We start from the raw sequence: 72,089 nt of genomic DNA, 5'->3' as shown, positions 1-72,089 counted from the left end.
TGACTGCCTCCCACCATGGTCTGTTACCCAGAATCCCTTGCAAACGTAAAAAATTAAAAAAAAAAACACATTTTCCCCACATTTCTGTGATGGAAAGTTCTGGAATCTGCGTGGATCCACAAATTTCCACCCACCCCGCGTTCCCCAAAGTCCTACGAGAAAAATGGTACCTCACTTGTGCGGGTCAGCCTAGTGCCCGCGACAGGAAACGGCGCAAAACGCAAAGTGGTTTTGGAGTGAAAAATGACCCTTTTTTTGGCAAAGTGACTAGCTGTAGATTTTGTACCCTAGCCCTGCCGGCACCTAGGGAAACCTACCAAACCTATACATTTCTGAAAACTAGACACCCGGCGGTTTCCAGGGAGGTATGGCTTGCGTGGATCCCCCAACGTTTCCTTACCCAGAATCCCCTGCAAACCTCAATTTTTGCTCAAAAAATCACTTTTTTCACACATTTTGGGGTGGGAAAGTAGTGGCATCACCGGGCTCACACAAATTTACCACCACCCAGCGTTCCCCCAGGTCTCCCGGTAAAAATGGTGCCTCACTTGTGTGGGAGGCCCAAGTACCCGCGGCAGGCAAGGGCCCCAAACGTAGTGAGGCGACCTCAAGATGGCCTATCGCCAAACCACCTGGTTTTGCAAGGGGGGTCACTTTGGTTTTTGGCCCGGTGCGCGGCGGCCATCTAGGGAAACCTACCAAACCCAGGCATTTTTGAAAACTAGACACCCGGCGGCTTCCAGGGAGGTATGGCTTGCGTGGATCCCCCAACGTTTCCTTACCCAGAATCCCCTGCAAACCTCAATTTTTGCTCAAAAAATCACTTTTTTCACACATTTTGGGGTGGGAAAGTAGTGGCATCACCGGGCTCACACAAATTTACCACCACCCAGCGTTCCCCCAGGTCTCCCGGTAAAAATGGTGCCTCACTTGTGTGGGAGGCCCAAGTACCCGCGGCAGGCAAGGGCCCCAAAGGTAGTGAGGCCACCTCAAGATGGCCTATCGCCAAACCACCTGGTTTTGCAAGGGGGGTCACTTTGGTTTTTGGCCCGGTGCGCGGCGGCCATCTAGGGAAACCTACCAAACCCAGGCATTTTTGAAAACTAGACACCCGGCGGCTTCCAGGGAGGTATGGCTTGCGTGGATCCCCCAACGTTTCCTTACCCAGAATCCCCTGCAAACCTCAATTTTTGCTCAAAAAATCACTTTTTTCACACATTTTGGGGTGGGAAAGTAGTGGCATCACCGGGCTCACACAAATTTACCACCACCCAGCGTTCCCCCAGGTCTCCCGGTAAAAATGGTGCCTCACTTGTGTGGGAGGCCCAAGTACCCGCGGCAGGCAAGGGCCCCAAACGTAGTGAGGCGACCTCAAGATGGCCTATCGCCAAACCACCTGGTTTTGCAAGGGGGGTCACTTTGGTTTTTGGCCCGGTGCGTGGCGGCCATCTAGGGAAACCTACCAAACCCAGGCATTTTTGAAAACTAGACACCCGGCGGCTTCCAGGGAGGTATGGCTTGCGTGGATCCCCCAACGTTTCCTTACCCAGAATCCCCTGCAAACCTCAATTTTTGCTCAAAAAATCACTTTTTTCACACATTTTGGGGTGGGAAAGTAGTGGCATCACCGGGCTCACACAAATTTACCACCACCCAGCGTTCCCCCAGGTCTCCCGGTAAAAATGGTGCCTCACTTGTGTGGGAGGCCCAAGTACCCGCGGCAGGCAAGGGCCCCAAACGTAGTGAGGCCACCTCAAGATGGCCTATCGCCAAACCACCTGGTTTTGCAAGGGGGGTCACTTTGGTTTTTGGCCCGGTGCGCGGCGGCCATCTAGGGAAACCTACCAAACCCAGGCATTTTTGAAAACTAGACACCCGGCGGCTTCCAGGGAGGTATGGCTTGCGTGGATCCCCCAACGTTTCCTTACCCAGAATCCCCTGCAAACCTCAATTTTTGCTCAAAAAATCACTTTTTTCACACATTTTGGGGTGGGAAAGTAGTGGCATCACCGGGCTCACACAAATTTACCACCACCCAGCGTTCCCCCAGGTCTCCCGGTAAAAATGGTGCCTCACTTGTGTGGGAGGCCCAAGTACCCGCGGCAGGCAAGGGCCCCAAACGTAGTGAGGCCACCTCAAGATGGCCTATCGCCAAACCACCTGGTTTTGCAAGGGGGGTCACTTTGGTTTTTGGCCCGGTGCGCGGCGGCCATCTAGGGAAACCTACCAAACCCAGGCATTTTTGAAAACTAGACACCCGGCGGCTTCCAGGGAGGTATGGCTTGCGTGGATCCCCCAACGTTTCCTTACCCAGAATCCCCTGCAAACCTCAATTTTTGCTCAAAAAATCACTTTTTTCACACATTTTGGGGTGGGAAAGTAGTGGCATCACCGGGCTCACACAAATTTACCACCACCCAGCGTTCCCCCAGGTCTCCCGGTAAAAATGGTGCCTCACTTGTGTGGGAGGCCCAAGTACCCGCGGCAGGCCAGGACAACAAACGTAGTGAGGCGACCTTTGGGATAGGCAATGTTGATGTTGCCTCACTACGTTTGGGGCCCTTGCCTGCCGCGGGTACTTGGGCCTCCCACACAAGTGAGGCACCATTTTTACCGGGAGACCTGGGGGAACGCTGGGTGGTGGTAAATTTGTGTGAGCCCGGTGATGCCACTACTTTCCCATCCCAAAATGTGTGAAAAAAGTGATTTTTTGAGCAAAAATTGAGGTTTGCAGGGGATTCTGGGTAAGGAAACGTTGGGGGATCCACGCAAGCCATACCTCCCTGGAAGCCGCCGGGTGTCTAGTTTTCAAAAATGCCTGGGTTTGGTAGGTTTCCCTAGATGGCCGCCGCGCACCGGGCCAAAAACCAAAGTGACCCCCCTTGCAAAACCAGGTGGTTTGGCGATAGGCCATCTTGAGGTGGCCTCACTACCTTTGGGGCCCTTGCCTGCCGCGGGTACTTGGGCCTCCCACACAAGTGAGGCACCATTTTTACTGGGAGACCTGGGGGAACGCTGGGTGGTGGTAAATTTGTGTGAGCCCGGTGATGCCACTACTTTCCCACCCCAAAATGTGTGAAAAAAGTGATTTTTTGAGCAAAAATTGAGGTTTGCAGGGGATTCTGGGTAAGGAAACGTTGGGGGATCCACGCAAGCCATACCTCCCTGGAAGCCGCCGGGTGTCTAGTTTTCAAAAATGCCTGGGTTTGGTAGGTTTCCCTAGATGGCCGCCGCGCACCGGGCCAAAAACCACAGTGACCCCCCTTGCAAAACCAGGTGGTTTGGCGATAGGCCATCTTGAGGTCGCCTCACTACGTTTGGGGCCCTTGCCTGCCGCGGGTACTTGGGCCTCCCACACAAGTGAGGCACCATTTTTACCGGGAGACCTGGGGGAACGCTGGGTGGTGGTAAATTTGTGTGAGCCCGGTGATGCCACTACTTTCCCACCCCAAAATGTGTGAAAAAAGTGATTTTTTGAGCAAAAATTGAGGTTTGCAGGGGATTCTGGGTAAGGAAACGTTGGGGGATCCACGCAAGCCATACCTCCCTGGAAGCCGCCGGGTGTCTAGTTTTCAAAAATGCCTGGGTTTGGTAGGTTTCCCTAGATGGCCGCCGCGCACCGGGCCAAAAACCAAAGTGACCCCCCTTGCAAAACCAGGTGGTTTGGCGATAGGCCATCTTGAGGTGGCCTCACTACGTTTGGGGCCCTTGCCTGCCGCGGGTACTTGGGCCTCCCACACAAGTGAGGCACCATTTTTACCGGGAGACCTGGGGGAACGCTGGGTGGTGGTAAATTTGTGTGAGCCCGGTGATGCCACTACTTTCCCACCCCAAAATGTGTGAAAAAAGTGATTTTTTGAGCAAAAATTGAGGTTTGCAGGGGATTCTGGGTAAGGAAACGTTGGGGGATCCACGCAAGCCATACCTCCCTGGAAGCCGCCGGGTGTCTAGTTTTCAAAAATGCCTGGGTTTGGTAGGTTTCCCTAGATGGCCGCCGCGCACCGGGCCAAAAACCAAAGTGACCCCCCTTGCAAAACCAGGTGGTTTGGCGATAGGCCATCTTGAGGTCGCCTCACTACGTTTGGGGCCCTTGCCTGCCGCGGGTACTTGGGCCTCCCACACAAGTGAGGCACCATTTTTACCGGGAGACCTGGGGGAACGCTGGGTGGTGGTAAATTTGTGTGAGCCCGGTGATGCCACTACTTTCCCACCCCAAAATGTGTGAAAAAAGTGATTTTTTGAGCAAAAATTGAGGTTTGCAGGGGATTCTGGGTAAGGAAACGTTGGGGGATCCACGCAAGCCATACCTCCCTGGAAGCCGCCGGGTGTCTAGTTTTCAAAAATGCCTGGGTTTGGTAGGTTTCCCTAGATGGCCGCCGCGCACCGGGCCAAAAACCAAAGTGACCCCCCTTGCAAAACCAGGTGGTTTGGCGATAGGCCATCTTGAGGTGGCCTCACTACCTTTGGGGCCCTTGCCTGCCGCGGGTACTTGGGCCTCCCACACAAGTGAGGCACCATTTTTACCGGGAGACCTGGGGGAACGCTGGGTGGTGGTAAATTTGTGTGAGCCCGGTGATGCCACTACTTTCCCACCCCAAAATGTGTGAAAAAAGTGATTTTTTGGGCAAAAATTGAGGTTTGCAGGGGATTCTGGGTAAGGAAACGTTGGGGGATCCACGCAAGCCATACCTCCCTGGAAGCCGCCGGGTGTCTAGTTTTCAAAAATGCCTGGGTTTGGTAGGTTTCCCTAGATGGCCGCCGAGCCCTGGGCAAAAAACAAAAGTAACCCCCCTTGCATAACCAGATTACCTATTGTTACTACAGCGTGAGAATTTAGGAATAATACTGCAAAGAAAATGTGGCAGACAATTTGAGGTTTACAGGACAATGGGGATAAAAAATATTTTTCAAATCACTAGAGAGACATCACCATGAACTCCCAAAGGTTTTCGACAATATCTACAGTTGGTGGGTTATTCTTACATGGAAAGTGTACCTTGGCAGAGAAACAAAAAAAAAAGATTCCTGCACAACCATCTATTCCTCAAACACACACACATACTGGTTGGATTTGGCACGAGGGCAAGTCATGGTTCAGTGTATTAAATTTTATTAACAAGAGATTTCACAAATATGAAATGCACTGTCAATAATTAAATTCACAAAAAACCAAACCAATGACTTGCAGCTCGTGAGCTGTAAAGCCACGTCAAGGCACCAACCGCTTTACAGGCCATTCACACACCTTTCATACGTGATACAAACAAGACCATTCGCACCACCAGGTACAAAAGCAACACAGTACAAAAATCACCAAAAAGGGACAAGGTACACCCTGCTTCAAAAAAACAAATATTACTGCACAGTCATCTAACCCGCAAGCACACGCACATACTGGTTGGATTTGGCACGAGGGTGAGTGATGGTTCAGTAGATAAAATTGTATTACCAAGTGATTTCACAAAAAATGAAATGCACTGGTAATAATTGAAAGGGCAAGAAACTGAACCATTGACTCACAGCTCGTGAGCTGTAAAGCCACGACAAGGCACCAACCTCTTTACAGGCCATTCATACACCTTTCATACGTGTGAGACATACAAAACCATTCACACCGCCAGCCGCGGGCCCATCACATAACAAAACTCACACCGGCACACAGCGCCATTCAAGGGCCCATCACTTTCACACGCCCACAATCCAGACACAGCAACTACACAGGCAGAAGGATTGCGTGGAGTGGCACTCAGCTAGCAGTGTGTGTAGTGACCAGCAGAAAGTCACTACTCACACACAGCCAGCCAAGCACCGGTCGACACACACCGCTAGCCAAACGCCAGTCCACGCACACCGCTAGCCAAGCGCCAGTCCAGGCACACCACCATCCAATCGCCAGTCCAGGCACACCGGCAGCCAATCGCCAATCCACCTACACCGCCAGCCAAGCTCCAGTCCACGGACACCACCAGACAAGCACCATTCCACACACACCGCCAGCCAAGCTCCAGTCCACACACACCACCAGACAAGCTCCAGTCCACGGACACCACCAGCCAAGCTCCAGTCCACGGACACCACCAGCCAAACACCAGTCCGCACACACCACCAGTCCACACACACTGCCAGCCAAGAACCAGTCCACGCACAGCGCCAGCCAAGCACCATTCCACGCACACCACCAGCCAAGCACCATTCCACGCACACCGCCAGCCAAGCACCATTCCACGCACACCACCAGCCACGCACACCACCAGCCACGCACCAGTCCACGCACACCGCCAGTCCATGCACACCGCCAGTCCACGCACACCGTCAGCCAAGCACCATTCCACGCACACCACCAACCAAGTGCCAGTCCACACACACCAACAGCCAAGCGCAAGCCTACACACACCGCCATCACATTTTGGATTTTTTTAGAAAAAAATAAAAACACAAACAAATTGCAAATAGATAAAAATCTTCTAACAGAAAATCAGCAACTAAATACATTGCACTAACACCAACATTGAAACAGAATCAAATTATCCAAAGAATACAGACCAGCCAGTTCACTTTACCACTCAAGAATCCTCCCAAACATTTTTTCGCGTGTGGTACGCTCTAAAACAAGCAGAGAGACACAGTGCAGGATGAGAGGGACAATCGGGGCAGTACATACGACACTCCTTCCGCGTACCTCTTCGCCAACAGACTCTACATCTCCTACTGGGAAAATCTTTTGCGGGTGTGGGAGGAATGTGATCTGGAAAGTGGCGTTCCTTCAATCTAGCAACATCCTCCACCAGTCCAACTCTAGGAACACTTGCCTGTTCCACTACAACAAGGCTGCCTATTACAGACTCCTGAAACTTAACAAAAGTCATCGTTGACTCAGGGCAAGAATCCTGGAACACAACAAAAGCATTAAACATTGCCAAGTGGAAAAGATGGATAGCCAACTTCTTGTACCAAATGTAAGCCTTACGAAGAGCAGTGTAAGGTTCCAACCTCTGATCTACTCTGTCAACACCACCCATGTACCTATTATAGTCTAAAACACATACAGGTTTGCGCGCTTCAGCGACCTGACCCCAAACAGTCACAGGTGCAGTGCTTTCATCATGGATGGAAGTCAGCATGTAGACATCTCTCCTGTCTGTAAACTTCACAGCAAGAAGCTCCTGGCAACGCAACGCACTGCACTGTCCCCGCACAAGCTTTTGACAAACAAGTTCTTTCGGAAAACCTTTACGGTTACAGCGGACTGTGCCACAAGCAAAAGTGTCCACTTTGGCCAATTCCCTGAACAACCGTACACCAGTGTAGAAGTTATCTACATATAAATGGTGGCCTTTGTTAAAAAATCCTCTTCCAAGTTCCCAAACAATTTTCTCAGTCACTCCAAAAGTGGACGGACAACCAGGGAGGTTAAACCTAGATTCCTTACCGGTGTACACCCTGAAATTAGAGACATATCCAGTCCTACTGTCACACAGCATATACAGCTTTATTCCATAGCGTGCCCTCTTACTAGGAATGTATTGCCTAAAAACCAAGCGGCCCTTGAACAACACCAAAGACTCATCCACTGCAATTTCTCTACCAGGGGCATAAATCTCAGAAAATCGATCAACAAAGTGATCAAGGACAGGCCTAATCTTAAAAAGACGGTCACAATCAGGGTGATCTCGTGGCAACGCTAAACCATTATCTACAAAGTGCATCATCCGAAGCAGAAGCAAATACCTGTCACGACTCATGACTGCCGGAAAAATAGACGTTGCCATCAAGGGACTGCTAGACCAATATGAAGCCAATGATGGCTTCCTTAGCAAGCCCATCAAAAAAGTTAAACCCAAGAACTTCTTCATCTCTTCAACATTTGTGGGAGTCCACCGGGTAGCTCTAGAGTGTGGCTTAAGACTGGCACTGTTGTCCCTCAAAAACTGTTCGGCATACAAATTAGTCTGCTCAACAATCTCTGCCAAAAACACATCGTCCATAAACAACTGAAAAAAATTTACAGGCAAAAAGTTCTCGGTATTCACTCTAGACCCTGGAACACCAGTAAACTCAGGAAATTCCGGCTGCACCATGCCAGGGGCCACCCAGAGGTCATCACTTTCAACGGGAAGACTTGCAGCCCCAGCCTGCAGCCCAGATGTCTCTTGCCGCACTACACCAACGGAAAGGCTTGCAGCCCCAGCCTGCAGCCCAGATGCCTCTTGCCGCACTACACCAACGGGAAGCCTTGCAGTCCCAGCCTGCAGCCCAGATGTCTCTTGCCGCACTACACCAACGGGAAGCCTTGCAGGCGCAGGCTGCAGCCCAGATGCCTCTTGCCGCACTATCGGCACATCAGTCTCCTCCTCTAACACAGGCACTTCATCCGCGCTAAGAGTATCTTCATCATCCGATGACCCCATACGGAGAGAAAACTCACTGCCAGAATCGTCCCCTGCCCCCTCTCCCTCAGAAGCAGAGTCAGTCTCTGACCCAATATCAGAGGAAGACTCAAACAGCAAACCAACAACCTGCTGAGCAGTCATCCTGCGGCTAGCCATTATACCTACTAAGATGGAAGACTGCACAAACAAGTCAACAACAACCAACAATGTGCAAACCAAGTAAGTAAAGAAATGTGTACCTTATATCAATAAGATCAATGTACTCAAAAACTATACAATCCAAAATCAAAAGAGACAGCTACACTCACCAGAAACAAACTCTGCAGTGACACAGCAAAGACCAACGATATCAAACTAGAAAGAAGAAAAAAAAACAAATTACTCACAAGACAACAAAATACACATCATGCACCAATGCAAAAAGTTTTTGAAACTCAAAAACCAAACATACTGCTATTATTACACCATTTGCAAAAAAAAACAGGCAGAGAAATCAAACACATTTGCATTGTACAAAAAAACAGTCTCTTACCAAACTACACAAACAGCAAAACCACCAGAACCAAAATGTCACCGTGAACAGAAGAAAAGCCTTCACCTAGAACAAAAAAGTAAACAAAAAAAACATTACAATTGGAAATCACAAAACATATAACAATAAACATTATAACATGCCATGTCACTACCCAAATGGTCAATCGGTTTGTGTGCCAGGTCAGGCAGAAAACAGCAGGAAAAAAAAGGCTATTCAGTCCCGGGGCAGGTGACCCAAATACATATAACAAATTGCACCCTGGAAGCGAGGGGTCACTTCTATTTCTAATTGAACTAATTCCCTGGTGTCTAGTGGGCTTTTCTGCCTCCAATGGGAGCAGAAACGGCAAAAAAATAAAACCGATCTGCCCACAGAGGGGGCAGAAAAGTCTTCAAAACATTTAGGGGCCCAAGGAAGCGACCCTTGCCCAAGGGGTCGCTTCCTACAATAATATTTATATCCCTGGTGTCTAGTGGGCTTTTCTGCCCCCCCCCAAAGAGCAGAAACGGACAGAAAGACGACCAATCTGCCCCCAGGGGGGGGCAGAAAAGTATTCTAAAAAATTAGGCCGCAAAGGAAGCGACCCTTGCCCAAGGGGTCGCTTCCTACATAAAGAAAAAGACATCCCTGGTGTCTAGTGGGCTTTTCTGCCCCCCCTGGGGGCAGAAACGGGCAGAAAGACGACCGATCTGCCCCCAGGGGGGGCAGAAAAGTCTCCTAATCACTTTACCACCCTAGGAAGCGACCCTTGCCCAAGGGGTCGCTTCCTACATAACGAAATAGACATCCCTGGTGTCTAGTGGGCTTTTCTGCCCCCCCTAGGGGGAGAAACGGGCAGAAAGAAGACCGATCTGCCCCCAGGGGGGGCAGAAAAGTCTTCAAATTATTTGGCCCCCAAAGGAAGCGACCCTTGCCTAAGGGGTCGCTTCCTACATAGCATAACCAATATCCCTGGTGTCTAGTGGGCTTTTCTGCCCCCCCCGGGGGCAGAAACGCGCAGAAAGCGGACCGATCTGCCCCCAGGGGGGGCAGAAAAGACTTCAACAAAATTTGCCCCCAAGGAAGCGACCCTTGCCCAAGGGGTCGCTTCCTACATAGTAGGAACAGCATCCCTGGTGACTAGTGGGCTTTTCTGCCCCCCCCGGGGGCAGAAACGCGCAGAAAGCGGGCCGATCTGCCCCCAGGGGGGGCAGAAAAGACTTTGCAAAATTTTCGTCCCCAAGGAAGCGACCCTTGCCTAAGGGGTCGCTTCCCAAACTCCAAATACAAAATCCCTGGTGTCTAGTGGGGCATCCCTACTCCACGATCGCGACGCTGTGCGCGATCGTGGAGCAGGAATGCCCTGTATTGAGAGATCGGGGGAGAGGAAATACTCTTTCCTCTCCCCCGATGCCTCAATACTAGAGATTTCACCGCCGCGGCCCCCACCAGACGCCAAACACCTACCTCTGCTCCCCTCGGACGCGCTGGAAGAAATGGATTCCAGCGCGTCCAACGCTTCCTGATGACGCCGGCGCGCGCTGTGCGCGCTGACGTCATCAGAAAGCGTGGGGGAGCTCGGGGGGGGTCGGGGGTGGCAGCGGAAGCTCTTCCGCTGCCACCCCCGTAAAGGGGGCCAAGATCGAGGGACAAGGGGGGGAGCGCCAGCGCTTCCCCCGGGGGCTGTCCTCATGACGGAACGGTTCCGTCATGAGCACAGCCCAACCGATGCTCATGACGGAACCGTTCCGTCATGAGCATCGAAGGGGTTAAAGAGTCAATCCCCTACAAAAAGATTTCAAAAAACTGTTTGGAGTTTATAGAGGTGTTTTAAAGTGCTAAAAATTAATATCAAAATAATCACAATTATATTTATTGTGATTAGAAATCATAATAATGATTTGTGAAGAAGATTTTTCAAAATTACGGGTAAGCTTAATCACCCTAATTATGTTAAGTCAATTTGGACACAGGAGTTGCAAGATTCATTAACCCATTGTGAAATATATTCCCAGTTTGCAAGAACCATATAGATTTTTGGAGGGACATATACCCGTGAACCCTAAATTCTACATCTGAATCAACAGTTATGTTTCTTCTTATTATTATTGCGTAAATAAGAATTAGGAGCCAGGGAGTCAGAAAATAACCAAAATCTCAATGACTAGATGTATGAATCACATAGTAAGTAGGTGTCAAATAGGCACAACCTGGTATTGAGAGATTATATAATCAATGACTGCTATGAGAAAAGGAAAGGAAAAATCAACATGTAGTGTACGGGGATCCAATTGCACTGTCAGTAATCTTACTCCAATCTGTATAAAATTGATAGAGTATGTAAACATTCCGACAGTATTATAAATAGCCTTTAAAAAGATCTATATATAAAAATACATTCTTAAAATTTGAACAAAATGCAAAAATGTATTAAAAGACTTTTTTCAAAAAATTCAATAAAATGCAATCTAAAAGAGATTCAACTCCCACAGTAACATGTAAAATTATTTTCCTTTAAAAATAGAGTAAGATGGCATCAAATAAACATCAACAAGCATGGCCTCATAAGAAATTGTATAATTCTTCCCCATTGTTTAGACCATTCGGTGTGCGAGTGTTCAGTTCAAGTATGAATTTAGACTCTAATTGTCTAAGAGCTTTCTCCCAGTTACCCCCCCTTCTCATGGGTGGAACAGCAGAGATAACAAAATTCTTGAGGTCCTCCAATTTATTCATGTGCACTGCCTTAAAATGTCTGGCCACAGGATATGTCATGTCAGAATTGACTATCGCTCTAAGGTGTTGTAAGATGCGTACATGCACCTGGAGCTTAGTGCTCCCTATGTATTTCAGATTGCAGGTGCAGCTTAATACATAGACTGCAAATTATATCTGGCCTTGATTTGGTTATTGTCAGCACCAAATATAGTAGTGTATTGGGAGGTGTTGATTCCGAACCTGCAGGCCCTGCATGTACTGCATTTCACAAACCCATTTTGTGGTTTAAGCCACATGGTACTGGTTTTGCTAGTTGGAGCTGTCAACTCTGGACTCGATTTGACTAAGGCATCATGCATAGATTTGCATTTTCTGAATGTCAGGGTTGGAGGATCAGGAAATAACTGACTGAGTATCATGTCAGTTTGTATTATGGGCCAGTGCTTATTAATGATATATATTATCTACGCGCGGTCGTCAGTAGATAGTTATAGTTAGGACCTATTTTCCATAGGGAATCCGCAACACTCTATTGGGAATATCATTGGCGCCCAATGACGAATCTTCGCGAAATTCTCCAAACTTTTGGCCAGCTCTACTCCGCTCCTATCCTGAAAGTTTTGCGGTGATCCGTGAAGTGGGGGGTGAGAAAAAGGGGGGTCCCAAAACACGTTTTCCCCATGCAATTTCCCATAGGATCTGTTGTCGCAGCTACAGCCCGAACTGCTGAATGGAATGACACCAAATTTGGCAAAGAGGTAGCCCTCAGTTCGGACTCGTGCCTTTTGCATATATGGTGTGAATCTGTTCAATAGTTCCTGAGAAAATTAGGGTAAAAAAGTTAGTAATATCTATGGCTGCGGAGGATCCGCGGACCGCACCCGCACCATAAGCGCACCCTCCCCGAACCGAGCGCGCACCCTCCCGATCGCGCGCTGAATGCTAATTGGCTGTCGAGCGTCTCTCTACATTCGAAACCAGGAACTGTTGGCGGCCATTTTCTGCCTCGGTAGAAGCGAGGCTGAAGATGGAATAAGTGTGTAAAAGATATAAAGGGGGAAGAGTGGAAATACTCTGACCCTCTAGATCTGCTTAGGGGGTCCCAGAAGGACTCCCTGTGGCCCCCCTTTTAAAAAAAAAAAAACGGCGAAATGTGCGCACGGTGCGCGCATCCTATCGCGTTGGATGCACGGATTCTCTCGCGGTGGGTGTGCGGATCCACGGCAACGTTTTTTGAAAAACGACAAGAAATCATTGGTTGTATAACAACTTTCTACACTGAAAGGTAGGGTGTATATTTTTGTTTTTTATAGGTATTATTGTTATTGGTTAACAAAAACAGATTGTAAGGAACATTATATGTGATAAGCTGAGATGTTGAAAAGTCAAGCACACTTCCTGCCTTGTGTTGGAACATTGTGTGCTGAACTTGTGACCTGTGAGCTCAGTGCAGTGTTCCATGAGCTGTTTCTATGGTAACAGGCAGAAGGCAGATTGGGGGAAGGGTTGAAATGTATTTCAGTTGGAAAGGGTTGAAATGTTTAACCAATAGAAATGTGTGTTTGCTTTTGAGTTTATGTGCGAAGGATTGTGATTTGATGTTTACATGTATATGTGTGGAAAATGAAAGGGAAACTTTTTCATTCTTTGCTTTTGCTGAGAGGTGCACAGTGCAGAGATTCTGTAAAAGAAAATATGGTGAGTGACTGATATACTTCTGAATCTACAAAACAACATGAAAGATGAGTTATTTAATTGTGAGGGGATGTATGTAGACTATTTTGATTTTAATCAGACAAATGTATTTTTCCTGCTAAAGTGTAGGGAGTACTTTTTTTTCTCTACAATCTTATTGACAGTGTGTGTGCATGTGGAAACCATTTTGTGATAAGGATTTGTTTTTTTCATGTGTTTGTAGACGGATAACTATGCAGTTTTTATATTTTGGTAGAATTAGAAACCAGTCATTGTTTATGAATTTGTGAAATGAGTTATGTTTCTGCAGTAAAATGTAGTACTCCTTGTAGATGAAGAAATGTGTTTTGGTATAGTGCAAGGGATAGTGGTGCTTGTCTAGAATTACACTGTGAGTGTGTGTGCATTTGGGAACCACTGTGAGAGAAGGATTGGGTAACATCATGTATTTTCTGACAGAGAGCTCTTTTAAAACCGGTCATGTTGTCAAGTTTTAGTTGCATTAGAAGCCAGTCTTTGCTTATGTGTTGATTAAATGAGTCAGGCATTGACACTAAAGTGCAGTCGTGAAATATGTAGATTGTGTGCAGTTCCATTATCACTTCCAGTGTAGTGAATGAGTTTTGGTAAACTCCTAGGGATAGTGGTGCTTGTCTAGAATCACACTGTGAGTCTGTGTGCATTTGGGAACCACTGTGAGAGAAGTGTTTGGTAACATCGTGTATTTGCTGAGAGAAAATTGTTTTGAAACCTGTCATGTTGTCAAGTTTTAGTACCATTAGAATCCAGTCTTTGCTTATGCGTTGATTAAATGAGTGAGGCTTTGACACAAAAGTGCAGTCCTGAAATATGTAGATTGTATGCAATTTCCTTACCTCTTCCACAGTAGTGAAGGATTTTTGGTAAACTCATAGGTATAGTGGTTGTTGTCTAGAATCACACTGTGAGTGTATGTGCATTTGGGAACCACTGTGAGAGAAGGATTGGGTAACATCGTGTATTTTCTGACAGAGAGCTCTTTTAAAACCGGTCATGTTGTCAAGTTTTAGTAGCATTAGAAGCCAATCTTTGCTTATGTGTTGATTAAATGAGTCAGGCATTGACACTAAAGTGCAGTCGTGAAATATGTAGATTGTGTGCAGTTCCCTTATCACTTCCAGTGTAGTCAATGAGTTTTGGTAAACTCCTAGGGATAGTGGTGCTTGTCTAGAATCACACTGTGAGTCTGTGTGCATTTGGGAACCACTGTGAGAGAAGTGTTTGGTAACATCGTGTATTTGCTGAGAGAAAACTGTTTTGAAACCTGTCATGTTGTCAAGCTTTAGTACCATTAGAATCCAGTGTTTGCTTATGTGTTGATTAAATTAGTCAGGCGTTGACATTAAAGTGCAGTCGTGAAATATGTAGATTGTGTGCAGTTCCCTTACCTCTTCCACTGTAGTGAATGAGTTTTGGTAAACTCCTAGGGATAGAGGTGCTTGTTTAGAATCACACTGTGAGTCTTTGTGCATTTGGGAACCACTGTGAAAGAAGCGTTTGGTAACATCGTGTATTTGCTGACAGAAAACTGTTTTAAAACTTGTCATGTTGTCAAGTTTTAGTAGCATTAGAATCCAGTCTTTGCTTATGCGTTGATTAAATGAGTCATGCTTTGACACTGATGTGGTGTACTTAAATATGTAGATTGTGTGCAGTACCATTAACTCTTCCAGAGTAGTGAATGAGTTTTGGTAAACTCATAGGGATAGTGGTGCTTGTCTAGAATCACACTGTGAGTTAGTGTGTATTTGGGATCAGTGTGAGAGAATCATTTGGTAACATCATGTATTTGTTGACAGATAACTGTTTTAAAATCTGTCATGTTGTGAAGTTTTAGTAGCATTAGAATCCAGTCTTTGCTTATATGTTGATTAAATGAGTCATGCCTTGACACTGATGTGCTGTACTTAAATATGTAGATTGTGTGCAGTCCCCTTACCCCTTCCACAGTAGTGAATGAGTTTTGGTAAAGTCCTAGGATAGTGTTGATTGTCTAAAATCACACTGTGAGTCTGTGTGCATTTGGGTAAGGATTGTGAGAGAAGCATTTGGTAACATCGTGTATTTACTGACAGATAACTGTTTTAAAACCTGTCATGTTGTCAAGTTTTAGTAGCATTAGAAGCCAGTCTTTGCTTATGCGTTGATTAAATTAGTCAGGCATTGACATTAAAGTGTAGTTGTGAAATATGTAGATTGTATGCAGTTCCTTTACCACTTCCACTGTAGTGAATGAGTTTTGGTAAACTCCTAGGGATAGTGTTGTTTGTTTAGAATCACACTGTGAGTCTGTGTGCATTTGGGAACCACTGTGAGAGAAGTGTTTGGTAACATCGTGTATTTGCTGACAGATAAGTGTTGTAAAACATGTTATGTTGTCAAGTTTTAGTAGCATTAGAAGACAGTTATGGCTTATGCTTTCATTATATGAGTCAGGCATTGACAGTAAATTGCAGTTGTGAAATATGTAGATTGTGTGCAGTTCCCTTACCACTTGCACTGTAGTGAATGAGTTTTGATAAACTCATAGGGATAGTGGTGCTTGTCTAGAATCACACTGTGAGTTAGTGTGTATGTGGGATCACTGTGAGAGAAGCATTTGGTAACATCATGTATTTGCTGATAGATAACTGTTTTAAAACGTGTCATGTTGTGAAGTTTTAGTAGGATTAGAATCCAGTCTTTGCTTATGCGTTGATTAAATGAGTCATGCTTTGACACGGATGTGGTGTACTTAAATATGTAGATTGTGTGCAGTACCATTAACTCTTCCAGAGTAGTGAATGAGTTTTGGTAAACTCGTAGGATAGTGTTGCTTGTCTAAAATCACACTGTGAGTCTGTGTGCATTTGGGTGAGGATTGTGAGAGAAGCATTTGGTAACATCGTGTATTTGCTGACATATACCTGTTTTAAAACCGGTCATGTTGTGAAGTTTTAGTAGCATTAGAAGCCAGTCTTTGCTTATGCTTTGATTATATGAGTCAGGCTTTGACATAAAAGTGCAGTCCTGAAATATGAAGATTGTGTGCAGTTCGCTTACCACTTCCACTGTAGTGAATGAGTTTTGGTAAACTCCTAGGGATAGTGGTGCTTGTCTAGAATCACACTGTGAGTCTGTGTGCATTTGAGAACCACTGTGAAGAAGCGTTTGGTAACATCGTGTATATGCTGACAGAAAACTGTTTTAAAACCTCTCATGTTGTCAAGTTTTAGTAGCATTAGAAGCTAGTCTTTGCTTATGCATTGATACAATGAGTCAGGGTTTGACACTAAGGTGCAGTACCATGTACTATTCTGTTCACTGTGGCAGAACTGAAAATTTAAAAGTTTTATCTAAGCACTGTCCTAGAAGTAGTCTGATTATTTAGTCAGTTTCTAAGTACCAAATAGACTGCTTCAAATGTCTATGCAGTATGCATGTGGTGTTCTAACATACTATACACTTGTCTTTTACACCTTCAATTCCCTAGTCAGTATCCATACACTTCCAGGAAATATCCTGTCACTTCCTTTGCAGTCCTCTAGAGACCCATTCAACAGCATGTACTAATCCATTCACTGTGCCAAAACCCAAACACTTATAAATTCACCAAGACACTCTCTTTCCAGTACTCTAATGATTCAGTCACTGCCTAAGTATTCATGCACAGAGCCAGGTCTTAGCATATGGACTTCTTCAAACCCCTATCCACTATGCATGCAGTCCTCTAAGCACCTACAGACTTGTCTTTCACACCTTCAATTCCCCAGTCAGTATCCGTTCACTTCCAGCAAACACCCTGTCACTCCATTTGCACTCCTCTATTGACCCATTCAGCATCATGTACTAATCCATTCACTGCGCCAAACCCTAATAAATTCACCCAGGCACTCTCCTTGCAGTACTCTAATCATTCAGTCGGTACCCAAGTACTCATCCAGTGACCCGGGCCTTAGTATATGGACTGCTTCAAACCCTTATCCACTATGCATGCAGTCCTCTAACCACCTACACAATTGTCTTTCTCACCTTCAATTCCCTAGTCAGTATCCATACACTTCCAGGAAATACCCTGTCACTCCCTTTGCAGTCCTCTAGTGACCCATTCAGCACCATGTACTAATCCATTCACTGTGCTAAAACCCAAACACTTATAAATTCAGCAAGATACTATCTTTGCAGTACTCTAATCATTCAGTCAGTGCCTAAGTATTCATACACTGAGCCAGGCCTTAGCACATGGACTGCTTCAAACCCCTATGCACTATGCATGCAGTCAATTTCCTAGTCAGTATCCATACAGTCCAGCACTTGTGACTGCCTTTGCACTCCACTAGTGACTCATTCAGTACCAAGTACTAATCCATTCCATGTGCGAAAATCCTAGCACTTATAAATTCGCCTAGGCACTCTCCTTGCTGTACTCTAATCATTCAGTCAGTACCCAAGTAGTCAGGCAGTTAGCCAGGCCTTAGCACATGGACTGCTTTAATGGCTATGCAGTATTGATGCAGGCCTCTAATCACCTACACAGTTGTCTTTCACACCTTCAATTCTCTAGTTAGTATTCATACTCTTCTAGCAAACACCATGTCACTCACCCAGTGTGTCTCCTTATAGTACTGTAATCATTTAGTCAGTTACCATGTAGTCTTTTAGTGAGGTAGACTTTAGGGCATGAACTGCTTCAAAGTAGTATGCACTATGCATGTAGTGTTTTAACAATCGTCACACTTGTGGTTGAGGGCTATAGTTTCTTAGTCAGTTTTTTTATAAAATGTGTTTGTACAGTAATGGAATAGTATAAATTTGAAAGTTATTAATATACATATATTTGTGATTCATTTTTACAGATACAGAACAGGAGTGTTTCTCATCTGTTTGCACTCTTCTCGTGCAAGATTGTTTGGATGAAGGGTCCTTAGGTGTTTCATCATACTTGCTGTGCCGCACGAGTATTTTTTGTTAGGATCCCCTCGTAACAGAACTCTTTGGCAAATCTTGCGAATGAAGAAGGTGGCATTGGTCTTTGTTTGCCCCTTGGAAAAAATTAACAATGTCTTCACCACTGATGAAAAACTTTGTGGGCGTGGTGCCTTCTGCAAAAAAAATTCCTCAGATTCGGTAAATATTTTAAAGCGGCAACATTTACAGTTTTTGTAAGTTAAACTTATACAATTTTGTTAGCTGTATACATTTGATATATCTGTGATTTGTTTCTTGTGGTATTTTGTTAAGAATACCATGTTGTTTTTTTTTAACAATCTTTTTGATTTTCCAGGTCTGTCGTCGACATCCTTGGTTCCCTCAGGAGTGTTCTGCTTTGTTGTTTTGTATTATTGTTGTTACATTTTGTGTATTAGTTTTTTAATTATATTTATGTTAATAAAAATATAAAGCTTGAAAATAGTTTATCGTTTATATATTTATTATTATAAAAAATAAAGTTTGAAAAAAAAATGTATAATGTTTTTGGTTGTTCTCTTAACTGCTGTGTGACTCTTTCTTGTTCTTATTACTGTTATTTGATGGAGTCCACCATGGTGTTAAATTTTGGGGTACTTATCGCTGGAATACTAGTGATATCTGTAGTTTGCACCAACTTCTGAATAGTGTGTTAGATTTATCTCAACTTTACTTCGGTTAAAGTGCTGATAATGAAATGGAGAGTAGCCGTTCCCGTGCAAAAAGACATGAGGTGCACCTTTGCGATTTTTTCTAAATACTAAAATCCTGTTTTGTATTGCACTGAGGTATTGGCTGCACTTACAGTGTACACACGAAATCTATTAAGAAATCTCATTGTATTTATATTGATTGGGAATAGTGCGTCAGGTGCTGGATCTTGACGAGATACACTGCCCAGTTCGTATATTGTTCTGCATACGAAAAAAATCACATCACAACTTTCACACTAATTGCAATGCGAAACAAATTCCGGCGATAAGACACGTTAGCACCAGGGATTTTACACCTGCTGGTGTTAAGCAGGACAACTACCTGCACCATGAAAGGGAACACAGCCAAGAGCCACACCAGATCACCCACAGGTGCCATAAAGTCAATGAGCATGATACAGGGATACCCATTAGGGCCAGAAGACTCATCTGAACAACTCCAGGACCGCCAATGCCCCCCAAACCCACATCTTAGTAAGTGTGTCCCTGTGGTCATTGTCTTAGCATGATAGGCACGAGCCCTGCAACATCACAGTGTGCTGTCACCTCAGCGTTGGCAGTGAGCCTGGATGTGTAGCTACGTACGCATCCTCCTGCATGCACAACTGGTGTGTGCTGGTCTGGGGTTCACAGGTCAGTGGAGGGGTGTGCCTATCCGGCAAGGGGACCGGGGTGTCACGGACATGTCCGTGTACAGGAAGTGCGGTAAGTGTGTCTCTGTGTTCTGGTGTGGCCTGTTACAAGAGCCGCAGCAGTCGATGTTGTAAAGTGGCATGTACCACCTCCAAACGGCACTGTGATGTTGTTTTTGGAATGTAGCAGGACATGCGCAAATAGGCATTACAATGGCGTGCCGTACGAGTGCACGAGATACAACAGCTCACCGTACAAAAGTGTGGGGGCTCGTGGGAGGGAGGAGCAGCCGTTTGGCAACATAACACACAGTGAACTCGACCATGTGCCACATGCTGGGCATCTCATCCATGATGACCACGGTCGCAGACATCCCACAACACCAACTACTGGCCTTTGTACACATCCTGTATGAATGCAGCGTGGTTTTCACTTCTATGCTCGTTCAGTGGTGTGATGTTGGCGGGTTGTGTGACTTGTGCTCCTTGTTGGTGTGTTTCATTTTGGCCATTGTTTGTCTATACTTGTGCTGTACTTAATTGTGCATGTGTGCCATTCTGCCCATCTCCCCTCATCCCCCCACTCCCTGCTTCTTCCTCTTCCTGGTGCTGTTGTGTCTATAATTTTGTTGCTGCACACATAAATACATGTGAAGAATAAATTAGAATAGTTCCTTGATTCTTTTAGGTTTCACAACTTCTCTATTGGTTGCTTTTAAATTTTCCATATGAACCGTTTTTTTAATATTCAACGACACATAGAAGTCAGAAGTGCAACGTATTCTATCAACACACTTTCTAGAACATTCTACAACACATGCAGGTTAAAAGTTCATCAATTTTTTAAAACTTTATGATATTTTTTTGTAACATTTTCTTGAACATTTAATGACACGTGCAGGTTAAAATTTGACGATTGTTTTAAGTTCGAACAGTGCCTTCTAAATGCAAGTTATATAAATACAATGGTTCTGTCGGGGAAGTTTCAATTGCTTTAGGGTGTTCACAGTATAAATACATTACATGTAACACATATCCATAAGTAAATATAACAAAACACACCCAAGCTGAATTTTTCAATCGGTATTATTTTTAGAAAAAAGGAAATAACAAATAAACAAGGCTACAGTTATACAATTGAGAGATTCGTGAAGAAAGAGTGACATGTAGTGGTAAATACAGACGATACACTGTAGTATGACAGATAGAGAAATCACAAAAAGGTTATTTTGGGAGGATACAAATTTTGATTATGTCCATATGATTGTTCACATATGCTTCATCATCATGTGTAAATTAATTTTTGAACTGAAGCATTGTGTAGACTCATAGTATGCGTCGACGTTTCGACCCTATGTAAAGTGCAATATTTAATACGCATCACGGCGGGTCTTCCTCGGGACAGGGGGGTAGGTGTGTAGCCCTGCGTAGAGGGTCATGAATCACTGTGCGTGCGTTGGGTTTCTTAGTCCAGCAAAAAACGATTTAGACCTCAAAAGATATAAGAATCTTGGAGGTCTGGGAATAACTTCCAAGGGTTAATCTTTATGAGCCAGTCGGGTGATTTACACGATCTGGTGGATGCACGTCTCTCCAGTTCTCAGTCACTGCATCGGACTGAGAACTGGAGAGACGTGCATCCACCAGATTGTGTAAATCACCCGACTGGCTCAACTAGCTGAACTAACTATGACAGGGGAATTTCAATGGTTTTGTACGAGGGAAATGTCCAGCTAACTATAACACCCCTGAAACCTATGGTTTTTTTCAGTGAATAAATATTACCTACTGGCGGTCGCCAGTAGGTAGTTATAGTTAGGACCACGTTTCCATAGGAAATTCGCAACATTCTATTTTGAATAACTTTGGCGCCGGTTGACGAATCCTCGCGAATTTTTCAAAATAGGTGGGGCGCTACGCTCCGCTCCTACCCTGAAAGTCTCGGGGGGATTCATCAAGCGGGGGCTGAGATAAAAGGGGGGTCCCAAAACGCGTTTTTCCCATGCATTTTTCCATAGGACCTTTAGACACAGCTACAGCCCGAACGGCTGAACAGAATTACTTGAAATTTGGCAGAGAGGTAGTCCTCAGGTCAAGGAAGTGCCTTTTGTAGGTTTGGTGTAAATCTGTTCAGTAGATCCTGAGAAAATAGCATTTAAAAGCATATATATATGTGGGCGGAGCCTAACCACACATCTCATCCTGAGATCTGATTGGCTGTCAGCACTTCATCCAAGAAGTGTTGGCAGCCATCTTGGGACCAATATACATGATAGCACCTCATTAAAAAGCATTGCAGTTAATAGAAGGTTTTAAGACTTTAGTTACATTATAAATCATTTGTTGATGGTACCATACTCATTTTAGGAATTGTGGTATGTTCTAAGGTGATTTCACCATGTGAAAAAGCCTTCTGCTGGGATATCATGATTGAGAGAAAAATATTTTCTCATGCTTTTTCCACAGAGGTTTGGAAGGTGATCTATAGGCTAAACTGAGAGCTTATTTTCTGTAAATTCACATTATCTTTCTCAGTCATGTGAGAATGAAGTCTGACATTCTCAGTAAAACATGTACATCCAACAAGGGCAGAGACTGTCAGTTGATTCCTTTGTGTTCTACTGCAGCTTCCCAGAGTGTTCCAAAGAACTACTAGAGCGCTAACAGTCCTACTTATGATAAACGTATGGCACACCTGAAGCCATCTTGCTTGGATTAAAGTGGTAACTCTTAAAACATTTAATTTAAAAATGAACAAAATGAGGGGGTTCATTTTTCAATAAAAAGTATGATTAGTGCTGCAGAAAGAAAAATTAGGGCACATTTTGAGTGACTTCTCAAATCCTCTTCTATTTCATTAAAAAATTCTGACATGCAGACTGAAACATGCACTTTCAATACCAGCAGCAGTTTTCCCTGGTGAGCAGTAGCTTTACTACAGTGATCTAATGAGCAAAAAGAGTGCTAACATTCTGAATTTATGGCAAATGTGTGACACATCTGAATGCCTTCTTGATGGAATCAAAGTAAAAAACTGAAAGTATTTCCTACTGAGGAGACTGCAGTAAATGAGGAAATTAGGAAACTTCATAACAAATAAGTCTCCCAAGATGGCCACCAGAGACAAAAGAGCCCAAATGTAGCCCAAATATCACCCAGATGTAGCCCAAATATAGCCCAATGACAGAATGTCCCAGAATGTTCTTAAAAACAACTAGAGCGCTTACTGTCTTCATTATGACAAAAGTATGGCACACCTGAAGCCATCTTGATTGGAATAAACTGGTAACACTTAAAACATTTAATTTAAAAAGGAACACAATGAGGAGGTTCATTTTGCCATAGAAATTATGATTAATGCTGAAGAAAGAAAATGAGGGCACATTTTGAGTGACTTCTCAAATCCTCTTCTATTTCATTAAAACAATTCTGACATGCAGACTGAAACATGCACTTTTAATACCAGGAGCAGACTTCCATGGTGCAGTAGTTTTACTACAATGATCTAATGAGCAACTAGAGTGCTAACATTCAGAATTTATGGCAAATGTGTGACATATCTGAATACCTTCATGATGGAATCAAAGTAAAAAACTGAAAGCATTTCCTACTGAGGAGACTGCAGTACATGAGGAAATTAGGAAACTTCATAACAAATAAATCTCCCAAGATGGCCACCGGAGACAAAAGAGCCCAAATGTAGCCCAAAATCACCCAGATGTAGCCCAAATATAGCCCAATGACAGAAGTGTGCAAAACACTTATTATTTTGTGTTTTTGCAGTGTTATATAGTGCAGACTTGTCAGGTATTGGAGTGCTTTACATGAGCATTGGTTACATCACACAAGAACACATTCATTTTGGTTGTAGACATGGGGAGACTAAGTGATTTGACCAGAATCACAGAATGTCGAGCTGAAGCAGAAACTTCAACCTGGTTCCCCAGTTGCAAAGTCTGCAGTTCTGGAAGTAACACCACATCATCTCCCCTAAGTGCAACATTTAATCAAGTGGTCAACTGGATAAAAAAACATAAAGATAACAAATAATTTAAAAGTGCTTTGTCGCTATTTGAAAACTCAGAAAATATGTCCTTATTTTAGCCTTTTAGAGCACTAACCATAATTTTGATGCCAATAAGACCCTCTCATATATGTAATTTCTAAAGGAAATGCTCTAGGTATTACAGTTTTGATTACATCAAGATGATGTCAGGCGTTCCACACTTTTGTAATAAATATAGAATGTTAGCAATCTAGTTGTTCATTAGGATACTGTTGAGAGGCAGAGGCCAGGGGCACGGACTCTGAAAATTGAAGGCAGGTAGGAGGGTGCAAAGGCAACAATTTAACCACACTGAGCAGGCAGGAAGGGCCGTGGAAGCACAACAGACTATGGAGGGCAGTGGAAAGGGGGGCAGGGGCAACAAACCAACAATACAGGACTTGCAAGAGAGGCTGTTGGAGGCAAGATCTATTACGGGTCAAGGAAGCTAGGGGCGGTCCCCAGATCCCCGGGAGCCACCACAGAACTGAGCAGGAGAGTGAGTCAGGGACAAAAGGGGCACCTTAATTTGAGCCGGGGTGCCTAGGAACGCTTGCTCCAAAAATGAAGAAAACAGACATATGAGACATGGAATTGGAGGCAGAATACAATGGCAGTTTAATGAGAAGATGCAACTTCAAAGAAACCGCAGAATAGAGACATAAAGTACAAAATACAGAATCCAGATAATCATACAGCTGTCATGATATTCTCTGTATCTCAATTAATGTACTGACAGAGAGAGAGAGAAAACACATCTATAAATGCATCATGAGAAACAAGTTACACCAAGGAAAATGTTACCTAGGAACACTCACGTTTACTCTTAGAGCAAGCATTCCTGCAATTACAATACAAAATCTTTTAAATGCAAAAGTAAAGAGAACAATGGTTAAACATAACATGACATTTCATATAGGTAAAATAGAATAAGATACTTCAAGCAAAGCAGAGCAAGACATTTTAAGCAAAGGAAGACAAGAGCTCCCAGCTCTTGGGGAAAACCTGCACTGCCTGTTAACCTACATACAGACGGCGAGGTAGTCCGTCGATATCTGTGGGTGCTCCCTTTTTATATCATTTTGTGGGCTCCTTTGCACGCTACATCTACCTACGTATGCTACCCAAAAGCTTCGTCTGCAGATTTTACCAGACATTTCGTCATTTACCCACTTAATGCTGACAATGGACTGGGTGAAAAGGTCAGTCTCTCAGGCCAATCGCTTATCGTAAGTTCCATAGAGCAAGCAGAAAATAATGGGTATTGTACGGGAATTCAATATATTCATGTATAAAATCTCCTCAGTTCTCCTAACTTGACGCTCTGCGGTTGCCACTTCCTTAAAAGCGGGAAACCTGCCCAGGAAGCAAGTACCAGTCCAGGATGCAGCCTACTGTATGTCGACAGCTTCAGGGGGATGTTGAACTTTGATACCGAGCACGGAGCACTCGGGTAGGGTGGGGGCTACTGGTTTGGAGCAGAAGGCCTCGCAGACCTGCCTTCAGACTGCTATACATTAAAATTGCAGAGCTATGGTCAATTTAACAAAGAGGCCTACATATTGAACAGAAGGGCCTACACAGGGGTTTTATACTGGCTGAGTGGTAAGGATGTCTCAGGATAATTATATAGCAACACAGGACCCGCTGGTCAATTTAATACGGCCTACAAATGCAGCTGGCAGGGCAAGGACAAGGGTCTCATACTTCAGGTGTGGACAGAACAGGCCAGGGGCCCCCTGTGATACAAAATCTACCCTCCTTCAAGCCTGTGGCAATGTAATAGACCATTGTGGGCAGAAGGAAGAGGCAATGGTAGTACAACCATACATGCCAACAGACCCGATTCAGCCAGGAAACGTCCAATGTTTTTAAGCTCAAATGGGCTTTATTTGATCTGTCTCCTGTCTACAATATCCTCTTTTTCAATGTAACTCAAAGGGGAAAATCAATACCCCAGTTTTTTTTCAAAATCTCCCTCTTACCAAGTTCAAAATGTTCGCAAGTATGGTACATTGGATCATGGAAGGAAATGGGATAGGGACATGGACTTGGATAACAGAGGACAGGAGGGACATGGAGAGGTGCACCAAACTGACCCTGCAGGGCAGGCATCAGGGTTTGCAGCAGCACAATACACCACACGGGAGTGCAGCACAACAATCCATAGAAAGCAAGAGGGAGGGGACAGGACCATGCACATGGACAACAGAGAACAGAGGGGCAAGAGGCAATGGTAGCTAGCTGACCATAATGGACAGACAGGAGAGAAAGCTGCAGCATAACAGACCATAAAGGGCAGGAGGGACGGATCAGGGGCATTACAATGGAACAGACAAGCCAGGAGGGAGGGAGTAGGGCTGGGGGCAAGGGGGCAGGGCAGGAGCAGCAAGATAGCCATGGAGGTCAGGCAGGATGGGCACTAGAAGCAAGACACACCATGAAGAGCAACAGTGAGACTGTGATGGCATACACACAGACCATGGAGGGAAGGTGGGAGGGGGTCAGGGGCAGCTAACTGACCACACAGGGAAGGTGGGAGGGGCCATGGCAGCACAGAAGACCATGCATGGCAAGTGGGAGGGTTAGTGGCAGCACAATGGCTATGATGGGCAAGAAGGAGGGTGGAGGGGCATGCACAAAGGACGATGGAGGATAGAAGGGAGGGTCAGGACCTGTGCACAGACAAGAAAGTTCAGGGGAAGGGACCTCACAACAGACCACACGGGGCAGGCAGGAGGAGCAGCTGCAGCACAACAGACCAGGGAGGGCAGAAGGGTGTGGCAGTACAATGGACCATGTAGGACAGGAGGAAGAGGATAGGGGCATGGCATGTGGACAGGCAGGGTGGAGGTGACAGGGACAGGTTACAGTCATCTGACAATGCTAGGCAGGTGGGAGGGGAGTGGCAGCTCAACAGAACACTCAGAGTAGATAGGAGTGGCAGGTCCATGGGACATGGTGGGCAAAAAGGATGGAGCAGGGGCATGCACAAAGACATCGGAGGGCAGGGGGAAGGAGAATAGGGGCAGCAAGCTAAGCACAGAGTTTAAGCAGGAGGTCAATGATGGGGCATAGAATTGGGCAATGGAGGGCAGGAGGAGTGGACTGGTACATCATACTGAGGGCAGTGGCAGCACATCAGACCATGCATGGCAGGAGGGAGGAGGCTAGTCCATGGATTCACACAACAGAGGATAGGGAGGAAGGGGATGGGGCAGCAAGCTAACTGTTCAGAGAAGGCGGGTATTAGGAACTTTATTGTTTTTAAAACATTGTGTCTGTGCGAACTACTTAAAATATGAACAAGTATGCAGCATAATCTCACTTTTATTCAGGAAGAAGAGGACGTTTGTGACTGTGACTCCGGGCTCACTTGGCAGAAACACCCCCTGACCCTCCACCCCCTATCGCAAAATGTAATGCCCGTGAAAAGGGTAGGTGAACATAGTGTTATATAGAACATAGTCCTGAGAGCACGATTGAAAATGAAAACTAGATATAGTGTATGGTATAAACTATGCACCAAAAAGTGTGATATAAGATGAACCGGGCGTGAAATATAATATGCAATACATTGTGCGCAATGACAGATTCATTGGAGAGCGCGAGATAGCACAGGCACTAGCGCGTGCTATGCGATATGCGCCTTGGAGTGTAATATGCACAGGGCAGTGTTGTGTAACCTAACTAGTCTCTAAAGTTGTAATATAAAATATGTGCTGGGGAGTGTAAGGTTGCATATGCACTGTGACAAAGATATGGATCCCAGATTGTAATATGTATGGCATAGCACTGTGCGTTATAACATAGGCATCGAGAAAGGCACGTTAGATGGGGCAATATAACCCGTGCGAAGACAAGTGTGGCATGACATATTCACGGGGTGGTGTTACAGTGCACATGGGCTAGAGAGTGTCATAGCATATGCACTAGCTAGTGGAATACAACACAGAGGTGTGAGGCACACGGCAGGCAATGGTGGGTGTAACACAGCATTGGGCTCTGTCAGGAGCGCGCTGTGACTCTCAAGTGATGTTCGTCCCCTTTCCAGAGAGTAAAATAAAAAGTATTACACATCCGTCAGTGGATGTGTGTTTTATTAACCGTGAGGGGGGTTTCTTGCATAGTTTTGGTCGAATTTTTGTCGAATCCCCTTTGAATGGCTTGGTGTGCATGTGTATTAAATGTGCCCGTCAATAGCTACCCAAGTTTGTATAAATAAACGACAAGGGTGTCTACCGGGATTAGGCACGGTAGGGCATCAGACATGTCAGAGCTTCACTAGTGGTGTAAATACATTCCACGTGGATTCATTGCATGCATAGTCGCCTTTTAATGAATATCACGCAAATCGTCATGGTGATAGGTACGTACGGTTTGTCCAGCATGTCCTAGGTGTGTCTATAAATATATATTTTTTAAAAATAATAAAAAACAGTGGCCGGCCCTGGGGATTGGGGTCAAAAAAATATAATTAGGAGACTGGCCCTGGGGGATGGGGTCATCAGGGCCAATAAATTAGAATAAGAAGGGGAACCAAACAGCCCCCCTTCTTAAAAAACTAAAATAAATAAAAGACTGGCATCGTGCCGGAGGCCATGCCCCCTCCGTGCAGCACTCTGCAAACGCGCCCCCAACAGGTATCTCCAGTATGCGCCAGGGAGCTGCGCTGCAGCCAGGTGTTCTGAGGCCAAGCCCCTTTTTACACCTCTCTGCAACGCAGCTCTGTGGCGCTTACTGGAGGTACCTAGTGGTCTAGTTTGACCCTAGGGACCCTTAGGATTCAAGAGACTTAATCTCTCAACTTAGAACAGCCACAGGGCGCGTTTACACAGTGGTGAAGGGAGGGGACGGGGCCTGAGGTGACGTGTGCAAACACGCACTATGGCACGTTTTAAATTGGGGATATAATTTCCCTTCAATACTGAGGGCCCCTGGGGGCTAACTAGCCCACCAAGTGCTTCCAGTAAGCACCACTGAGCTGCATTGCAGAGAGGTGGTCCAGGCCGTGCCACTTTTTACACCTCTCTGCAACGCAGCTCTGTGGCACTTACTGGAGGTACCTAGTGGGCTAGTTGGACCCCAGGGACCCTCAGGATTCAAATGAACTTAATCTCCCAACTAAAAATGGACACAGGGCGTGTTTACACAGTGGTGAAGGGAGGGGACGGGGCCTGAGTTAACGTGTGCAAAAACGCCCTGTGGCCTGTTTTAAGAGGTAGTTTTAATCCCCATGCCCTCTTATATACTAGGGGCTTACAGAGGAGGTCATGCTAATCACAGGGGGACCCCAACGCATAATGTTCCCTAGTGTATGTAGGTGTTTTCACTGTATTCTAAGTGTCTTTTAACATAGCACTGGCTCTAGGACTGGTTAGTCAGGCTCAGTTACCACCAGTATACGTCTGAAAAAGTTGAGGGTACAGGATGATTTTGCAACAAGGCTTCTTTCTGCTCTTCTTTTTGTTCTTTCTGCACGTTATCCTTCTTCCTGCACTTATCTTCGTATTTGAGGACTTCTGTTGCTTCTTTCTGCACTTCTTTTGTTTCTTTCTGTGCATTTTTTCTTCTTTCTTCACATGTCCTATCTCTGTAGGCATAGTTAGAAATTAGCATTTAAAAAACCTTTGAAATTCACAGAAAAAACCATAGGTTTCAGGCACGTTATAGTTAGGAATTAGCATTTAAAAAACCTCAGAAATTCACTGAAAAAACCATAGGTTTCAGGGGTGTTATAGTTAGCTGGACTTTTCACTTGTACAAAACCATTGAAATTCCCCCGTTATAGTTAGTTCAGCTAACTATAACTCGGGCGCCCGCAATGCACTGCTGATGACGTCACATATTACATCACTCATGACATGGTCAGTGACATCACTCATGACATCACTGATGACATCTCAAATGACATCACTGATGACATCACTGATGACATCATCCTTGTGATAGAGTGGCAGACCTCCTCTCACCCTAATATAACCTTTGATACACACATTCAAAAATAGAGACTAAAATTTTCAAAACAATGGACATACCAATACCAGTTACAACAACCTCTTCAGTAATTCTAAGATCCACATACACATCCACTCATTCACCAACAGTCCTATACAGTCACTCATACATGTACTCACTCATCATATGTACTCATACACCTATACATCCTGTTACACAATGCCACTCATCCATAGAGTTACTCACACACATAGTCACTCATGCTAATAAAGAATCAAACATACATTTACTTGCATATACAGTTATACACACACCACCATACTTACTTCTACGGAAACTTACACATACGTAGTCTTTTAAACAATCACTTATAGAAACACATACTTATTCATACAGGAACTCTTTCAATCTCTCACTCTCACATATACTCACATATATACACCAATAGTCACATATACTAGTTTAAAACATATGTAGTTACTCATAAAGACACTATTGAGACAGTCATTCACTCACTAACACACCCATACACACACTCATCCACCCATACAGTCCTGCACACATGCTGTGTTCAACACATACAAACAGTGAGTCACTCATTCATGCACCTATGCACTACGTAATACCCCCCACCGAACCATGCAGACACTCAGACTGATACTCAAAAAACCAACTAATAACCTATATAGACACCCATGTAGCTACTCACCAACCCATGCAGCCACTTATACACAAAGTGAGAGACTGATACAGATATTTACATATTTAAACATTACTCACTAAGCCATGTATTCACTATGATACACTTAATCAGTCAGTTACACAATCAATTTTTCAAAAACAAATCATCCATTTAGACACTTATATACCCATTTATTCTTCCATCGACCTTGAGATATACATATATAAAACATATTTAATTTTCAGAAAAACACACATTCACTGGATGATGTCATCAGTGATGTCATCAGTGATGTCATTTGAGATGTCATCAGTGATGTCATGAGTGATGTCACTGACCATGTCATGAGTGATGTAATATGTGACGTCATCAGCAGTGCATTGCGGGCGCCCGAGTTATAGTTAGCTGAACTAACTATAACGGGGGAATTTCAATGGTTTTGTACAAGTGAAAAGTCCAGCTAACTATAACACCCCTGAAACCTATGGTTTTTTCAGTGAATTTCTGAGGTTTTTTAAATGCTAATTCCTAACTATAACGTGCCTGAAACCTATGGTTTTTTCTGTGAATATATATATATATATATATATATATTACCTACTGGCGGTCGCCAGTAGGTAGTTATAGTTAGGACCACGTTTCCATAGGAAAACCTCAACATTCTATTTTGAATAACTTTGGCGCCGGTCGACGAATCCTCGCAAATTTCTCAAAATAGGTGGGGCGCTACGCTCCGCTCCTACCCTGAAAGTCTCGGGGGGATCCGTCAAGCGGGGGCTGAGATAAAAGGGGGGTCCCAAAACGCGTTTTTCCCATGCATTTTTCCATAGGACCTTTAGAACGAGCTACAGCCCGAACGGCTGAACAGAATTACTCAAAATTTGGCAGAGAGGTAGTCCCTAGGTCAAGGAAGTGCCTTTTGTAGGTTTGGTGTAAATCTGTTCAGTAGATTCTGAGAAATAGCCTTTAAATCAATATATATATCTGAGCCCGCTTACGGTACGCTTACCGTACGCTTACGGTAAGCGTACGGTGGCGAGCGCGATTCTGATTGGCTCTTAGATCTTAGTAAACATTCGAATCGGCCGAAACCAGGAAGCGGCGGCCGCCATTTTGTGTATTTCACTCTGAAAAAAAAGAGTGAAAACAAGGAAAGGGGGCAATGAGGAGAGTTACAGACCCCCTAACAATTGTAAGGGGGTCAAAGAAGGACAGAAAAGTACAAAAAAAACATTTATTGATTTTAAAAAAAATCACGGGGTACGCGTACGGTAAGCTTACGGTAAGCGTACGGTAAAAAAAATAAAAATAAATAAATGAAAAGCAGATTTAAGAGTTTAGAAATTAGGGAGCTCTAAAAAGAGCTGTTGTGTTTATGAAGTCATTTTTTTAGTGGTACCTACAAGTAAGTACCGATGCAGAGTCTAAGGTTCAAGAGGAAGACTCTGTTCCCTTCATCATTGAAGTGCACACCATCTCCTCTATAAATGTCTTGCATGTCATAACGCAAGTTGTTGTGGTAAATGGCACCCATACCATAGTCACGGAGGAAAGCAGAAACAGATTTGTTGACGTGCTTTCTTGCTTTGTCAATCTGCGGACAGAAATGATTGGACCAGTTCCATTTTTGCCTTTGGCATATGTTGGAAAACACAAAGGCAGTTTTAGGGAAAAGTGTAAACAGTTGTGCAAAGGTGTCCTTCATAAGCATTTCCAGACCTACCCCAGTCAAAGTGCCTAGGTCATTGCCACCACAGTGCACTATTATGAGGTCAGGGTGTTGGATTTGAATGAAGGATTTCACCAATGGCATCAATTGGTGCCACTTTAACCCTCTCTGACCAATCCATTTAATGTCTACATTTGGCAAAGCAAGGTCTCTCACCATATCTGTTTTCTCTGCAAACTTTTCACTCCAGAAGACATAGCTGTGCCCTACAATCCACACTGTGAACATCTTCAAAGGAGAACTGGATGCACTCAGGAGGTGTCTTTCAGTAGAATGGCAATATGAAAAGAAAGACAGTTTGGAAATGGAGGCATACATATTTTTTTAAAACAAAAAGAACTGATTGGCTGTTTCATACCATTCCAGAATAAAAACTAGGCTGTATGTGAAAATTAATAGAAGCATGTTTTGTATTGGTACAAAAAAATGTGTAACCAAAGAACAGTACTATGGATTTGCTGTTAGGTTTGAAAAGTCAAGCACTCTTGCTCTGTGGAATTGAAACATTGTGTGTCGAACTTCTGACCTAACTGCACACAGCAGTGTTCCATGAGCTGTTGCTATGGTAGCAGGCAGAAGTCAAGTTGGGGGAAGGGTACTAGGCAGAAGTCAAGTTGGGGGAAGGGTACTTTTGGAAAAGGGTTCGTTTTCAACCAATAGAAATGTGTGAATACATGTGAAAAAAAGGGGGAAGCACTGAGATTTGAAACTTACATGTATATGTGTGGAAAAATAGAGGGAAAGTTTGCCATTATCTGGTTCTGCTGAGAGGAGAGAGGTGAACACAACAGAGATCCTGGCTCTGATAATCTGCTGTTTGAGTGTCACATTTCTTTCACAACTAACTAATTTTAAAGGTGAGTTTACAGTTTGAGAGGGGATGTATGTGGTAACTTAAGAAATGAATAATAGAAATGGGAATTGTTTTTGTTGTAGTTACACATGGTGGTTTCATAATGTGTCAGTGTGTAAAAGTGATTTACACTTGCCCCGAAAAAAAAAAAGAGCAGTAAGTGTGCTTTCAAATTGGCAAAGAAATTTCGTTTTGGGACTAATGTGAAAACATGACTCTGTGTGCATAGAAGAATTATAGGCAGAGATTTATTGCGTCTTGCTCTGGTGATTTCACAGTAGCATTAGATGGAAAGGGGGAGCGAATTATTGGGGGAAGAAGCAGAGGCTTAGCACACACCCATGTCCTTGCCGTGTATAGTCATGCACAGTATTTACAAGCCAGTGGGGTTTTCAGGTTTAAGTCTGTAATGCAAATACATTCAGCATCACTAAGGCTGGTTGCCCTTGGTGGAGTGTAGGCAGTCACAGAGAATGCACATGGTGGTGGTCTGAAAAAAAAACAGCTTGGACACGTGCAATTAAATAAATCAAAAATAGTGGTTTCATAATGTGTCAGTCTGTAAAAGTGATTTCAAATTGTAAAAAGAGATTTTCACTTGGCCCGAAAAAAAAAGAGCAGTAAGTGTGCTTTGAAATTGGCAAAGAAATTTCGTTTTGGCACTAATGTGAAAACATGACTCTGTGTGCATAGAAGAATTATAGGCAGAGATTTATTGCGTCTTGCTCTGGTGATTTCACAGTAGCATTAGATGGAAAGGGGGAGCGAATTATTGGGGGAAGAAGCAGAGGCTTAGCACACACCCATGTCCTTGCCGTGTATAGTCATGCACAGTATTTACAAGCCAGTGGGGTTTTCAGGTTTAAGTCTGTAATGCAAATACATTCAGCATCACTAAGGCTGGTTGCCCTTGCTGGAGTGTAGGCAGTCACAGAGAATGCACATGGTGGTGGTCTGAAAAAAAAACAGCTTGGACACGTGCAATTAAATAAATCAAAAATAGTGGTTTCATAATGTGTCAGTCTGTAAAAGTGATTTCAAATTGTAAAAAGAGATTTTCACTTGGCCCGAAAAAAAAAGAGCAGTAAGTGTGCTTTCAAATTGGCAAAGAAATTTCGTTTTGGCACTAATGTGAAAACATGACTCTGTGTGCATAGAAGAATTATAGGCAGAGATTTATTGCGTCTTGCTCTGGTGATTTCACAGTAGCATTAGATGGAAAGGGGGAGCGAATTATTGGGGGAAGAAGCAGAGGCTTAGCACACACCCATGTCCTTGCCGTGTATAGTCATGCACAGTATTTACAAGCCAGTGGGGTTTTCAGGTTTAAGTCTGTAATGCAAATACATTCAGCATCACTAAGGCTGGTTGCCCTTGCTGGAGTGTAGGCAGTCACAGAGAATGCACATGGTGGTGGTCTGAAAAAAAAACAGCTTGGACACGTGCAATTAAATAAATCAAAAATAGTGGTTTCATAATGTGTCAGTCTGTAAAAGTGATTTCAAATTGTAAAAAGAGATTTTCACTTGGCCCGAAAAAAAAAGAGCAGTAAGTGTGCTTTCAAATTGGCAAAGAAATTTCGTTTTGGGACTAATGTGAAAACATGACTCTGTGTGCATAGAAGAATTATAGGCAGAGATTTATTGCGTCTTGCTCTGGTGATTTCACAGTTGCATTAGATGGAAAGGGGGAGCGAATTATTGGGGGAAGAAGCAGAGGCTTAGCACACACCCATGTCCTTGCCGTGTATAGTCATGCACAGTATTTACAAGCCAGTGGGGTTTTCAGGTTTAAGTCTGTAATGCAAATACATTCAGCATCACTAAGGCTGGTTGCCCTTGGTGGAGTGTAGGCAGTCACAGAGAATGCACATGGTGTAATGTCATAAATGATTTTTAGTGTTTTTTTTTTTTAAAAAAAAAAAGTACGCGCACCGTACGCGTACGGTTAAAAAAAAATAAAAAAAAGTTTTTAAAAACATATGTAAAAAAAAGATGAAAGATAAGGTTGGCTCTTAAAAGAACCGTTGTGTTCATGCAGGGACAGAGGAAAGAAAGATTGGGAATATTAGACGGTACGACAACTGTGCTGATCTATTTTACTGTTCACCAGGGAAACACTGGTCTCCCTATAAGTAATTAGATCGTGACAAGTGGCGCACCGTACTTCAACCCTCGCAAACCGAGGGTTAATTTCCAGAGGGCCAGCAAAAGGAGATTCTCCCCCCACAGATGAAGGGCTCACCTGACCTGCAGAAGAAGGAGTCAGCCCTGCAGGTGATGGTCCAGGCTGAGCTGCTGTGGATGTACTGGCTCGTCTTTCTGAAGAGTTACCTCCAAAAAGATGACCATGTGTCCTTCTGTGTACATCCTGGAGGTGTCTCTTCATGGTGTAATTCCCAAAGGAATACTTCCTGTTAGGATTACCTCTAGAAAGTACACGCTGACACAGCTTGCAAGTAACTAAGGGTGCATTCACCTTTTGCTGGCCTTCTGGAAAAGTAAAATAATCCCAAACATAAGAAGGCTTTTGTTTCCTCGATCTCTGCCTCAAGACAGTGCTGCTGGTGCTAGCCTCACTCTCAGAAGAGCTCTGCTGTTCTGCCATCGTATCCCAAAGACAAACCAGCTCCTTCTCCCAAGGGATCACAAGCAGAAATGAGGGGAATGGGTGTGGTGTAGGAGAGTTCTAGAACTGAAAGTAGTTTCAACCAATCAAAAGTTGTGTTTCAAGATCACATGACCTACCGTACGCTTACGGTACGCTTACGGTACGCTTACGGCAAAAAGTACGCGTGCGCGTAAAAAAGACACGCGCTTCCGCGCATGCGCATAACAGTCACTCCCCGGCACTTCCGCGTAACGTGCGCGTGTGGCGTAAGCGCGCACGCGTCCCACGCGCAGTACGCGCGGCTACGCAAAGTACGTAACTATACGCAAGTAGCGTAGATAGATTACGGACGTTGCGTAAACCGTACGCTTACCGTGAGCTTACGGTACGCGTACTATAAAAAAAAAAAAAAAAAATCTGGAAATAAATTTTACATGTTTATTTTAAAAAATATATATAAAAAAAATATTTAAGGATTTTAAAAATTTAAGCATAGTCTTTATAAAAGGTAAGAAAATTAAATTAAAAATATGTTTGAAAAAAATGAAGAATAAAAAAAAAAAATAGCATTTAAAAAACCTTGCAAATTCACTGAAAAAACCATGGGTTTCACACACGTTATAGTTAGGAATTAGCATTTAAAAAACCTTGCAAATTCACTGAAAAAACCATGGGTTTCACACACGTTATAGTTAGGAATTAGCATTTAAAAAACCTTAGAAATTCACTGAAAAAACCATAGGTTTCACACACGTTATAGTTAGGAATTAGCATTTAAAAAACCTTAGAAATTCAGTGAAAAAACCATAGGTTTCACACATGTTATAGTTAGCTGGACATTTTACTCGTAAAAAACCAATGAAATTGCCCCGTTATAGTTAGTTCAGCTAACTATAACTCGCGCGCCCGCAATGCACTGCTGATGACGTCACATATTACATCACTCATGACATGGTCAGTGACATCACTCATGACATCACTGATGACATCTCAAATGACATCACTGATGACATCACTGATGACATCATCCTTGTGATAGAGTGGCAGACCTCCTCTCACCTTAATATAAGCTTTGATACACACATTCAAAAATAGAGACTAAAAATTTCAAAACAATGGACATACCAATACCAGTTACAACAACCTCTTCAGTAATTCTAAGATCCATATACACATCCACTCATTCACCAACAGTCCTATACAGTCACTCATACATGTACTCACTCATCATATGTACTCATACACCTATACATCCTGTTACATAATGCCACTCATCCATAGAGTTACTCACACACATAGTCACTCATGCTAATAAAGAATCAAACATACATTCACCTGCATATACAGTTATACACACACCACCACACTTACTTCTACGGAAACTTACACATACTTAGTCTTTTAAACAATCACTTATAGAAACACATACTTATTCATACAGGAACTCTTTCAATCTCTCCCTCTCACATATACTCACATATATACACCAATAGTCACATATACTAGTTTAAAACATATGTAGTTACTCCTGAAGACACTATTGGGACAGTCATTCACTCACTAACACACCCATACACACACTCATCCACCCATACAGTCCTGCACACATGCTGTCTTCAACACATACAAACAGTGAGTCACTCATTCATGCACCTATGCACTACGTAATACCCCCCACCGAACCATACAGACACTCAGACTGATACTCAAAAAAACAACTACTAACCTATATAGACACCCATGTAGCTACTCACCAACCCATGCAGCCACTTATACACAAAGTGAGAGACTGATACAGATATTTACATATTTAAACATTACTCACTAAGCCATGTATTCACTAAGATACACTTAATCAGTCAGTTATACAATCAATTTTTCAAAAACAAATCATCCATTTAGACACTTATATACCCATTTATTCTTCCATCGACCTTGAGATATACATATATAAAACATATTTAATTTTCAGAAAAACACACATTCACTGGATGATGTCATCAGTGATGTCATCAGTGATGTCATTTGAGATGTCATCAGTGATGTCATGAGTGATGTCACTGACCATGTCATGAGTGATGTAATATGTGACGTCATCAGCAGTGCATTGCGGGCGCGCGAGTTATAGTTAGCTGAACTAACTATAACGGGGCAATTTCATTGGTTTTTTACGAGTAAAATGTCCAGCTAACTATAACATGTGTGAAACCTATGGTTTTTTCACTGAATTTCTAAGGTTTTTTAAATGCTAATTCCTAACTATAACGTGTGTGAAACCTATGGTTTTTTCAGTGAATATATATATATATATATATATATATATATATATATATATATATATATATATATATATATATATATATATATATATATATATATATAGGCTCCAAAGATTCCTCCGTTTTCTAGAAGGAAAGAACGGCACTCACGGGGCTTTGTTTCAGCAGGGTTTAATGGTTTAAACCGAATTCAAACAGACGCGTTTCAGAATAGATCCTTCTTCAGTGTTTGCCTAACGCGCTGTGAGGCGCCATTAAAAAGAGTTACATCGATTAGCCTAGACATAAACAGGGGACTAGCGCATTTCCATCATGAGCGCCATCTTAGAGTGGTCAATTATGCACGGTTTTTTAAAATATAGTTGATTGAATACAACATTTTAAGCATTTCACAAGAAAATTCATAAACATGCTTGATTCTATAATCATAACCTTGCTATGACCCATCAATTCATTACAATTTTACCGTGTATCGGTCAATTGTACCAAACAAATTATGTTACATGTGTCCCTCGTTTGTCATTATTTCGCCGTGTATCGGCAAATGCTTTCGATGTTCCAGGTTTTTCACCAGTCAACATTTCAACGATCAATGATCACATTAAATTACGTAACAATTAGTTACCCAGATGAACTGTCAATTCTTCCCCACCGTTTAACCCATTTGGGGACTTGGATTGGAGATCTATAATATATCGTGATTCAAGTCTTCGCAACTTCAGAACTCTGTCTCCTCCCCTTACATCAAATGGAATGCAGTCTATGCTGAAGTACTGTAACAGATCCCTGTTACTATTGTGTTTAAGGGCAAAATGACGTGCCACAGGATAGTTAAAATCTTTTTTAGCAATTGCACGCATGTGCTCTAAAATTCTAAGTTTCACACAATGTATCGTGCTCCCTATGTATCTCAACCCACAGGGGCATTTCAGACAGTAGACCGCATGGGTGGTATTACAGGTCATGAACTTCTTGATTTTTTTAGGTGCTTTCAGGCCTTTGATCTCATACGTAAGCACCCTTCTGCTATACGCACAGGCCTTACATCTCCCACAGGGGAAGAAACCCTTCATTTCACTAATGGTTCCCTGTTTAGATGGTATAGTATCCAGATGGCTATGAACCAAGCTATCTTTGAGGGATCGGGCCTTTCTGAAGGTGATTAGTGGTCCTGCTGGAATATCTGTGCCAATAATGGCATCAGTTTTCAATATGTGCCAGTTTTTCCTCATTATTCGTCTTAGACTGTCGGCATCTTCCGAGAAGGTGGTTATCATACGGAATTTGCCGATTTGATCATCGCGGACCTTTTGCTGAAATAAGTCCTTTCTAGGTATTCTTTCTACCTTCTTGAGTGTGTTCTCAAGGAGGCCTGAAGTGTAGCCTCTTTCTATAAATCTATTTATGCTTGCTCTGGCTGCCAGTTTAAAATCGTTTTCTTCAGAGCAATTCCTTTTCAGTCTAAGAAATTCCCCATATGGAATGCTGTTTTTCAGTTTCTGGGGATGGCTACTAGCAGCATGTAGCGTGCTATTTCCAGCAGTCGGCTTTCTATATAAGGCTGTTGTAATCTTCCCCTCCTGTATCTCGACTCTCAGGTCAAGATAGTTTACTGCCACCAAACTTATCTCGCCTGAGAATCGTAGATTGATCTCGTTCTTATTTATATGTTCAATATATCTCTCTGCCTGATCCACCGTGCCATTCCATACCAGGAAAAGGTCGTCTATGTGCCTGTACCACGATATGACTTTATTAGTCCAGTCTGTATTTACTTCAGACCATGCCACCTGCTCCTCCCACCAGCCCACGAACAAGTTCGCGTAGCTGGGGGCGAAGCAGGTGCCCATCGCGGTACCCGAGATTTGCCTAAAGAGGTCCCCCTGGAAGATAAAGATGTTATTATACAGACAGAATCCGATAAATTCCAACAACATCTCGTTGTGAGTACTGAATTTCAAGGATCGTTTCTGGAGAAAATATCTCACTGCGTTTATGCCTTGTGTGTGGTTAATACAAGTGTATAAACTCGTGATGTCTAGAACAATTAGGCAATAAGATGGTTGCCAAGTGAGTTTCTCAATCTGTTTTATGAAGTCGGTAGAGTCTTTAATATAGGATTTTAGTCCCAATACGGCTTCAAAAAGGAAATGATCCAAGAATCTGGAGAGATTCTCTGTCAAGCTTCCTATGGAGGAAACTATCGGTCTACCCGGTGGTTGATTTCTATTTTTATGCACCTTGGGTAGGTGATAAAACGTGGGTAAGACGGGGTTATTGGTTCTTAAAAACAAGTATTCATCAAAGTCCAACATTGAATGCTCATACCACTTTTTTATTAAAGTGTGTAGTTGTTCTATGCTTGTCTGGTATTTCGCCATTGTGGTTGTCTCATAACAACTTTTATCTCCTAGCTGTCGTATGGCTTCTGCTACATACAATTCTCTTGGAATCAGCACGATGTTTCCTCCTTTGTCAGAAGGTTTGTAAATGGTTGTATTGTCCTGTTCCAGATCCTTAATGGCAGTTTTCTGTGCTTCAGTTAGATTGTCTTTTTTTCGAGTCTTTCCGTTGTTGTTTCCTCTGAATTTGATTAGCTCCAGGGCAATTAGATCATCGCCCACCAGGAGATCGGTGGTATTATACACTTTAAGCATTTTTGTTTCTTTTGCTGTGGGTTTTAGTTTGAAATGTTTGTGTAACTTTAGTTTCCGAACAAATCTCCTGGTGGGCGATGATCTAATTGCCCTGGAAATTCTAGAAGACCTACGACAAGAAGGGACATTGGAAGACCCAGAGTCTACAACTACTACGAGTCAAAGACTAACACGGGTGGGCATAGAGCAAGAAACACCTAAAAGTGGCATGAAATTACCCTCTAAGTTTCTACCACAAATGCCTTTCGACGCCATCGATACCTTCTCCGAAGCTGTCGTCAAGGAGCTAATCAAATTCAGAGGAAACAACAACGGAGATAAAAGTTGTTATGAGACAACCACAATGGCGAAATACCAGACAAGCATAGAACAACTACACACTTTAATAAAAAAGTGGTATGAGCATTCAATGTTGGACTTTGATGAATACTTGTTTTTAAGAACCAATAACCCCGTCTTACCCACGTTTTATCACCTACCCAAGGTGCATAAAAATAGAAATCAACCACCGGGTAGACCGATAGTTTCCTCCATAGGAAGCTTGACAGAGAATCTCTCCAGATTCTTGGATCATTTCCTTTTTGAAGCCGTATTGGGACTAAAATCCTATATTAAAGACTCTACCGACTTCATAAGACAGATTGAGAAACTCACTTGGCAACCATCTTATTGCCTAATTGTTCTAGACATCACGAGTTTATACACTTGTATTAACCACACACAAGGCATAAACGCAGTGAGATATTTTCTCCAGAAACGATCCTTGAAATTCAGTACTCACAACGAGATGTTGTTGGAATTTATCGGATTCTGTCTGTATAATAACATCTTTATCTTCCAGGGGGACCTCTTTAGGCAAATCTCGGGTACCGCGATGGGCACCTGCTTCGCCCCCAGCTACGCGAACTTGTTCGTGGGCTGGTGGTAGTAGCCATCCCCAGAAACTGAAAAACAGCATTCCATATGGGGAATTTCTTAGACTGAAAAGGAATTGCTCTGAAGAAAACGATTTTAAACTGGCAGCCAGAGCAAGCATAAATAGATTTATAGAAAGAGGCTACACTTCAGGCCTCCTTGAGAACACACTCAAGAAGGTAGAAAGAATACCTAGAAAGGACTTATTTCAGCAAAAGGTCCGCGATGATCAAATCGGCAAATTCCGTATGATAACCACCTTCTCGGAAGATGCCGACAGTCTAAGACGAATAATGAGGAAAAACTGGCACATATTGAAAACTGATGCCATTATTGGCACAGATATTCCAGCAGGACCACTAATCACCTTCAGAAAGGCCCGATCCCTCAAAGATAGCTTGGTTCATAGCCATCTGGATACTATACCATCTAAACAGGGAACCATTAGTGAAATGAAGGGTTTCTTCCCCTGTGGGAGATGTAAGGCCTGTGCGTATAGCAGAAGGGTGCTTACATATGAGATCAAAGGCCTGAAAGCACCTAAAAAAATCAAGAAGTTCATGACCTGTAATACCACCCATGCGGTCTACTGTCTGAAATGCCCCTGTGGGTTGAGATACATAGGGAGCACGATACATTGTGTGAAACTTAGAATTTTAGAGCACATGCGTGCAATTGCTAAAAAAGATTTTAACTATCCTGTGGCACGTCATTTTGCCCTTAAACACAATAGTAACAGGGATCTGTTACAGTACTTCAGCATAGACTGCATTCCATTTGATGTAAGGGGAGGAGACAGAGTTCTGAAGTTGCGAAGACTTGAATCACGATATATTATAGATCTCCAATCCAAGTCCCCAAATGGGTTAAACGGTGGGGAAGAATTGACAGTTCATCTGGGTAACTAATTGTTACGTAATTTAATGTGATCATTGATCGTTGAAATGTTGACTGGTGAAAAACCTGGAACATCGAAAGCATTTGACGATACACGGCGAAATAATGACAAACGAGGGACACATGTAACATAATTTGTTTGGTACAATTGACCGATACACGGTAAAATTGTAATGAATTGATGGGTCATAGCAAGGTTATGATTATAGAATCAAGCATGTTTATGAATTTTCTTGTGAAATGCTTAAAATGTTGTATTCAATCAACTATATTTTAAAAAACCGTGCATAATTGACCACTCTAAGATGGCGCTCATGATGGAAATGCGCTAGTCCCCTGTTTATGTCTAGGCTAATCGATGTAACTCTTTTTAATGGCGCCTCACAGCGCGTTAGGCAAACACTGAAGAAGGATCTATTCTGAAACGCGTCTGTTTGCATTCGGTTTAAACCATTAAACCCTGCTGAAACAAAGCCCCGTGAGTGCCGTTCTTTCCTTCTAGAAAACGGAGGAATCTTTGGAGCCTATATTGTGTGCGGCACACCACCGCACTCGGCACCCGCCCGCAACGAGTGACTCGTATTTTGGTGTACTTGGAGCGACATATATATATATATATATATATATGATTACAGAATTCTACCATGATGCTAAAACAGTGGATATGTGCAGGCATATAGATACATGGCATTAATCACAACTACTCCTAAGATCCTACGATGCTAAATCTAGCTAAGTGTATCTAAGTGTACCTCGTATGAATGTAGGTGGAAAGCCAGGAATCCCCTAGGAAAGAGCCAACCCCATTACCTGATGGGAGAGAACAAAGGACCCCGACTTGGTCTTGAGTTGGACACCCCACAAAGGATGTCAGACCACTGTGTGCTGGAGTGTCTGCGTGCAGGGACAACAGTGTCTTGTGTCAGCATGGAAACTTCTCCCCTGGCTTGCCCAGTGAAGATGTGGTACTTATATACCCGAAAGGTACCCTCAGGGGTTATACCTAGATGTGTCATGGTACTATGGGGATGTTGTCCAAGGATGACGATAGTGGTGACTTTTGTACAGAGTTATTAAACAGAAGACGATAATCCTGCTGTGATACTAAGAATCCTCATACATAATAAATTAGGCTAGTATTCTCGAAAATCACACAACATTTATTCGGTACCTAACTAGGTAAAAGGTCAGCGCCAGAGCCGGTATGTAGAACAAGGTAGGACAAATGTAGGTAAAAGGTTGTGAAGCTACTTAGGCCTATATTGGGGCTCATAACCCTCACTCCTCATCCATATGAAGTTAGATAAACTAATGATAACATAAGCCTTTCTAAAAAGCATAAAAACAAGCATTTGCAATGCAATAGGTCTCACATTTCTATTGCATTGCAAATTCTAGTTTGTAAAAATGCCCATGCGGCCCTTTAACTTTAATGTTGGCTGCACCCCTTTCTTTAGACGAACCCTGTCTAAAGAAAGGGGCTTGGCCGCCACTAAAGTGAAAGCACGGTATCGGGCGCTTTCACAAAAAAAGCATTTGTTTGTTAAGTTGGCAAACAAATTTTTTGGGGGAAAAGAGACCCATGCCGTGCTTTCACTTTAATGGCGGCCACGCCCCTTTCCTTAGACTCAGCTGGTTTAAGGAAAGGGGCGCCCGCTGACATTAAAGTGTAAGTGCGGCATGGGGCAATTAAAAAAAATTAAACGCCCACTTTTTCCATGGAAAGTAAAGTAAAGGCACGGCTGCCACTATCAGAGTGGCCTGCTGTGCTATGTAACATAAAATAATAAAGCTGTTGCAAGACAGCATGTCCTGCCTGCACAGCAGGCATGCGAAAAGCATTAAACGAAATAGTGCTCAGAGGCTGAAATTAAAGCCTACCCAGCAACAACACATGTAAAAGGAAATGTCTTCAAGGGAGGTTACAAATGAAGACAAGGTAGTACTAAGGAGGGACTAACATGCCTATTTACAAATCAAAATCTAGAATTTACGAAGGACAATTACACAAGCCAATGACAAATATGAGCAGAGAGTTGGCGGGGCTTCAAGTGCATACTCCAATACAGCATGCCTCGCAGAGCAGAGCATGCTCTGCCCAGGCTCGACCTCAAAACTAGCCGACGGATCCACATTTTACCTAGTGCATCTCATATTGCAATGCACACCAACATTTTAGAAGAGGGAATTTTAAAATATATACATAATCGTGGAGAATGTTTCCTCTATTGACTTCGTATTGCTGCAAAGGCATTTAACTAAAGATTGAACACGTAGGATTTATAGCTGCCAAGGTTCCCTGGTTCATGCGTGACTAGTTAGTCCAATCCAGGATTATTTCTTAGAATTGTGGGGCCTGTAGTCTTATTTACCAAGAAAACTAGGACTACAAGCCCCAGAATTACAAGAAAAAAGCAGGACACAGTGAACTTGGCAGCCATGAGCAACTGAACATGCCCTTTGAACCCAGGGCCTGGGTCCAATGGCCTGCAAGCATCAGAATGTAAGTCTAAAACCTTAAGGAGCAGGCCAACATATGTCCCACTTCATCACATACCTTGACAATCCAGGATCATGTCCCCTAAAACCTTCCCAACACGTGCCCTAGCAGTATATCAACGGTATATCAACAGTACTTCTCTGTTTTCTGCACACAATCTGACAGAAACACAGACAACAATGGCACGGAGAGATGCAAATTATACAATGCTGCACGTTGAAAAATTGGACGAATTACCCTCCACAGAATGGGTAATCCAAGGCCATATTACACTGCCAGTCACGACATGCCAATTTCAATACTGTCTACAGTATCACCAAGTAGGCAGGTATGAAGCGTTGGGTAAGGAATTCATACATGAAATTTTTGCGGCTCTCACCAGGTTCTGTTACTCAGAATCCCTTGCAAACCTCAAACTTTGCAAAAAAACATTTTCCTCACATTTCTGTGTGTCTTCAAATAAAACTGGTACCTCACTTGTGTGGATAGGCCTTGTGCCAGCATTAGGAAACAGCACAAAACACAACGTGGACACACCACAGTTTTACAGTTAAACCGGCCATTTTTTTTGCACAGTGCTTAGCTGTAGATTTTGAACCCTAGGTCTGCTCACATTTAGGGAAACCTAGCAAACCTATACAGTTGTAAGAACTAGACACCCAGAGGAATCCAGGATGGAGTAACTTGTGTGTCTCTCACCAGGTTCTGTAACTAAGAATCCCTTGCAAACCTCAAACTTTGTCATAATATCATATTCTCACATGTCTGTGATGGAGAGTTTTGTAATCCGCGTGGATCTACAGAACTCTACCCACATCGCATTCCCCAAGGTCTTCTGATAAAAATGGTACCTCACTTGTGTGGGTAGTCCTAGTTCACGCGACAGGAAATAGCCCAAAACTCAACATGGACAAACCCCATTTTTACTGTGAAAACTGACCCTTTTTTGCAAAGTGCCTAGCTGTGGATTTTAACCCCAGCTCTGCCGGCACCTAGGGAAACCTAGCAAACCTATCAATTTTTTAAAACTAGACACCAGGGAAATCCAGTATTGAGTGACTTGTGTGGCTCTCACCAGGTTCTGTTACCAAGAATCCCTTGCAAACCTCAAACTTTGTCACAAAAACACTTTCTCACATTTCTATGATGGAGAGTTCTGGAATCCATGTGGATACACATAATTCCACCTACCTCCAATTCCCAAAAGTCTTGCGATAAAAATGGTACCTCACTTGTGTGGGTAGGCCAAGTGCCCGCGACAGGAAACAGCTCTAAACACAATATGGACACACCACATTTTTACAGTGAAAACCAACCCTTTTTTTGCAAAGTGCCTAGCTGTGGATTTTGATCCTAGCTCTGATGGCACTTTGGGAAACCTAGCAGACCTATATATTTTTGATTACTAGACGCCTGAGGAATTTAGGGTGGGGAGACTTGTGTGGCTTTCACCAGGTACTGTTACCCAGAATCCCTTGCAAACCTCAAACTTTGTCAAAAAAAGCAACGTTTCCTCACATTTCCTTGATGGAAAGTTCTGGAAACTGCATGGATCCACACAATTCCACCCACCCTAAATTCACCAAAGTCTTTCAATAAAAATGGTACCTCACTTGTGTGGGTAGGCCTAGTGCCCGTGACAGGACATGACCCAAAACTCAACATGGACACACTATATTTTTACTGTGAAAACTATAACCTAGCAAACCTTTACATTTTTGAAAACTAGACACCAAGGGGAATTTAGGATGGTGTGTCTTGTGTGGCTCTCACCAGGTTCTCTTACCCTGAATTCCTAGCAAACCTCAATCTGTGTAACAAAAACACATTTTCTGCACATTTCTGTGATGGAAAGATCTGGATACTCTGTGGATCCACAAAACTCCAGGCACCCTGCATTCCCCAAAGTCTTGCGATAAAAATGGTACCTCACTTGTGTGGGTAGGCCTATTGACCGCAACAGGAAACTGCCCAAAACTCAACATGGACACACTACATTTTTACTGTGAAAACTATAAGCTAGCAAAACTAGAAATTTTCAAAAACTAGACACCCAGAGGAATCCAGGAAGAGGTAACTTTTGTGGCTCTCAGCAGGTTCTGTTACCCAGAATCCCTTACAAACCTCAAACTTTGCAAAGAAAAACATTTTCCTCATATTTCTGTGATGGAAAGTTCTGGAATCTGTGTGGAGCCACAATCTTCTACCCACCCCAACTTACCCAAAGTCTTTCAATAAAAATGGTACCTCACTTGTGTGGGTACGCCTATTGCATGCAATAGGAAACAGCCCGAACCACAATATGGACACACCACATTTTTACAAGTGAAAACTGACCTTTTTTGCAAAGTGCCTAGCTGTGGATTTTAACAATAGCTCTGCCAGCACCTAGGAAAACCTAGCAAACCTATACATTTTTTAAAACTAGACACCCAGGGAAATCCAGTATGGAGTGACTTGTGTGGCTCTCACCAGGTTCTCTTACTAAGAATCCCTTGCAAACCTCAAACTTTGTCACAAAAACAAATTTTTACATTTCTGTGATGTAGAGTTCTGGAATCCATGCGGATACTCAGAATTCCACCTTCCCCCAATTCCCAAAAGTCTTGTAATAAAAAGGATACCTCACTTGTGTGGGTAGGCCTAGTAGTGTAGTTCCTATAATACCCCTGCAGGACCTGTGCTTTTAGATAACATACACTGAGGTATTGGTGGCAGACTGACTCCGAGCCCCCCCACTACTTATGTTAGCCGTGTTTGCATTAGCTAGCTCACAGTGCCGCTAGAATCTCCTTTTTATCAGAGAGATTTGATTTTGGCAACCTCAGAACACAACAACCCTGATTCCTCAGACTCGTGGAAACAATGTACTACTTTTCACCCAGTCACTCGTGCTTGCTTATTTGGTCTCAGAGAGTTACACAGAAGAAAGAGTTGAGCGTGTTTACAATAAGAATTTATTGTACAGTTGTTCTCCTAGTGTAAAATATATGTGCTGCGATAACTTTTAAACAGTAGCAGAGATATATGGTCAGCAGTACAGTAAATAAAAAGGAATAGTTCTACCATTTTGCAATAGTCATGAACATATCTATGAATATAAAATGCATTTATAAAATAAAGCGCATACTTCTACGACATACTTAATCTAAAACCTGTATGTCTGTCTTCCCACCCATGAAAAAGGGCACACGCTGGACCAGATCTTCTCATCGAATCGGATCGAAATGGATGTCCCCCTCGCCATAACCTGGCCCGACCACTGCTTGATAGGTTTTAGAGTATGTAGGGAGCAGGATAGGCCCACAGGGTAAAACCCGCATGAGCAGTTTTAGGCCCTTCCATTTGATCTCACCAGAGGCGATGCAGTGCACACTGAGTCGCTTCCCTATTCCCTTCAGTGGTAATCTCGAGAGGACTGTGCACTCCCTAGAGCATTGGCTCCAACTCCGGGCCCTTGAACTTGCCCCCCCACCTCGAGGGCAGCTAAATTAAACCGAGTTTCTGCCCCTTGGTTTACGGAAGCCCTAAGGAAAAGGAAAAGTGCGTCTAAACACCTTGAAAGAGTGTGGTGGATGAATTACAGACCCACTGATAAATTAATTTATAAACAGGCTTTGAAAGACCATTATAGGAAAGACGGCGAGGGAAAGAAACTTCTTCTCTACAAAAATCGATCAGGCAGGCAATAAAAGCAGAGAACTTTTTAATATTGTAAAATGTTTCTCCTCTCCCATGGCAATTGGTTGCCCGTTTGTTCCCACGAGCGATTGGACCAGTCGTATGGCCTGTTTCTTCTATGATAAAATAAAAAACATTCAGGATTCTTTTGAAGTTCAGTCGCCAGTGCTAGAGGCAGCAATTGGTCTGCCACCTAACGCTTCCCGCAATACTGATTTCTCCCTTATGAAGTTTCCTGCTATCACTTTGGAGCAATCCCTGGCACTTATGAAAACTCTTAAGTCCGCCTCACTATCAGATCTCTGTCCAGCAAAAGTACTGTCTTTTATTGCTGAAGTGATAAACCCTGTAGTAAACTTGATTTTGAACACCGCCCTGCGGGAGGGGCACATGCCGCAAATCTGGAAACACGCCAAAATTCTCCCGCTCCTAAAGAAAAACACGGCAGACCCTGAGGACGCCGGTAACTACAGGCCTATATCCCTCCTGCCTTTCTTCTCCAAGGTCTTGGAGAAATATGTCAAAACGGATTACGTGGAGGCCAACTATCTTCTGTACCCGAGCCAGTCGGGCTTCAGAGCTAATTTCAGCACGGAAATGGCCCTGCTAGAAGTTGCTGAAACTATAAAAGCCACGCTAGATACAGGAGGCAATACGGTTTTGATATTGTTGGGCCTTTCGGCGGCCTTCAATACCATGCCCTACAACAGATTATTGCAAAGACTTAATGAGGGCGGTATCAGAGGCAGGGTATTGAGATGGTTCACCTCCTTCTTAAATAACCATTTACAAACGATCTGGTCTCCGCCTTTCGCCACCGCAACCCCTCCCATGAATGTTGGGGTTCCACAGGGCTCAATTTTGAGCCCAACATTGTTCAACTTGTATATGGCCCCTCTTGCACTCCTCGCCGAGAAATACGGTGCCAAAATAGTGTTGTATGCGGACCACACTCAATTGTTGTTCACGTGCGAGAAAGGTGCTGAGTTTAAAGGCAATGTGATCAACACCTGCCTCTCAGAGGTATTTTCTTAGTTAGACAAAACCAACTGAAGTGCAACTCTGAAAAGTCAGAGATTATTTTCTTCGGCTCACGTCCTTGTGAAGCATGGCACACATGATGGCCGCAGGACATGTCTCCCCCCACATCTTCCGTTACCACCGTGAAAAATACAGGGGTCAAATTGGATGTCGCTCTCTCTATGAAGGCTGGCAGGGGCCTGTTTTGGGGTGTTGAGAATGCTGAGGAACTTTCTCCCCCTGCTCCCAGTCTCTTACAAGAAAACAGTGGTCCAAGCCCTGGTGGTTTCGAGACTGGACTATGTAAACTCCCTGTACTTGGGCCCCCCTGATTATTTACTTGGCTGATTGCAGGTGGTCCAGAATATGGCAGCCAGGGCAATCCTTTTGACAGGACCTAGGACACACATGACCCATCTTCTGTCTTCCCTACATTAGCTTCCAGTGCGGAAAATAATCCATTTCAAAGCTCTAGTTTTGGTCTTCAAAGCCTTTCATAAGATTAGAGCCCCCTACCTTAGGGAAAGATTTCAACCCCATATATCTCAACTTACCTTGAGGTCCTCTGCTCAGCTCCTGACCTCTACTCCGAAGTTCCTGCTCTCCCGGGTAGGGGTAAGATCCATTCAAGTGGTGGCCTCTCGGCTATGGGATAGCCTACCTCTCACTCTTAGACAAGTACCGGACCTCCTTACTTTCAGGAGGAAACTAAAAACATGGCTCTTCCAACATTAGGATCTGACCGATTTCTGCTGTGGGATGTTGTTCTGTTTGCAGTTATGTGTTTTTTTCTTCTACCTCCGGGACACTCTTGGGAGTAGCCGCGCACTTTATAAATACCTAATAACATAACATAATGATGCCCGTTTAGATGTACCTAAGTGTAACTAGCATGTGAGTTGGTGCGAAAGAGCAAATAATCCCTCTAGGATTTAGTCAAACCCCATTACCTGAATAATGAGAGTATGGGACTTCGTCCTGGTCTCGAGTTGGACACCCCGCAAGGGATGGTTAGACCACTGTCAGCTGGAGTGACTGCATGCAGGAACCTCAGCATCTCTGGTCAGTGTGTCGGCCTAGAAGTTTCGGTTCCCTCTAACTACTGATAGCAAGAGGTGCTGTATTAATACAGAAAGAGTATAGATTCCCTTTGTCCCTTGTGCTTGAGTTAGCCATTGTTTAGTATGAGGATGAGGTATGGGATGAACCTTGTGCATAGATAGGAGGAAGGTGAAGTATAGCCCCTGGATAGTTTCCTTATAAATTATTCATTTGTGCTAAGGAGGAAGTCATAGCACTATTGTTCAGGAAAAACCCTCCTTCTGCCTAGAACTAGGTGAAAGGTTCAGTCCATAAAAGGCGTTCAATCCTTATAAGGCGTTAAGTCCCAAGGCTTGTTCGTGTGTAATGTAGGGGAGATGATGTAGGTGAAAGGGTACGATGTTCAAACTTTGTCAAAGAAACACATTTTCCTCACATTTCTGTGATTAAAAGTTCTGGAATCTGCGTGGATCCACACTCTTCTACCCACCCCGAATTACCCAAAGTCTTTCAATAAAAATGGTACCTCACTTGTGTGGGTAGGCCTATTGCATACAACAGGAAACGGCCCAAAATGCAACATGGACACACCTCATTTTTACAGTGAAAATTCACCATTTTTTGCAAAGTGCCTACCTGTGGATTTTAACCGTAGCTCTGCCGGCACCTAGGGCAACCTAGCACACCTATACATTTTTTTTTATCTAGACACCCAGGGAAATCCAGTATGGAGTGAGTTGTGTGGCCCTCCTCAGGTTCTCTTACCAAGAATCCCTTGCAATCCTCAAACTTTATCACAAAAACACATTCTCACATTTCTGTGATGGAGAGTTCTGGAATTCATGTGGATACACAGAATTCCCCCTACCCCCAATTCCCAAAAGTCTTGCGATAAAAATGGTACCTCACATGTGTGGGTACGCCTAGTGCCTGCAACAGGAAACAGCTCAAAACACAACGTGGACACCACATTTTTACAGTGAAAACTGATCATTTTTTGCAAAGTGCCTAGCTGTGGATTTTAAACCTAGCTCTGCAGGCTCCTAGGGAATCCTAGCAAACCTATACATTTTTGAGAACCAGACACCCAGAGGAATTTAAGATGGGGTGACTTGTGTGGCTTTCACCAGATACTGTTACCCAGAATCCCTTGCAAACCTCAAACTTTGTCAAAAAACACAATTTCCTCACATTTCCTAGATGGAAAGTTCTGGAAACTGCATGGAACCACATAATTCCACCCACCCTGCATTTCCCAAAGTATTCCAATAAAAATGCTACCTCACTTGTGTGAGTAGGCCTAGTGCCCGTGACAGAAAATGACCCAAAATGCAACATGGACACACTACATTTTTTACAGTGAGAAACTGACCCTGTTTTTACAAAGTGCCTAGCTGTACATTTTGAACTCTACCTCTGCTGTAACTTAGGGAAACCTTGTAAACCTACATATTTTTGAAAACTACACACCAAGGGGAATCCAGGATGGTGTGACTTGTGTGGCATTCACCAGGTTCTGTTACCCAGAATCCATAGCAAACCTCAAACGTTGTAACAAAAACACATTTACCTCACATTTCTGTGATGGAAAGATCTGTATTCTGTGTGGAACCACAAAACTCCAGTCACTTCGCACTCCCCGAAGACTTGCGATAAAAATATTACCACTCTTGTGTTGCTAAGCCTAGTGCCCGCAACAGAAAATGATGCAACGTGGACAAACCACATTTTTACAGTGAAAACGGACCCGTTTTCCTCACATTTCTGTGATGGAAAGTTCTGGAATATGCTTGGATCCACAAACTTCCACCTACCCCGCAATCCTCAAAGTCTTCAGATAAAAATGTTACCTCACCTGTGTGGGTAGGCCTAGTGCCCGCAACAGGAATCGGCCCAACACACAATGTGGACACACCATATTTTTACATTGAAAAGTGACCCTTTTTGCAAAGTGCCTAGCTGTGGATTTTGAACACTAGCTCTGCCGGTACCTAGGGAAACCTAGCAGACCTATAAATGTTTTTAAACTAGACACCTATGGAAATCCAGGATGGGGTGACTTATGTGCCTCTTACCAGGTTCTGTTACCCAGAATCCCTTGCAAACCTCAAACTTTGTCAAAAAAATACATTTTTCTCACATTTCTGTGATGGAAAGTTCAGGAATCTGTGTGGATCCACAATGTTCCCCCACCCTGCATTCCCCAATGTCTTGCAATGAAAATGGTACCTCACTTGTGTGGGTAGGTCTAGTGCCCGCAGTAGAAAACGGCCTAAAACCTAAATGGACACAACACATTTTTACAGTGAAAACGGACCCTTTTTTTTCAAAGTGCCTAGTTGTGGATTTTAACCCTAGCTCTGCCGGCACCTAGGAAAATCTAGCAAACCTATACATTTTTTTAAACTAGACACCCAGGGAAATCCAGTATGGAGTGACTTTTGTGGATCTCACCAGGTTCTCTTACCAAAAATCCCATGCAAACCGCAAACTTTGTCACAAAAATACATTCTCACATTTCTGTGATGGAGAGTTCTGGAATACATGTAGATACACAGAATTCCACCTACCCCCAATTCCCAAAAGTCTTGTGATAAAAATGGTACCTCACTTGTGTGGGTAGACCTTGTGCCCACGACATGAAACAGCCCAAAACACAACGTGGACACACCACATTTTTACAGTGAAAGCTGACCATTTTTATGCAAAGTGCCTAGCTGTTGCTTATGAATCCTAGCTCTGACGGCACCTAGGGAAACCTAGCAAACCTGTACATTTTTGAGAACTAGAGACCCAGAGGCATTTAGGATGGGGTAATATGTGTAGTTTTCACCAGGTCATGCTACCCAGAATCCTTTGCAAACCTCAAACTTTGTCAAAAAACACATTTCCCGCACATTTCCTAGATGGAAAGTCCCGGAATCAGCATGGATCCACATAATTCTACCCACCCCACATTCCCCAACGTATTCTAATAAAAATGGTGCCTCACTTATGTGGGTAGGCCCAGTGCAGGCAACAGGAAACAGCCCAAACGCAACGTGGCCACACCACATTTTTAGAGTGAAAACCGACCCTTTTTTTGCAAAGTGCCTAGCTGTGGATTTTCAACACTAGCTCTGCCAGCACCTAGGGAAACCTACTAAACCTATACATTTTGAAAACTAGCGACTTATGGAAATCCAGGATGGGGTGACTTGTGTGCCTCTCACCAGGTACTGTTGCTCAGAATCCCTTGCAAACCTCCAACTTTGTCAAAGAAACACATTTTCCTCACATATCTGTGATGAAAGGTTCTGGAATATGCGTGGTTCCACAATCTTCTACCCACCCCAAACTACCCAAAGTCTTTCTATAAAAATGGTACCTCACTTGTGTGGGTAGGCCTATTGCTTGCAACAGAAAATGGCCAGAAACGCAACATGGACATACCCCACTTTACAGGGAAAACTGACCCTTTTTGCAAAGTGCCTAGCTGTGGATTTTAACCCTAGCTCCGCCGGCACCTAGGGAAACCTAGCAAACCTATACATTTTTTAGAACTAAACACCAAGAGGAAATTAGGATGAGGTGACTTGTGTGGCTTTCACCAGGTACTGTTACCCAGAATCCCTTGCAGACCTCAAACTATGTCAAAAAAACAAAATGTTCTCATATTTCTGTGATGGAGAGTTCTGGAATCCGCATGGATCCACAAACTTCTACCCACCCCACATTCCTCAAAGTATTCAAATAAAACTGGTACCTCACTTGTGTGGATAGGCCTTGTGCCAGCAACAGGAAATGGCACAAAACACAACTTGGACACACCACATTTTTACTGTGAAAACTGTCCCTTTTTATGCAAAGTGAGTATCTGTTCATTTTGAACTCTAGCTCTGCCGGCACCTAGGGAAACCTAGCAAACCTACACATTTTTGGAGACTAGACATCCAGGATGGGGTGAGTTGTGTGGCTCTCACCAGGTTCTGTTACTCAGAATCGCTTGCAAACCTCAAACTTTGTCAAAGAAACTCATTTTCCTCACAGTTCTATGATGACAATTTCTGGATTCTGTGTGGATTCACAATCTTCTACCCACCCTGAATTACCCAAAGTCTTTCAATAAAAATGGTACCTCACTTGTGTGATTAGGACTATTGCATGCAACATGGACACACCACATTTATACAGTATTAACTGACCATTTTTTGCAAAGTGCCTAGCTGTGGATTTTTACCCTAGTTCTGCCGGCACCTAGGGAAACCTAGCAAACCTATGCATTTTTGTAAACTAGACACCCAGGGAAATCCAGTATGGAGTGACTTGTGTGGCTCTCATCATGTTCTGTTACCAAGAAACACTTGCAATCCTCAAACTTTGTGACAAAACCTCCTTCTCACATTTCTGTGATGGAGAGTTCTGGAATCCATGTGGATACACAGAATGCCACCTACCTCCAATTCCCAAAAGTCTTGCGATAAAAATGGTACCTCACTTGTGTGGGTAGGCCTAGTGCCCGCAACAGGAAACAGCCCAAGACACACCGTGGACACCACATTTTTACAGTGAAAACTGACCCTTTTTTTGTAAAGTGCCTATCTGTGGATTTTGAACCCTAGCTCTGCTGTTACCCAAGAAAACCTAGCAAACCTATAATTGTTTTTAAACTAGACACCTAGGGGAATCCAGGATGGGGTGACTTGTGTTGCCAGGTTCTGTTACCCAGAATCCCTTCCAAACCTCAAACTTTGGCAAAAAAACACATTTTCCTCACATTTCTGTGATGAAAAGTTCTGGAATCTGCGTGGATCCACAAAGTTCCACACACCCTGAATTCCCCAAAGTCTTCTGATAAAAATGGCACCTCGCTTGTGTGGGTAGTCCTAGTGCCCGCGACAGGAAATGGGCCAAAACACAAAGTCGACTCACCACATTTTTACCGTGAAAACTCACCCATTTTTTTGCAAAGTGACTAGCTGTAGATTTTGAACCCTAGCTCTGTCAGCACCTAGCGAAACCTAGCAAACCTAGCAATTTTTTAAAACTAAACACCCAGAGGAAATTAGGATGGGGTGTCTTGTGTGGCTTTCACCAGGTACTGTTAACCAGAATCCCTTTCAAACCTCAAAGTATTTCAGAAAAACACATTTTCCTCATATTTCTGTAATGGAGAGTTCTGGAATCCGCATGGATCCACAGAATTCTCCCCACCTCAAATTCCACAAAGTCTTGCAATAAATATGGCACCTCACTTGTGTGGGTAGGCCTTGTGCCCGGAACAGGATGCGGCCCAATACGCAACGTAGTCTCACCACATTTTTGCACTAAAAACTGACCTTTTTTGGCAAAGTGCCTAGCTGTGGATTTTGAACCGTAGCTCAGCTGGCACCTATGGAAACCTATCAAACCTGTAATTTTTTTAAACTAGTCACACCGGGTAATCAAAGATGGGGTGACTTGTGTGCCTCTCACCAGGTTCTGTTCCCCAGAATCCCTTACAAACCTCAAAGTTTGGCAAAAAAACACATTTTCCTCACATTTCTGTGACGGAAAGTTCTGGAATCTGCGTGGATCTGCAAATTTCCACCCACCTTTTATTCCCCAATGTCTTCTGATAAAAATGGTACCTCACTTGTGTGGGTAGGCCTAGTGCCCAAGACAGGAAACGGGCCAAAACACAAAGTGGACACACCACATTTTCACAATGAAAACTGACCCATTTTTTTGCAAAGTGACTAGCTGTAGATTTTGAACCCTAGCTCTGTCAGCACCTAGGGAAACCTAGCAAGCCTACCAATTTTTTAGAACTAAACACCCAGAGGAAATTAGGATGGGGTGACTTGTGTGGCTTTCACCAGTTACTGTTACCCAGAATCCCTAGCGAACCTCAAACTATGTCAAAAAACACATTTTTCTCATATTTCTGTGATGGGGAGTTCTGGAATCTGCATGGATCCACAGAATTCTCCCCACCACGAATTCCCCAAAGTCTTGCAATAAATATGGCACCTCACTTGTGTGGGTAGACCCTGTGCCCGGAACAGGATGCCGCCCAATACGCAGCGTGGTCTCACCACATTTTTACACTAAAATCTGACCCTTTTTTTGCAAAGTGACTAGCTGTAGATTTTGAAACCTAGCTCTGCCCGCACCTTGGGAAACTTAGAAAACCTATACATTTTTCAGAACTAAACACCCAGACGAAATTAGGATGGGGTGACTTGTGTGGCTTTCACCAGTTACTGTTACCCTGAATCCCTTACAAACCTCAAACTTTGTCAAAAAACACATTTTCCTCATATTTCTGTGATGGAGAGTTCTGGAATCCATGTGGATCCACAGAATTCTCCCCACCTTGAATTATCCAAAGTCTTCTAATAAAAATAGTACCTCACTTGTGTGGGTAGGCCTAATGCCCGGAAAAGGATACAGCCCAAAACGCAACGTGGTCTCACCACATTTTTACACTGAAAACTGACCCTTTTTTGCAAAGTGCCTAGCTGTGGATTTTAAGCCCTAGCTCTGCAGGCACCTAGGGAAACCTAGCAAACCTATATATTTTTTAAACTAGACACCCAGGGGAATCCAGGATGAAGTGACTTGTGTGATCCAGGATGAAGGGACTTGTGTGCCCCTCACCAGGTTCTGTTACCCAGAATCCCTTGCAAACCTCAACCTTTGTAACAAAAACACTTGTGTGGGTAGGCCTAGTGCCCGCAACAAGAAATGGCCCAAAATGCAAGTTGGACACACCACACTTTTACAGTGAAAACTGACCCTTTTTTGTAAAGTGCCTTGCGAAGGCGAGAGCGCAAAGCTTGTTGAGGAGACATCAAAATTACCTATCAATTATCACAAAACTACCTGTTTTTGCAAAGGGGTCACTAGGGTTTTTGGCCCCAGGTGTGGGGCCATCTAGGGCAACCTACCGAACCCACCCATTTCTAAATTCTGAACTGGGGGAGTCCAGGGAGGTGTGGCTTCCATGGATCCCTCAACATTTTCCTACCTAGAATCCCCTGCAAACCTTGAATTTAGCTGAAACAATCAACTTTCTGTGTGGGATCACCGGGCTGATACAAATGTCCTACCACCCAGCGATCCCACAGGTCTCCCGATAAAAATGGTACCCCACCCACGTGGGTGGGCCATGTACCCACCACAGGCAAGGGCCCAAAATGTATAGCGAAGATATCAAAATTACATATTACAAAACAAGCTTGTTTTGCAAGGGAGATCACCTGGGTTTTTAGCCACGGGCTCAGCAGCCATCTAGGGAAACCTACCAAATCCACACATTTCTGAAACCTAAAGTCCTGGGGGAGTCCAGGGAGGTTTGGCTTGTGTGGATCCCCCAATGTTTTCCTTCCCAGAATCCCCTGCAAAACTAAGATTTAGCTGAAAAAATCACTTTTTCCATACATTTATGTGTAGGATCACTGTGCCCTCACAAATGTCCTACCACCCACCATTTCCCTCGTTCTCCCGAGTAAAATGATACCTCACTTGTGAGGGTGGCAACAGGCCTGTGACTGTGATGGGCGAGAAATATAGGGTTTAAATGCATAGCACAGCGAATTCTAAGCACTACATTTTTAAAAAAATAAGTCTTTCGCCAATTCTGCATTGGACAGCCACAACAGTGAGATATCATTTTACTCTGGAGATCAAGGGGAACACTGGGTGGTAGGACATTTGTGACAGCACAGTGATCCCACCCAACAGTGTGTGAAAATCAAATGATTTTTTCAGCTGAATTTCAGGTTTGCAGGGGATTCTGGGTAGGAAAACGTTGTGGAGTCCACGCAAGCCATACCTCCCTGGACTCCCCAGCTGTCTAGTTTTCAGACATGTGTGTGTTTGGTAAGTATCCCTAGATGGCTGCCGAGCCCAGGGCCAAATACCCAGGTGACACCCTTTCAAAACCAGGTTGTTTTATGATAGGTAATTTTTAAGTCTTTATGCCTACCTACACAAGTGAGGAACCATTTTTATCAGGAGACCTTGTGGAACACTGGGTGGTAGGAAATTCGTGGCGGCCCGGTGATCCCCCAACTTTCTCACACAGAAAAGTGGGGGAAATGTGATTTTTTTTTGCTACATTTAAGGTTTGCAGGGGATTATTTGTACGAACATCTTTGGGGATCTACGCAAGCCACACCTTCCTGGACTCCCCTAGCTATGTAGTTTTCAGAAATTTCTGGGTTTGATAGTTTTCCCTAGATGGCTGCTGAGCCCGGGACAAAAAGCGTAGGTGACCCCCTTGAAAATCAAGGTTGTTTTGTGATAGATAGGTGAGCACCTCTGTTTTTGGTCCTGGGTTTGCAACTATTTAGGGGAACCTAAAAAACCGAGACATTTCTGAAACCTACACACCCATAGGAGTCCAGGGACGTGTGGCTTGAATTGACCCCCAACATTATCCCCAGGCTCTGCGGTCATATAGGGAAACATACCAAACCCACACATTTCTGAAAACTAGATAACAAGGGGAGTCAAGGGAGGTATGGCTCACATGGATCCCCCAACATTTTCCTGCCCAGAATCCCTTGCAAACCTCAAATTTAGCTGAAAAAATCAAATTTTTCTCACATGTCTGAGTAGGAAAGTTGTGGGATCACCCGGCTGACACACATTTCCAACCACCCAGTGTTTCCCTAAGTCTCCCAATAAAAATGGCACCTCACTTGTGTGGGTGGGCCAAGTGCCCGCAGCAGACAAGGGCCAAAAACGTATTGTGGTGACATGAATATTACCTATCACAAAACAACCTGTTTTTGCAAAGAGGGTCACCTGGGATTTTGCCCCCGAACTCGGCAGCCAGCTAGGGAAACCTACCTCTCACAAAACTACCTGTTTTTGCAAGGGGGTCACCTGCGAATTTGGCCCCGGACTCGGCAACCATCTAGGGAAACCTAACAAATCTAGACTTTTCTCAAATTAGAGACCCGGGGGAGTCCAGGCAGGTATGGCTTGCATGGATCACCCAACGTTTTCCTACCCAGAATTCCCTGCAAACCTCAAACTTAGCTGAAACAATCTGGTTTTTTTCCTCACATTTCAATGTGAGATAGTTGTGGGATCACCAGGCTGACACAAACTTCCCACTACCCAGCTTTCCCCCAAGTCTCCCGATAAAAATGGTACCTCACTCGTGTGGTTGGGCCAACAGCCCGCAACAGACAAGGGCCAAGAATGTATTTTGGTGACATTAATATTACCTATCACAAAACAACCTGTTTTTGCAAGGGGGTTCAGCTGGGATTTTGTCCCCACACTCGGCGGCCATCTAGGGAAACCTACCAAACCCACACAATTCTAAAAACTACCTGGCTGACAAATTTCCTACCACCCAGAGTTCCCGCAGGGCTTCCGATAAAAATGGTACCTCACTCGAGTGGGTGGGCCAAGTATCCGCGACAGGCAAGTGCCCAAAACGTATTGTGGAGACATCAAAGTTTCCTATCACAAAACGACCTGTTTTTGCAAGGGGGTTACCTGGGTTTTTGGCCCTGGGCCATCTAGGGAAACCTACCAAACCCACACTTTTCTGAAAACTAGAGACCCAGGGAAGTCCAAGGAGGTATGGTTGCATGGTTCCCCAAATGTTTTCCTACCCTGAATCCCCTACAAACCTCAAATTTAAATGAAAAAATCGAATTTTTCTCACATTTCTGTGTGGGAAAGTTGTGGAATCACCCTGCTGACACAAATTTCAGGTTGAATGGATTATCCAAAGTTTTCCAACCCAGAATCCCCTGTAAACCTCAAATTTATCTGAAAATATCACATTTTTCTCACATTTCTGAGTAGGTAATCAGATTTTTCTAAGAGATCTGTGTGGGAAATTTGAGGGATAACCGGGCTGAGACAAATTTCCTACCACCCAGCATTCCCCCAGGTCTCCCTATAAAAATGCTACCTCAATTGTGTGGTTGGGCCAAGTGCCCGCGACAGGCAAGGGCCCAAAACATATTGTGGAGACATCAAAATTACCTTTCATAAAACTGCCTGTTTTTGCAAGGGTGCACCAAGTTGTTGGCCCCAGGCTCGACAGCCATGTAGGTACATGTTAGAGTCGGGGATCTCTGGTTGGCGCAAGGGTGCCCTTGTGTCAAGCAGGAACCCTCTCCTCCACGTCAGGGCGCAGGATAACCCCTCGCGAATGACCCTTGCTCACCCTCTAGGTGCGTGGCGTGAGCAGCCAAGGCGATTCCTCAGGCGTTGTTGGTTAAGCACTTACAATCGTACACACAGTAAATACATCAATCCCCCCAGAAACGGACACCAGTCTTGGATATATATGAAAATACGATTCTTTATGTAAAAATAAGGTATATATATCCCGACAGACTTATCACAAGACCAATAACGTTTTCGCTAGGCCACCAGGTTATACAGCAGGCAAATGTTCTGGGTTCGTAGCTCCAAATGGATACTTTGTAGTCTCTTTACTTGTAGTTCCGGTACTCACAGAGATCGACTCCTGCGAACGGGGAAATAAGGCGTTGCGGGCCCCGAGCCCGATACTGGAACTTCTTTCGGGATGTGGAGAGTCGGCACAGGTCGGTGCAACTCTCAGCTTGGGACGTGTTCTTGGGTCCTCAATCAGCAGGTGTGGGCAAGTAGGCAGGCGCGGCCCGCGACCCTTTAGCACGGCGGTGCAGGAGGGTCTCCACAGCGGGGGCGGCGCGGCCTGAGATGTCCGAGGATAGCGAAGCGGGGTCACAGGGCACAGTCAGTGCAGCTGGATGACCCGGCGTAGATCACAGTCGTCGGACGACTTCCGGCAGGAGGGGTGATAGCGCGTTCAGCGCACTCCAATGGCAGGCGGTGACAGGGGTGCAGGCGGCCTGGCCCGGGGACAGAGAGCGGCTCCGGACGGAGCGGGGCTCTCACGGGATTGCGGCAGGCGAGCTCCTGAGTGTCACGGCCCTAGGAGGGGCGATGAGGGGCGCAGTCTCTTTTCCGGCGGGATGCACACACGGCTCGAATTGGAGGACGAGCAAGAAGCACAGAAAACCCACTGTTCCTGGGGTTCAGTTCAGGGGGCAAGCTCAGATCAAGCCCTTGGAGAATGTTCAAGCACAAAGTAGCAAAGTCTTTTCAGTAAGTCTCTTCCTCTCCTCTCTCAGCAAGGCAAGCAGCAGGCCAGCTCCTCCGGCGTCTTCTTCTCCTTCTAGTCGGGCAGAGGTTCTTTGTGGTAAACAGGATTCTGATTTCTTAGGAGCCAGGCTCCTACTTTTATACCATGATTCTTTTGTTCTTTAGCGCCAGGGGGCCTAGGCCTGGCTCAGTCCAGTTCTGGAGCACTCTGTTATGGTGACTCTGCTCTTTCCTTTCAGCAGCAGGGCAGAGACATCAGCCGCCCCACAGGGGGTGGCGCCGGCTTGGTGGTGGCAGAGCACAGGTCTATTCAAGAGTCAAGGTGTACTCCTCCCACCCATCCAGGTGTAATCTCTCTACCCACCACCTGGCAGCCAACCTGTCTCTGGGGATCCCCCCACCCTGCTCCTTACTGTTGCTAGGCAGAACACATACACACAGCAGAGGCGGACTGAGATGGTCAGGTCAGTAAATACTAACTTTCTAAAAGTAGTATTTACAAACCCAGGATATTAAAATAAACTTGACTACAAGAAGTATTTTATTATTCTGAGTTCAGGCATACCAAACTTGACACTCTACCATGCTCTCTGAGTCCACTGGGGTCACAGCGTTGGCGGGATCCCAGCAGCCCATTCTGGCCTAGGGAGAGCAGGTAGCCTTCAATAGTGAAAAACGACAAGGGCTGTAATTCACTACTAAGACATGCCACACACATCAGGGCATGTCCTACCTTATGCCTACAATGCACCCTGCCCTTGGGCCTACCAGAGGGGTGGCTAATATGTAGGTAAGGGAAGGTTTAGGGACTGGCAAGTGGGGGCACTTGCGCAGTCAGCGCGACGGTCCCGGACCGCGCACAGGGTCTGCGGTGGCAGGCCCTAGACACACTTTACAAGGCCGCTTCCGTGGGTGGCGCAACCAGCGCTGCAAGCCCACCAGCAGCATTGGCATTCACAAGCCCTGGCACCCCTGGTGCACTTTACTGGGGACTGACAGTGAATCCAATAAACCAATCATGGACATCAATTACAGGTACACTTTACTTCGGGAGCACTTGCACTGCGGCACGGATTAGCCGTGGCGCAGTGCCCTGAGCGGACAACACCAGCAAAACAGTCGAGGCACACCATCAAAAAGTGGAAGGGAAACTCACGCCAAGGTGCCAGGTCTAACAGTACACCTACAAAAGCCATACAATTCTGAGAAGCAGAGAACTGGGGGAGTCCAGGGAGGTATGGCTTGCATGGATCCCTCAACTTTTTCTTACCCCAAATCCCCTGCAAACCTCAAATTTAGGTGAAAATATCACATTTTTCTCACATTTCTGAGTAGGAAAGTTGTGGGATCACCGGGCTGTCAAATTTCCTACCACCCAGTGTTCCCGCAGGTCTTCCGATAAACATGGTACCTCACTCATGTGGGTGGGCCAAGTATACACGACAGGCAAGGGCCCAAAATTATTGTGGAGATATCAAAGTTACCTTTCACAAAACAACCTGTTTTTCCATGGGGCTCACCTGGGTTTTTGGCCCTGAGCCATCTAGGGAATCCTACCAACCCCACACTTTTCTGAAAACTAGAGACCCAGGGAAGTCCAAGGAGGTATGGCTTGCATGGATCTCCAAACATTTTCCTACCCTGAATCCCCTGCAAACCTCAAATTTTGATGAAAAAATCATTTTTTTCTCACATTTCTGAGTAGGTAATCAGCTTTTTCTAAAAGATCTGTGTGGGAAATTTGAGGGATAACCGGGCTGAGACAAATTTCCTACCACCCTGCATTCCCCCAGGTCTCCCTATAAAAATGCTACCTCAATTGTGTGGTTGGGCCAAGTGCCCGCGACAGGTAAGGGCCCAAACCATATTGTGGAGACATCAAAATTACCTTTCATAAAACTGCCTGTTTTTGCAAGGGTGCACCAAGTTGTTGGCCCCAGGCTCGACAGCCATGTAGGTACACCTACAAAAGCCATACAATTCTGAGAAGCAGAGAACTGGGGGCGTCCAGGGAGGTATGGCTTGCATGGATCCCTCAACTTTTTCTTACCCCAAATCCCCTGCAAACCTCAAATTTAGGTGAAAATATCACATTTTTCTCACATTTCTGAGTAGGAAAGTTGTGGGATCACCGGGCTGACAAATTTCCTACCACCCAGTGTTCCCGCAGGTCTTCCGATAAACATGGTACCTCACTCATGTGGGTGGGCCAAGTATACACGACAGGCAAGGGCCCAAAATTATTGTGGAGATATCAAAGTTACCTTTCACAAAACAACCTGTTTTTCCATGGGGCTCACCTGGGTTTTTGGCCCTGAAATATCTATGGAATCCTACCAACCCCACACTTTTCTGAAAACTAGAGACCTAGGGAAGTCCAAGGAGGTATGGCTTGCATGGATCTCCAAACATTTTCCTACCCTGAATCCCCTGCAAACCTCAAATTTTGATGAAAAAATCTTTTTTTTCTCACATTTCTGTGTGGGAAAGTTGTGGAATCACCAGCTGACACAAAATGCAGGTTATATGGATTACCCAAAGTTTTCCAACCCAGATTCCCCTGTGAACCTCAAATTTATCTGAAAAAATCCGATTGTTCTCAAATGTCTGTGTGGGAAAGTTGTGGGATAACCGGGCTGAGACAAAGTTCCTACTGCCCAGAATTCCCCCAGGTCTCCCTATAAAAATGGTACCTCAATTGTGTGGAAACCTGAATGTGTATATGGGCCCATATGTGATGAACTTGTTTTATTTGTGAAATGTTTATCCTGGCCTTTCACTGGATCAGTGACATCAATATTACCCATCACAAGGAGGGTCACCTGGGATTTTGGCCCCGGACTCGGAAACCAACCAAACCCACACATTTCTGAAAACAAGAGAGCTAGGGGAGTCCACGGAGGTATGGTTTGCATGGATCCCTCCATTTTGCTCCTACACAGAATCCCCTGCAAACCTCAAATTTAGCTAAAAAAAAATCTACTTTTTTAAACATTTCCCTGTGGGAAAGTTGTGGGATCGCTGGGCTGACACAAATGTCCTACCAACAAGCCTTTCCCCAGGTCTCCCAATAAAAATGGAACCTCACTCATGTGGGTGGGCCAAGTGCCCGCGACAGACAAGGACCAAAACATATTGTGGTGACATCAATATTACCTATCACAAATCTACCTGTTTTGCAAGGGGGTCACCTGGGATTTTGGCCCCGGACTTGGCGGCCATCAAGGGAAACCTACCAAACCCAAACAATTCTAACTAGAGAGCGAGGGGAGTCTAGGGAGGTATGGCTTGCATGTATCCCTCAATGTTTTCCTACCCAGAATCCCCTGCAAATCTCAGATTTAGCTGAAAAAAACTCATTTTTAAAACATTTCCGTGTGGAAAAGTTGTGGGATCACTGGGCTGACACAAATGTCCTACCACCAAGCATTTCCCCAGGTCTCCCAATAAAAATGGTACTTCACTCATGTGGGTGGGCCAAGTGCCCACGACAGACAACGACCAAAACATTTTGTGGTGACATTAATATTACCTATCACAAACCTACCTGTTTTTGAAGGGGGGGTCACCTGGGATTTTGGCCCCAAACTCGGCAACCATCTAAGGAAATCTACCAAACCCACACATTTCTGAGAACTAGAGAGCTAGTGGAGTCTAGGGAGGTATGGATTGCATGGGTCCCTCAATATTTAACTACACAGAATCCCCTCCAAACCTCAAATTTAGCTGAAACAAATACGTTTGTTTCACATTTGTGTGTGGGAAAGTTGTGGTATCACCGGGCTGACACATATTTCCTACTACCCAGCTTTCCCCCAGGTCTCTTGATAAAATTGGTACCTCATTCTTATGGGTGGGCCAAGTGCCCACATCAGACAAGTGCCAAAACGTATTGTGTTGACATGAATATTACCTATCACAAAACAACCTGTTTTTGCATCGTGGTCACCTGGGATCTTGACCACGGACTCGGCGGCCATCTAGGGAAACATACCAAACCCACACAATTCTAAGAACTATAGAGCTAGGGGAGTTGCATGGATCCCTTAATGTTTTCCTACCCAGAATCCCATGCAAACCTCAAATTTATCACATTTTTCTCAACTTTTTTGAGGGAAAGTTGTGGGATCAACGGGCTGACAAATTTCCTACCACCCAGTGTTCCCGCAGGCCTCCGGATAAAAATGGTACTTCACTCGTGTGGGTGGGCCAAGTATCCGCGACAGGCAAGGGCCCAAAACGTATCGTGGAGATGTCAAAGTTACCTATCACAAAATGACCTGTTTTCACAAAGGAGTTACCTGGGTTTTTGACCCTGGGCCACCTAGGGAAACCTACCGAAAACCAGAGATCCAGGGAAGTTCAAGGAGGTATGACTTGCATGGATCCCCTATGTGTTCTTACCCAGAATCCCCAGCAAACCGCAAATTTAATTGAACAAATTCAGATTTTTCTCACATTTCTGTGTGGGGAAAGTTGTGGGATCACCGGGCTGACACAAATTTCCTACTACCCAGCTTTCCCCATGGTAACTCACTGGTGTGGTTGGGCCAAGTGCCCGCAACAGACAAGGGCCAAAAACGGATTGTGGTGACATGAATATTACCTATCTCAAAACAACCTGTTTTTACAATGGGGGTCACCTGGGATTTTGGCTTTGGACTCGGTGGCCATGTAGGGAATCCTACCAAACCCACACATTTCTGATAACTAAAGAGGCATGGAAGTCCAAGGGGGTTTGGCTTGCATGGATCCCCCAAAGTTTCTCTACCCAGATTCAGCTGGAAACCTCAAATTCAGCTGAATCAATCAAATTCTTCTCAAATTTCTGTGTGGGAAAGTTGTGGTATCACTGGGCTGGCACAAATTTCCTAGCACCCAGAATTCCCCCAGGTTTTCTAATAAAAATGGTACCTAACTTGTGTGGGTCGACCAAGTGCCTGAGACAGGCAAGGGCCCAAAACGTATTGTGGAGACATCAAAATTACCTATAACAAAACAACCTGTTTTTGCAAGGAGAATCACCTGGGTTTTCGGCCCGGGGCTCAGCGGCCGTCTAGGGAAACCTACCAAATCCACACATTTCTGAAAACTAGAGACCCAGGGGAGTCTAGGGAGGTATCACTTGCGTTGATCCCCCAATGTTTTCCTAGCCAGAATCCCCTTCAAAACTCAAATTTAGCTGAAAGAATCACTTTTCCACACATTTTTGTATAGGATTAATGTGCCCACACAATGTCCTACCACCCAGCATTCCCCTTGATCTCCCGAGTAAACTGATACCTCACTTGTGTGGGTGGGCCAAGGGCCTGTGACTGGGAAGGGCCAAAAACATAGGAATTAAGGGCATAATACAGCCAACTCTAAGCACTACATTTTAAAAAAAAAAGCAAAATTTCAGGGTTTGCAGGGGATTCTGCTTAGGAAAACTTTGAGGAATCCATGCAAGTCATACCTCACTGGTCTCCCCCAGCTGTTTACTTTTCAGCAATGTGTGGGTTTTGTAAGTATCCCTAGATGGCCGCTGTTGGACATGTCCCTTTTGGCAGGTTCACCCCTAAACTTTTTGCAATTATCCTAGCCATTTTCCCTATGTAGTGTTAGTGGTTTTAGACCCCTAGGCACTTTAGCACTGTGTCCCAGTGTAAAGTGCGTGCGCCCTGTGTTACATTTAGTGAGACTGGCCTGCCCTCCCATAGGAATGCATGGGGGATATGTGTGTCCATGGTAATTCCTGATGTGAGAGGCTTGCAGGGTCAAGTTTAGTATGTGCGAACTTGTGAGAATAAATGCTGCGCAATGGTGTGCGCAGATTTATTGTGACTGGTGGAGAAGTGCCACTTCTAGAAGTTGGCATTTCTGTGTGCTGTGTGTCTGCCTGCCTGATGTGGAGTGCATGTCTGACTTGTGATTGACAGGTGCTGGATGGTGTGGGGAATTCCAGGAGCCAGGATGGGTCTGCCCGGTGCTGAATGGAGAGATCTGCATGTAAAGGAGAGGGAAGAGTTGCACCTGGGACCTGAATAGGGCTGTGCCTTCCCTACACAATGCTGGCTCCACCGCCTGTGGTGAGTCTGATGTCCCTAGCCTGTCCTGTGAATAGGGAGAGGGGCTGAGCAAAACAAAGTGCTCCAGACCCAGTTGCAACTGGTTCTCCCCTTGCCCTACAGTTTGTGACAAAGGAAATGTGGGTATAAGAAGGGGCTGAGACCCCATGAAAAGGTGCTGTTGTGCTTGTGTTCTTGAGGGAACATGCTGCCAGGAGGAACCGCCGTGGGACCTAGCTTCTGCTTCCTGAGGGTCCCTGCGTGCTGGCCTGCCTGGCTGCGCTTTGCTGGGTTCTCCCCAGCACCAAAGACTGTTTGTTTCTGCCTGCCTGCACCTTTCTGGAGAAGAAGGGCTACCTGCTCCCTGATCGCAGGCTGAGCGCTGTGTTGTGGTTACCAAGGGGGGAAGCAGCGACTGGTGCCCTGCAGCGCTGATTTATCAGGAAGCGGGTGCCCATCCCGCAATGGCCTTTTTCTAAAGCGGGTGCCACATCGTTAACCTAATTAATAGCGGGTGCCCACCCCGCTTTTTCACCCCATAGTGCATTTAATTGATAACGGGTGCCCACCCCGCAGTTTAGGAGAAAGAGAGAGCGGGTGTCCACCCCGCAGTTTTGCGCGTTGAAGCGGGTGCCACCCCGCATTACCGAGTTCAGGGACCAAATCACCGCCGCGACCCGGAAGAAACAGTAAGTCAGGCAACCTTCAGGGGCGGGCCTTGAGACGGAAGCCAAGTTCGGCCGAGGCAGCCTCAGCACGACCAACGAATCTTCCAGGCGGGACTCCCATAGTGCAGAGGGAGTCCCGCGGGCAGCCTTAACGCGACCGGGAGAGGCGGCGGCAGCCCCATGTCCGACCAAGGTCCGCGACGCGACCAAAGCTCTGCCGGCAGGGGAGAAAGCGGAGAAGTGCTGCCGGTGAGTGGAGCTCGAAATAGTCCGTGTTTGGGGGAGGCAGAGTCAGAGCGGCCCCGTCTGGCAGCGGGCGGCTCCTACGTTGTTGAGCAGCTTCTGGAGTGTTCCACAGTTCGTTAGGGGCAGGTTCTGTTCTTGTGGGGGCATATCTGTTTTAAGAGCCCGTGTGCTCCAACGTGGGGAGCAATTTTATTACAAAGCTCAGTGGGGGCAGTATGCAGGACAGCGTCTTTCTGGTGATTGCCACAAGAGTGAGGGCCATAGTTAGAGGCCGTGTCCTCGTTGGTGACTGGCGTGCCCTTGCACCTCGTGAAGGGGGACAGCTTTATTTTTAAGTTGCGAATCTCTGAGTAGGGCTCCCCAGGTCCTGTGAGTGCCAGAGCCTGCGAATCTTCACAGCTGCCCCGGTTTGTCAGTGGGCAGCTGCAACGTTTGGGGACCCATTCCGTTTCAGAGTCCCAGAGTGGGCCTCAGAGGGCACGCTGGTGCCCCTGATCATTTCTACAGCTGCCCAGCAATTAGTGGGCAGCTGCCACGTTTAGGCCTGATCTTTTGCGCCTTCTGCTTTTGATGCATGCGCAGCCAACCCTGACACTGTTGGACATAGGGCGTTGGAGCCCTGTGAGAGGCCAGTTGGCCTGGGGACAGTTTTTCATGTGTTGTGCCCCAGCTTGGGGCACACTGTGGTTATGCTGGTAATTACATAATGTAATTGAGGTGATGTTTTATACCTAATGGGATGCCTACAATGACTCATGCGTAATGCGTTATGCTAATGGTTTCTAGATCGCATGTGTTTATGCCTACAGTGATTGCATACTGTGTTTTAGGCCTAATGTGAGGATTATTGCATAGTGTGATTTACGTTGCATGATCTAGGCCTCAGTTCAGTATTTCATCAGTAGTTACTGGTTGTGCTCTACTATTATTATTTGTGCTACATTTACAATTGGTGATTTGTGATTGTTCTGACAGTGGCCCAGTGACCCTGTTGTCGTGTATATAATCCCCTGTATATACTGCCCAGTGCCAGTTGGCACAGTGTATATTATGTGATTATGATCTAATGTGTTTATTATAATACAAAGGCTATTTTTATATATAACCTTGTGTGGAGTTCCTTTTGTGGTGTGCCTGGGGTGTTGCTGCGGTGTGCGCGCGCAATCGCTTTACACATTGCCTCCGGGATAAGCCTGACTGGTCGTGCCAAGCTACCAAGGGGGTGAGCAGGGGTTACCTTTGGCGTGTAGCTTCCTTGCCCTGACTAGAGTGGTGGTCTCTGCCTGGCTTTGGCGCAAGCCTTAGCCAACCAGAAATCCCATTTCTAACAGCCGCCGAGCTCGGGGCCAAATAACCAGGTGATCCCCCTTTCAAAACCAGGTTGTTTTATGATAGGTGTCTCCACAGTGCGATTTGGGCCATTTCCTGTTGCGGCCAATATGCCTACCCACACAAGTGAGGTGCCATTTTTGTCAGGAGACCTGGGGGAACAGTAGGTGGTAGGAAAATTGTGGCGGTCCGGTGATCCCACAAATTTCCCACACAGAAAAGTGAGGGAAATGTGATTTTCTTTAGCTACATTTAAGGTTTTCAGGGGATTATGGGTAGGAACATTTTGGGAGATCTACGCAACCCACACCTTCCTAGACTCCCCTAGGTGTCTAGTTTTCAGAAATGTCTGAGTTTGGTAGGTTCCCTAGATGGCCATTGAGCCCTGGACCAAAAACGCAGGTGACCCCCTTGAAAATCCAGGTCGTTTTGTGATAGATAGGTGAGCACCTGTATTTTTGGTCCTGGGTTTGCACAAATTTAGGGTATCCGGAAAAAAAGAACCGAAATCTCTGAAAATGACACATCCATGGGAGTCCAGGGAGGTGTGGCTTGCATTGATCCCCAACATTTTCCTACCCAAAATCCCCTGCAAACCTCAAATATAGCTGAAAAAAATCAAATTAGTCTCAAATTTCTTTGTGGGATAGTTGTGGGATTATCGGGCTGACACAAATTTCCTACCACCCAGCGTTCCCCCAGGTCTCCCAATAAAAATGTTACATCACTTGTGTGGGTGGGCCAAGTGCCCATGACAGAGAAGGGCCCAAAACATATTGTGGTGACATCAATATTACCTATCACAAAATGAACTGTTTTTGCGAGGGGGATCATCTGGGTTTTTCGACCCAGACTCCGCGGCCATGTGGGAAACCTACAAAAACACACATTTCTGAAACCTAGAGCCCCATGGGAGTACAGGGAGGCATGGTTTGTATGGATACCCTAACGTTTTCTTACCCAGAATCCCCTGCAAACCTTAAATTTAACTAAATAAAAAAATCTGATTTTTCTCAAATGTCTGTTTGGGAAAGTTGTGGGATCACCAGGCTGACACAAATTTCCTACCACACAGAATTCCCCCTGGTCTCCCAATACAAATGGTACCTCACTCGTGTGGGTGGACCAAGTGCCCGCGACAGGCAAGAGCCCCAAATCTATTGTGGAGGCATTAATATTACCTATCAAAAAACAACCTGTTTTTGCAAGGGGGGTCACCTGGGTTTTTGGCCCCAGGCTCGGCGACCATGTAAGGAAACCTACCAAACTCACACATTTCTGAAAACTAAATACCCGGGGAAATCCAGGGAGGTATGGCTTGCATGGACCCCCCAACGTTTTCCTTCCCAAAATCCCCTGAAAACCTCAAATTTAGCTGAAAAAGTCACATTTTTCTCAAAGTTTCTGTGTGAGAAAATTGTGGGATCACTGGGCTGACACAAATTTCCTACCACCCAACGTTGCCCCGGGTCTCCTGATAAAAATGGTATCTCACTTATGTGGGTGGTCCAAGTACCCGCAACAGGCAAGGGCCCAAAACGTATTGTGGAGACATCAGAATTACCTCTCACAAAAAGACCTGTTTTTGCACGGGGGTCACCTGCATTTTTAGCCCCAGATTCGGCGTCCATGTAGGAAAACCTACCAAACCCCACATTTCGGAAAACTAGAGACCAGGGGGAGTCCAGGGAGGTATGGCTTGCATGGATCACCCAACGTTTTCCTACCAAGAATACCCTGCAAACCTCAATTTTATCTGACAACCTGTTTTTGCAAGGGGGGTCACCTGGGTTTTTCGACACAGGCTCGACGGCCATGTAGGGAAACCTACAAAACACACACATTTCTGAAACCTAGAGGCCCGGGGAGGCCAGGGAGGTATGGTTTGTATGGATTCATAACGTTTTCTTACCCAGAATCCCCTGCAAACCTTAAATTTAACTAAAAAAATCTGATTTTTCTCAATTGTCTGTGTGGGAAAGATGTGGGATCACCAGGCTGACACAAAATTCCTACCACCCTGAATTCCCCCTGGTCTACCAATAAAGATAGTACCTCACTCGTGTGGGTGAGCAAGTGCCCGTGAGAAGGCAAGGGCCCCAAACCTATTGTGGAAACATGAACATTACCGATTAAAAAACAACCTGTTTTTGCAAAGGGGGTCACCTGGGTTTTTGGCCCCAGGCTTGGCGGCCA

This window comes from Triturus cristatus, chromosome 12 (assembly GCF_964204655.1).
Source record: "Triturus cristatus chromosome 12, aTriCri1.1, whole genome shotgun sequence".
In the NCBI taxonomy this organism is placed as follows: Eukaryota; Metazoa; Chordata; class Amphibia; order Caudata; family Salamandridae; genus Triturus; species Triturus cristatus.
The sequence above is the reverse complement of the archived record's forward strand: the minus strand, read 5'-3'. Positions refer to the sequence as shown.